Source organism: Dermacentor silvarum, chromosome 6, assembly GCF_013339745.2.
Source record: "Dermacentor silvarum isolate Dsil-2018 chromosome 6, BIME_Dsil_1.4, whole genome shotgun sequence".
NCBI lineage: Eukaryota > Metazoa > Arthropoda > Arachnida > Ixodida > Ixodidae > Dermacentor > Dermacentor silvarum.
In genome coordinates, this window is record NC_051159.1 from 183,355,287 (window position 1) to 183,427,375 (window position 72,089).

Below are 72,089 nucleotides of genomic sequence, written 5' to 3' on the forward strand. Positions count from 1 at the left end.
TTTCGATGGAGGCGAAATGCAAAAATGCCCATGCGCTTGCGTTGTGTAGTGCACGTTAAAGAACTCCAGGTGGTCCAAAATAATCCTGAGCCCTCCACTACGGCGTGCCTAATAATCACAACTGGTTTTAACACGTAAGACCCCATAAAGAAAGAAAATATAGTATGCCAATTTTGGTAAGTACCAAGTTAACGATGCGACCATGAGAGCACCAAGACGTAGGCGGCTAGATAGATAGATCTCAAGGTGGCAAATGTTCGCCAAGAAATGCTTCGCATTTAATATGTGAATATAGCCATGTATGCGAGGTCACTACAGTAGGAGGCTGGCAGTACAGTAGCAGTAACCATGGTGATCCTGCACTTCTTGCCCATTTACAATCTGTGCATTTTTACAGATTTCAATATAGCATTGGGTATGATGGTATGATAAAGCTTTATTACGGTCCCTCGGAACGCGCGTCAGCACGTAGCGGGTGCAGTGAAAAAAGCAAGGCATTTTTTGCGGCCTCTCCTCTACCGCATTCCCCCCAACATTTAGAAATATATATTCTGTATCAGTTTTCGAATAGGGTATTGCTCACACATTGTTATTCGATTCGTAAATTTCTCTGAGAAATCTGCACGGTGAGACTTCGCCGCACTGCTGCCCCCTGTCCTGACATTCATAACCTTCTTCCGCACGACGCTTTGCACAACACCAACAGATGGCGCCACGCACGTTCAACGCCGCCAGATTATTTTTTATTCGCAAACTTCAAACGTCACGTGGCAAAATATGCGTCCAGCTACGTATCCATTTGCAAAATATGCAAATATATACGTAGCTGGACGGAACCAAGGTAATGTTATTAGCCGCCGCTTGGAGATACTATTTTTTGCATTCCGGCTAATTCGACAATTAGTTTTAATTAATCAACTTCTAAGTTTTTATAATTAGGTGAAAAGTGTCAATAAGCAAATTGTAGAGCGCTATGAAAAACTCCCGATACAGCTTTCTGGTTCGCAATCCGTGCAACATAAGTGTTTTTCCAAGCGTGAAAGATGCCCGCGAATATATGTAAAGTGCCTCGAACGGCCAGTCACGCGGCAATTTTGCGTGTATTCGCGAGCTTCTTTCACGCTCGGAAAAACGTGTGTGTTGCACGTATGGAGCAACAGAAAGCTGTATCGGGAGTTTTTCATAGTGCTCTACAATTTTCTCATTGACACTTTTCACCTTGAAAATAATTTTCACCTTGACAATAATTTTTCACCTTGACAATAAATTAGAAGTTGATGAATTAATACCAATTATTGAATTAGGCGGAATGCAAAAAATAATCCTTGTATCTCCAAGCGACGGTCAACATTACCTTGGTTCTGTCTAGCTACGTAGCCATTTGCATATTTTTAAAGTTTGGCCCAAGTTAACTGAAACAACCTGTATATATATAAAGTGAGTATGCCTGGATCCGGTAGTTGAACAGGCACTTGTAGGTTGAGGACGCACGTACGAGAAAACGATGTTTGATTTCCGATGCGTTTCGGCCGGGGTTCAGCCGTCGTCAGGGAAGGCCGGAGCCCGGCTGAAACGTGTATATATAGCCGCATAACTTACTCTCGCGTAAGAATGCTACACGAACACTGGTATATGTCGTTACTGAAATATGTCATGCGCCAACTGTTTAGCATGAGTTCACCTTTCATTTCGTTCCATCAGCGTAGAAGTGCCGACATCGCACTAGCGTGTTAACTGATGGGTTGTCGCAGCACTTGAAGATTAACTAGATCTGGATTATGTGAATCGCTGCAATGACGACCTAGAACTTGGCTTGGGAAAGTCATGTTGCCTACTTAAAAATCAATTAGTCTGTATGATAAATTGTTAGGAATAGTGAGGTAACTAAGATTTAGAAGGATATTATAATACGCTTCATAGAGTACACGAGGCAAACACCCCATCAGAGCATCGGTAAGGGCCTAGTATGGAGCGTCGTGTTGGCACAGAAATCAATTTAATACACAATAAGGAACCTTAGATAGACAGAGTTCATTCGGCGAGAAAGGCTTGTCGGTAGTTTCAGTTTCACTTTGCGGCTCGGAGGCATATGTCCAGAGCTCATGGAAAGCATCCACTTCTTTTATTGACTAGCAATCTGCGACGTTGATTTCATAGGCGATGACATTCTAGACAGGTCTCTCCACGGTTTCAGCAAGTGCCCTCTAGAATCTTGATGAAAGGACCTACAAAAAGACATATGCAGTGGTGAAATTTTAGAGCAAGTTAATCACCAACCAGACTGATTAGGCGTTATTAATTGTTTTGACGTCAAGTAGCCATCACCTTGAGAAGCATTCGTTGGTATTTGCGTGCTACAAGTTACTTTGTTTCCTCAAGACGAATTATCAAAATGAGAATATTGGCTGCTGAAAAGACTGCTCATTTAGTTAAAGGCGAGGACTAGAGACATCATGCCAGCTAGACGCATGTAGATGTCGTGAAGCCAGAAAAGGATAGTGACAACACTCATTCTCCTTTCACTTACCGTCAATGTTCGATGACGCAATGTGCAGCGAAAGGTGTTCGGAAAGCACAAGTAATCTGAAGCAAATCCTATAAAAATTCTCGTCTTTTTATATGTTAATGACGTATGGGTATTCAGTCCTTCGTAGGAGCGATAGAACAAGGGACGATACCTTGCATCCTACAATAGAATGGCCAACCAACTTGAACGGTACTCGGCGCACGTGGACATTTCAGTGCGCACGAAAGCACAGATATATGTTGGTTAATAGAAAACATTTGGCCAATTTCATGTCCCAACCATCGCATTTAGCAAGAAACACTTTGCTTAAAAGTTCGAAAACTTCCCCACGCTCAAAGTAACGATGAGGAGAAGCTTACCTCATGCTACGTGCCACTTGAAAAAATATGTGAGCCTCTTGTTTACTGTGTTCATAGAGATTTTTTTGTTTTTATGCGGGGCCGCCTCCCTTCGTCTTTTTGTCAGCCCCATATCTTGGGAAAGCCGAAGCCGTATCCGAGCCCGTAGCCCCCGAGTCCGTAGCCTCCTAGGCCATATCCGTGACCATATCCCCCGAGGCCGTACCTCCCATAGCCGAGGCCGTAATGTGGAAAGGGGTAACCGTATCCATAGTGGCCGTAGCTTCGATAGCTGCCTGTTGTAGAAGCCACAAGCAGCAGCAACCAAAGAAACTGCAAAAGAAAAAGAACAACGTGGTTATTTCTTGTGACTGTGGCTTTTCCTCAGGACCTTTCAATAAAGTTCTTGTCAACTGTCAACTATGGCTTGAGAGACTAACGTTAAGCCCTAGTTATAAGGGGGTCGCCACTTGAATTGCCGAACATGAGCAGCAAGTTATGCGCTTGCAGTTATGGCTATATTCTTAGCTTGCATTACTGAAAAAAAGGCAATATATATCATACTGTATATGATGTCCCAAATTAAAGTACGTTGTATCTAACTTACAGTATATACTCCCCCCTCCCTTCGTTATGAGTATAAATTTAAACCAACGTAAGGAATGAAGATAAAGAGAAGTGTTTGCTTTTTTGAGATAAATCCGCAGTGCCGTGGCGAACGAGATGGACACGTCTTGTCGGTAACTAGGTTCTACTTAACTCTCCCAAAAAGAGGGAATCGAGTGGCGGCAAGAGTTTCAAAGAGAAAAGAGGGAAGCGGAAAGGAGAGCAGTATACGGTAAGCGGACTTTATGCAAAAGGAAAGCAAGAGATAAACGAGTGGCGCAAACGAGTGGCGCACATAGAGTTGGATAACGCGTGCGTGCGTTTGGTCAGCGGTGCTTGCCGATGTATTTCAGTATACGCAATGGGCGTTAGCGGAATACCAGTTTACCGGACATTGGTAGCGGCATCTTGTGACGCTTCGTCTAACCACAATGACTTAATGTTAATGAGTGGCCTTGTCGAAAAAAAAAAACATTTAAAAAGCCAACCTGTTCACGATTACGCTGCTGCCTAAAATTCACACCAGAAGCGAAGTAGAATACACTTGCTTGCTGCAATAATAGCTCAGTGTTTGTCCGGGTTAGCTCTGCGCCACCAGTTGGCGCCACCAACCCGGCTGACAGAAGTTCCCTGGACTGATGTATGTGGACGATGCAGTGCTATTAGCGGGCAATACAAGAAATTTACAGACACTTGCGAATATCTGTGGCAATGCAGCGACAAATCTAGGCCTTAAGTTTGGCGCAGAGAAATCAGGAATTATGATCTTTAATGAAGAGACGAGTGATTACGGGGTGTCAATTCAACAGCAAGCCATACCCATAGTCAAGCAATATAAGTACCTCGGCGTATACATAAACGAAGGAAAGACTTGCTCAAGCACCCACCAAGATAATCTGAAAATATAGTGGAAGTGGAAGTGGAATGCAGCAATAATGAATCACCGAGCACTGTGGGGCCACAATACGTATGAGATGGTGCGTGGAATCTGGAAAGAAATAAGGGTGCCAGCGCCAACGTTCGCAAATGCCATTCTATGCTTAAAATCGGATATCTTGCCTGAATTTGAAGTTATCCAAAGATCAGCAGGCCGGTTGGCTTTGGGAGCCCACGGTAAAATCACAAATGAGGCAGTGCAGGGTGACATTGGTCAATTGGACCTCTTTTGAAGTCAGAGAAGCACAGAGCAAAATTAGTTTTGAAGAAATACTCAGGAACATGTATGAAAATAAATGGCGGCTAAAGTGCACAAGTATCTGTACCTGAAAAGCGTGGAGACAGAATGGAGGAAGAGGTCAAGAAAGTTGGCAACCAAGTCCACGGTAATTCAAACTGTAAATAGACAACCAGGAGTCATCAGAAAGTTAGAGAAACGGAGACCGTCAAGAGAAGGCAAAGAATGGAAACAGGTACCATGGAGATTTACAAGAATGAGAAGAAAGAAATTACAATGAAAAATATGTACGATAACACAAAGGGCAGTGCCTTGCTATTTGAGGCTCGAGTCGGTTGCCTAAGGACCAAAACATACCGGAGCAAATATTCTCAACAAGATGAGACATGTGTATGCTGCAGCAAAAATCCGGAGACCACTCAGCACATCCTAATGGAATGCGAAGGGGGTCACACAGTACCTGTAGGTAACGTACTTTCCAGAAGTGCTTGGATTTCAAGTGGACGGAAGCATCAACCGGTCAGCAGTCGAGATAAGCAAGAGACGTTTAGAGTATTGGTGAAAAAAAAGCAGGGATGAGATCGAGGCATAGGTAGCGGTACAAGGTATAGATAGACAAGTTTTGAGGAAGAGCAAAAAAGATTAAAGAGATGTATACAAAAATGCTAGAATGAAAAGCATGTATAGCATACATGATTAACTCAAGCAGGCTAGCTGACTATTTGTCACCGCCCTGTTTCAAAGGGGACGCCAATAAACCACTACCACCTTCATCATCATCATGATCATCTCATGTTTATGCCTACAGTAACCCGGTAAGCTGCAAACGGTAAGAAGCTTGCAGGCAAGCTAGAACTTATGAGTGCGGAGTCTCCGCGCCACTACCGCTCTACGGCCTGCAAATTTGTTACGCGTAATTTAATACACAGAAGGCTCAACCATTCTTTCTGGAAAATTGCCGTGGAACTGGCCGCTTGAGGCACTTTGCGTGTATTCGCGGGCTTCTTTCACGCTCGGAAAAACACTTTTATGTAGCACATATTGAGCAACAGAAAGCTGTATCGGGAGTTTTCCATGTTGCTCTACAATTTTCTCATTCACACTTTTCATGTAATTATAATATTTGAGAAGTTCAATAAATAATTAATACGAATTATACAATTAAGCGGAATGTAAAAAAAAGCAAAACAATCTGAGTATCTTCAAGTGACGACAAACAACATTATCTTGGTTCCACCCAGCTACGTGGCCATTTGCATATTTTTAATGTCTGGCTCAAGTTAGATGGGACACCCTCTAACTGTGCATTATAAGATTACTGTTATGCCATATAGAAGCATTCTAACACCTAGGCTAGAATATAATTGCTAATCAGCCAATCTGCGCGTGGTAAAGAAGTCGTATGGACAAGAAACGAAATTGCTGCGTTGCATGCAGCATTACTCTTCGTTTTGTTGTTTTTTTCCCTTCGTCTGAGACAACGCGAAGTTACCATTTTGACAAGTCTTTTGAAAGTGCTAAGAATTACTCCAGTGGGTGCCCAGCTGTAGTGAATCAGTCAACAATAACTTTAAATACAATTGGTGTCTAGCGCTCACAAAGTCGTTGCAGGGCTTAAACGGAACTCTCCATAAATATCATCAGCGATGCAAGTAATTTACGCATGACAATATAACCGCTATGTTAACATGGAAGCAAATCTGATTTCTTGAAATATACATTCAAAGAACTGGAAATTGGAAAATACGGAAGATCGTCGAGGAAACGACTGTATTTTGGAACTTCACGAATGAGGCTAATTTACAGGCGTAGGCGAATATTCGAAGTTTGTAATGCGAAGTGAAAATTGCATACTTGCTATTCGTATTCTACAAGGAACTATGATTTAGGAATAATAGAAACTAACCAATTTTGCAACAACCGGCTGTTATAATCTTGTTAGTGTGGTCAGTTTTGAAACAATGCTGTGTAAGCTTTGTTTTCGGTCTCGCAGCGGAAGACTAAATAACAACGTGTGATTTTCCTTTTGAAGTCGGGAAACGCGCTCGATCTCTGTTTCACGGCAGCGTCGGTCAGTTGGGGCATCAACAAGTATAACGCGATAGTTCACCGGCGAGGTCTGCTCTATGACTTTGTATGACAGTGCCATGCCAGAAACTGACCGCGTGCGACACCTTCTTAAGGGTATAGGACCTACGGCTTTGAACGCACTCGCCGCTAAAAACCCTTCGACGGTGTCGGACGCGGTCAGTTACTGGCATGACACTGTCGACACTGCGGCAAAGCGCGAGGATGCCCTTAATGCACGAAATATACGACTCGCCATAATGCTGGACGCGCTCAGACAGCCTCTTTTTCGCAACTTCCGAACGAACCGTGGGTGTGCCAAAAATACGGCGTAGCTGCTCCTTGAAAGACGACCAATCACGGAAGTCTCTCTCAGTTATTCAGGAACCATGTCTTCGCTACTTGAGAGACGTAAAATGGTACGTTTGTTAACCTCGATGTCTCGTTCCAGTTGTTGTACTCGCTGACATGATCGTAGTTGTCGAGCCAGTCTTCAACGTCCTCACCAAGCAAGCCAGAGAAGATTTCAGGATGGCGATACCGGTTGTTGGCAGAGCTGGGAGTGGAGGTGACTGGCACTTGAACCGAGCTGATGGACGCTGCGGGCTGGTCTTGCGACATGACGGCCTCTTGGCGTACCGAGCTGGTGGACGCTGCGGGCTGGTCTTGCGAAATGGCGGCCTCTTGGCGTAAGCGGCGTCCTGAACGTAGCTCCAGGAGAGATCTTGAAGAAGATTGAGGTCGAAGGGATCTTAAAGCACCTCCCCCAATTGAAGTACCACGGTCGAGACGACGCTTTATTCCAAGAAGGAAAAATGGCGCCGATGCAAAACGAACACGAGCCGATGATTGATCATGGCTTTGTACAGATGAAGTCCGCATAAATGCTTACACCTGCTGTAACCATATGCGTCGGCGTTTGGCTATTCAGTAGTCGATTTTATATTCGACACCTATTATTCGTATTCGAAAAAGTAATTATTTGCCCGCCTTTACTAGTAAATTTTGTTTGCTTGGATAATGATATTGCGATCAATGCTTAGGAAAATGTGCTAGAGAAGCAATGGAGGATAACACCAAACACTTATAAAGTATAAAAGTGCACACACAACGTGAACATTAGGAATACTTTGATGATGATATGAGAAAGAAAAATATCACTTGGACAAGGACGGTGTTACAAAAGCTCCCTTTATTCGTGCACGAAACCGTTCGCCAGCCTATGTGTTCGTTGAAATTACGTCGAATTACGTTACTCCGTTACTCCTCGAGTTTTTGACTGCCATTGCTTACCACACAATAAGAGTTCAGGTCACCTGAATTTCCGGAGTAAGCAGCATAAGAGCTGCTAATGGACACCCAACATAAACACACACACGCGAACATTAAATTCTTACCAAGAATGAACTGTCAGACTCGAGAGTTTATTCTCTCTCTCTCATACTTGAGATAGTCGATGAAGCTTCCATTAAAAAGAACACTTGAGTCATTAACGGCTACAAGATATACGTTTGCCAATACAACGTGTAAATCACTGGCCGTGCAGGACGTCCTATGTTAGGCACGTCCTTGGCCCGCATTCAAAAAAAAAAAAAAAAAAAAAAAAAGCTTCACCATACGTGAGTGCATTTCCTTGTTGGCCGGCGTTCTGGCACACTGCGCTCGTGATAGTTATCAGTTTGATGAGGAGACAATCGCCGTGGCAGTGACCAGCTGCAGACAGCATGCGCACGCAAGAGAAGATTTGCCAATGCGGCCGAGTCACGACCTGCTCAATTTAGCTTTGTAGATTCGATGACAGTGCTCTCTCTCCTTTTACTTTTATTGTTTTAAAGCGAAGCTTTCTATGTCTCACTGATTCGTCCACGAGCGTCCAAAACGCACTGCAGGAAAGCCAACTTACACAATGGAACTAACTGTGCATCTGCGCACAGAATAGAACAATCTACGCATCTCGCGCACACAATCGTAGAAAACTACAGTTTACATTCGCAGTTGTACAGATAAGAACAATGGGAACTGCAACGCCACGCTACGCAGACGAACTGTATATATCTGCATTGCATTACGCGCGTCACGCAATGCATTTCCGGCTGTAACCATGGGTAGGCAGCGGGTGCAGGACACGGCAGAACAAGAGGCTGCCGTGCGCGAACGTAAGCGCGAGCGCGATGATGCCCGTAAGACTGATCCCGTGTATCGTCAACGGCATGCAGTCCGTGAAAGTGTGTGTGTATGTGTGTGTGTGTGTGCTTGTAATCAACGGCTACATGATCTAAAATAAAGGATATGCAACTTAACGAAATGTGTCTTCATTCAACTTCAACGTTTTTCACTTCAACCAAGCAATCAAAACACATATGCATCGCATCGGGTCGCTCAGCATTTCTTGGGTTCGTTGCGTGGTTGTTGGCTTTGGACTTTGACTTTGATTCAGTTTGCATATGCGAAAACTTCGCGTTGAACCATCTTTCTTTAAGAACGGCGCTTTGATTTTTCTTTCTTTCTTTCCTTTCTTTTATTTTTCCTTGGGGTGGGGGGGTGGGGGGGAATGGTTTGATCAGGTGAGGCAAGTGACAAGGAGTGAAGGAATGTGGTTGAAAAGGCAAGTAATGCGAACACTGTCCATGAAGAAGAGCTGCTGGGGCCTCAGATGTTACCAATGCGAAAAGCTGCGAGAGATCTGCTACGGTTCATGAAAATTACTGGAATGTTTGACTGCCTCTGAATGCATGGCGAACAGTCGCGTGTGTGTTGGAGTGGTCGCACGTGCACAGGATAAGTCCAAATAGAGTCACGGTAAGTATAGTGTAGGAAGCAGATGTCGGGCGTTTACGTTCAAAATTGATGTCGTCGCCTTCAGTCATCGTCATGAAACCTATATCAAATTTCTACGTGCACGCCGCAACAATAGTATTCAAAGTACAAGCTGCATAGCGCTACAGCGCTATGCAGTTCACTAGCGCGATATTCTTTTTAAGCGAAGCTTCATAGACTCACAAGTTTCGGTGGTGGTGGTGGTGGTGGTGGTGGCGGTGTGACGCTGAAAAGTGGGCCGATCCTGGCGATAGTGCAGAAAGGGTCCAACTCATTGGCACATACCAGGGACGAAAAAGAGAGAAAGGGAGGACGAAAGAGAAAGAAAGAGAGAAGAAAGAAAGACCGAGAGAAAAAGAGAGAAAGAGAGAGAAAGATAGAAAATCACCATGAAGGTCAGAGAAAGAGAGAGAGAGAAAAGAGAGAGAGAGGGAGAGAAAGAAATAAAGAAAGATAGAGAGAGAAAGAGAGAGAGAAAAAGATAGAAAGAGAGAGAAAGAGAAAACGGAAGATATATAGAAAGAGGGCAATAAATAAAGAGAGAGAGAGAAAGAAAATCACCACGAAGGTCAGATACACACACGACAAGCTTCGCTTGCCCCCATTTTCTCGACAGGGGAAGGGCTGGTGATTTTGTATTCCGTTTTAAATGTCCAAAAGTGGGAAGAGACGGTGCATGAGCCGCAGGCGTAAGCTTCCTTTCATTAATGCGGTCGCGGACTTGTGTCGTGCAAGGCTCCGTCGCGGAAAAGCACCGTTATTGATGAACGGCTTCAGCAGCCAATGCAGTCAAGAGATAGAGCGCAGAGGAACGCGAGAAGCTCGTCAAGAAGCCGCGGTGAGCGCTATCGCGCGCAGCGGCCGCGGAAGCATTACGGCGGAAACGCGGTCTCTTTGGTCGCCGCCGCCTGCCGTCGTGCCATCGAGATATGAGGCGATAATTATTCCGCTACTCGGTCGCACATCGCGCCCTCAGATCGGCTGCATAAGCGACGACGCTTTATTACGCAGGCGTGGACAGAAGCAGGTTTTGAGGTCTGTATACTTCACGTCCGTGGGAGCTGCAACTGAAGCGATATACGTAAATGCAAAGAGTTCTTTAATGCGCATTTATTGACCTACAAATGAAAGGTTACATATCCTTCGGCGCATTCTCTACGAAAACGCGTGTTTGGCGCTGATGCCGACACGATGGAAGAATGTGTGTCGAGGCAAGGGAAAGTGAACGTTCGATTAGTTTTCCCCCTAAGAAAGCATGCCTTTTTGAAATTTCTAGGCTACTGCAGCATTTGACTCCCGAACGTTGCGGCCGCATGGTACTGCAAGCGGAAAACAAGAAAAAGAAAAAAAAAAAGCGCGTGTTGAGCATCGTGTTCACGCTAAAGGCACTTAAAGAGAAACATCTAAATCACTTTACTTTTACAGATTATTCTCGAAGAACTCTATTTTTGTTAATATCGTGATAACATGCTGATTATTAAAAAAGAAAGTGAAGGTCAAACTAAGAATTTTCTACTTATGCGCCGAAGTCGTAGAGCAGGTACTTCACTGTTGATGTCACGGATTTCAAAGTATTTTCTAGCAATTGGGCTGTTGTGGTTGAATGAAACTTCTCGAAACTCCCTAGCTTGGGTATTTGGCTTGTTAAAAAAAACGATGTAGTCCATTTTCACCGACTAATATTCCCGAGCAGACGGCGTAAATGTATAATACATGGCGTCGCGGCGAGCTGGTGCGGGAACTTGAAGGCGGCGGCTCCACCGGGCTCCCATTTTTGTGTGTTTTCTGGCTTGTCAAGCGTCGTCTCACTGTGAGAGCGGACTTTTTTTTATTTTTGAAGGGTAAGTGACTAAAATAGCTCAACTTATATTTTCTCTTTAAGTGGCCCTTTAAAGAACTTAACATGGTCAAAATTAATTGAGTCCTCCAACGCGGTGTTAGAGCTCCTGTAATTGTTTTTTGGACATTAAGCCCCGTCATCCAAACAACAATTAGTAGGAGCTGCAATATATGCTTGCAGCGCGTTGAATACTTAAACAGGAAACGGCGGAAGCTGTATTAACCTGTAGTATAAGCTACCGCATTCCTATTTCGTGGCCTTGTCAGAGAGGCCGAGGACTTTCTTGCATAAGCAGCTCCTATAGAGTACCTCTTCATTCCTTGTATACGTTGCCACGCGCAGCGCGTTTTGACAATTCATGTCGGGCTATAAGGAGGCGGCGTAACGCGCCAAGGGGCACACGATTTTTACCACTGCAGTATTCGCCTTGAGAGCCTTGAACTGAACGGAGGTTTGAAAAAGTGATGGGGATGCGTGGGATGCAGTGGCCCATGTCATTGCGGAACGCTCTACCACAGACGATCACTGTGCTAGGAACGATGTTATAGGAGTGATGCGCGGACAGCGGTTGATGTGTTAGCGTTATTGATTATAGAGACTAAGTGAAGGTTGCTAAACGTTTACTGCCTGTTCAGAGAGAGAGAATGAACTTTTATTCACAAAGGCAAGGTAATTCTTCCTCGTTGGGTGGGGCCCTCACTCCAGGGCTCCATTGCCTTGCACGACCCTGCGAGCCCGCTGGACCAGCTGTTGCTGTTCCTGCCGGCCTAAGCTGAGCAGTGCAGACTCCCAAGAGGAAGAAGGGGTGGGGTTGGGGATAGGAGGAACGCGCCGTGGACTAGAGCATTCCCACGTGGAATGATAGACTGTTACTTCGGATCCACAGTAGGGGCAGTAAGAAGGGTATAGAGTGGGATGAAAGAGATGCAGCATATAGAGGCAAGGGAATGAATTAGTCTACAGTTGCCGCCAAGCGACGGCATCTGCTCTGTTAAGGGAAGGATGAGGAGGAGGATATGTATAACAGCTCTGTCGGTAGTACTCCAGAATTGCGTTGTAGTTTAGTGGTTCTGTCGGTGCGTCGTCTGAATTGGACAGCTCTTCCGATGGAGCCCGGCCGGTAAGACCTCGGGCAACCGCATGAACGCGTTCATTTCCATGGAGAGAGGCGTGTCCAGGAGTCCAGACGACGCGCACCGTATGTAAAGTGGACGGCGAGACAAAAGACAGGATATTGTGAGTATGCGCAGCCACAAGTCCCTGCGCGAAGGCACGGCAAGCAGCCTGTGAGTCTGTCACTATGGTGACAGGGGCATCCTGTGATGGTAATGTCGAGGCGTGGACAATGGCCAGAGCAATAGCTCCCTCCTCTGCCGAACCACTGTCCGTAGTGCGAGGTGTGGCAGACGCCACGAGCGCGTCTGTGTTATCGATCACCGCTAGACACATGGCGGGCTTTTCTGGGTAGCGTGCCGCATCAGTGTAAAGAACTTGTAAGTCTGTAGTGCCATCGCCAAAGACGCGTGTCATGGCCTGAACTCGGTCGACGGCCGGCATGGCGGTGGGGATTCATGTTGCGTGAACTCGGAGCCACATTAATGAGAGCGCGAATATTAGGAGCGAGTTTATGTTGCGGTACCTGTGTGGGTTTTTCATTAATGGAGTAGCCAAGACGAGAGAGGATGGCGCAACCCTGACGGGTTTGCCTAAGACGCTGGAGCTGACTGTTGTGCTGGGCCTCGAGCAGTTCGGTTATGGTGTTGTGGACACCAAGCTGAAGAAGGCGTCGTGTAGAAGCGTGTGGAGGCAAGCCGAGAGCCGCCTTCACCGCCGTCCGTAGAAGGACGTCCATCTTTTCGGTTTGAGTAAGCGTGAGATTATGATAGGGAAGGTGATAGGTGAGCCGACTAACTATGAGAGCTTGTACTATGCGGAGGACATCCTTCTCGCGAAGGCCTCTCCTGCGATTGGTGATGCGGTGGATCATGTGTGTAATTTGTGTTATCTGCTGGGTCAGAAGGTGCGTAGTGTGTGAGGCCTTGCCATCAGCCTGAATGTGGAGGCCTAAAATGCGTAGTGGAGGTACCTGAGGGATAGGACGGCCATCAAGGAACAGTGAAATATCAGAAGAATCGTCGGTTCTGCGGCGCCGCTTGTGTACCACTAACAACTCTGACTTTTCGACTGAGCACGTGAGGCTCCCGGTGGCAGCATTGTCTTGTACAACAGATGCAGCTTCCTGGAGAGCATCCTGAATGGTTCCGTCTGATCCTTTGGTTGCCCAGATTGTAATTTCATCTGCGTAAATGGCATGCTGGATGTTGGGGATCTTGTGTAATAATGGGGGGAGTTTAGCCATAACCACATTAAACAGGGTGTGACAGAGGACCGAGCCCTGTGGCGTTCCTCTGCCTGCGAGACTTATAACGTCCGAGCGGAGGTCTCCAATCCCAATAGTGGCCGTGCGGTCAGAAAGAAAGGCCCTGACGTAATTGTAGATACGTGCGCCGCACTTGGAGGAAGCGAGATTGTCGAGAATTAAGTCGTGGGAGACGTTGTCGAAAGCGCCCTTGAGATCCAGGGTCAGGATTGCCCTTACCTGATTTGAAGTGGGGCAATCCAACACGTCCTCCTTAAGTTGTATCAGAACGTCTTGTGTAGAAATACCGGGACGGTAGCCGAAGAGTGTATCCGGAAAAAAGTGAATGTCTTCGAGAAATGGCTGGAGTCGGGAGAGTACAACGTGCTCGAAGAGTTTAGCTACACATGAAGTCAAAGATATAGGTCGGAGATTCTGGAGGGATAGCGGCTTGCCAGGCTTAGGAACAAGTATGATCTACGCGTGTCGCCAGTCCTGTGGTAGCGTGCCGTTATTCCAGTGTTCGTTGTAAAACGCAGTTAAATGCTGGATGGCCTGGTCATCTAAATTACGTAGAAGTGTGTATGTAATCCCATCAGCCCCGGGTGTTGTATTACGCTTAATGTTCTGCAAGGCCGCGCTAACCTCTGCTTCTGTAATGTTGACATCTAGGGGTGTATTGTGTACTTGTGGATAATCGCGGTAGGCGGGACAGGCGCCCGTGGTTAAGTAGCGTTGCTGTAAGGTGCGCAGTAGGGTGGTATCGTCGAGCCCTGATTTGTGGAGGATGGTGCGGATTGTGCTAGCAGTGTGTGTTTTATTGCGATAGCAATTATATGGACACTCCAAAGCAGATTTCTGCCGTCGGCGTCGCCGTCGCCGTCGCCGTGAGGTTCCGTATGACGTCAGTGAAGATGAAATCGTCGCCGTGCGCCGAACGCTGTATGTGCGAGTGAAAGGGCGCGAGGGACGCGCCCTTTCACGCGGAGTGAACGCACGGTGGAGAACAAACGCGCGTTCCGCGCCGTGCTCCCTTAAGGGCTACAGAAGTAGGCGTCTCTTTCCTCCTTTACAATCACCATATATGTAGAACAAACGCGCCTTCTTCCGACGCGCGAAAGGCCGTTGGGGGGGGGGGGGGGGGGGGAGGCGACGTTGAGCAGCGGCACCAAGTGCCTATTTATATCAGAGGCTCCGGCAACAGTCACCAACGCCGCACGCATTTTGTGCGAACGCGGGCAAAACGCCGACGGCGTCGACAATAGTTCTGCGTGTTGCCGGTGCTGCTGCATGTCCAAGTTTATACAGCTGATAAAGCTACTATCATTACTCCGTATAGCTCTCTACAAATTTGCTATCGCAATTGATACTTCACCTTTAAGGTGAAACTGCGACAACTTTTTGTTTGCGTGGAATTTAACAATGCGCGGAGTATACGCCACGTTCGAGGTGTGCTTAGTGTGCCGTTGAGGCGATCACAGAAGTTTTGCCAATTGTTACTAGTGAGGGTGTTCGCGTAGTCATTTGCCTCAGCGGCTAGGTTGGCGATGCGGAGACGAAATTTTCGGTTATGCTTCTGCCGCCGCCACCGCCGTGTCAAGCCCCTGTGGGCGTCCCAGAGGTGGAGCAGATGCCGATCCACATCCGGCGTCTCCGTCGTCGCAGTGATGCATTTCGTTGCTGTTTTCAAATCGGACTGGAGCTGCTTCATCCAAGCCTCAAGGGAGGGAGAGTCTTGAGGGGTAGTGGATGTTCGGTTACGCCTAAATGCATCCCAATTTGTTATATTTATGATACCTTCTGGGGCGCGCGTGACCTGAAGCTCTGTAGTTAGTATATGATGATCACTGCCCAGATTCACCGTGAGGTTGCACCAAGAGTGGTGACTAACCCCTCTGACTAAAGTGAGATCGGGGCATGTGTCCCTGCTGACGCTATTACCTAATCGAATGGGTTGATCAGGTTCCGTCAGCAGGGTCATGCGATGAACTGCGAGAGCTTTAGCAAGTCGGTGGCCTTTGGGTGTTTCCGTTGCATATCCCCAGGCCGTATGGGGGGCATTGAAGTCGCCTACAACCAATATATGTTTACCCTGTTTGCATAGTTGTGCGAATAGATGACCAAAGTCGTCCTGCCTTGCGTTCGGTGCACTGTAGATGTTAAGCACGTACAGGCTGCTATTGCAGCGAGAGCACGGGACCAACTCGAGAAGTACATGCGAGATGGAGGAGTTTTGGAGTGTTTGTTCGATGACGGTGATATGTTTAGAAACTAATGTAGCTGTACGATGCGGTGTATTGTTTGTTACGTCCGTGTATGTATCGTAGCCTGGAAGTGTAGGAGTACACTGCACTTCTTGTAACGCTATTACATCAGGAGAATTCGGCTGTGTAGCAATGGATTGCGTTAGAGCTCCACGTTTCCTACGGTAGCCCCTGCAATTCCACTGCCATACGCGTAGGAGTTGGGGGGTAGCACGCGTTGACTTATGGTTTCTGGCCATGATCATCCAATACTGGGGCCTCGTTGCTACACGGAGGCACTTCTGACGGCTCTAAATCTTGGTGGAGGGTAGCGGGAAGTGGGATTGCCGTAGCTGTGGTTGGTGGGGCGGTTTTTCGAGACGGTGACAGCAAACAGGATGGGCGGGTGTAAGGACGTGTTCGTTGTGTGTCGCATGTGGGAGACAACGCACGTTTGGGTGCAGCTGGAGCAATAGGAAGTTGGCCAAGGGCAGCCGCTATCTGTTGTTTAACGACTGTTACTATCTGCTGGACGGCAGGTTGCAGGGCCTGTTGGATTAGCTGTTGGAGCGGAGCTGTTTGTTCGGCCATAATGCCATCCTTCATTTTCTGCATTTCTACCTGCATCATAGCGGCGAATTCTTTCCTTAGTGAAATTTCCATCTCGTTTAACGCCTCTCGTGTGCAGTAGTCTGTGCGGACCGTAGGTGGAGGGTTGTGAAGGCGATGCTGTGTGTCGACTGACATGGGTTGCGGAGTGGGTTGTCGCGTTGATGTTTGCGTGAGAGTGTGGGAAAGGAGTGGAGAGGGGGGTAGAGGGGGGAACTGCTCTGCCCAGCTTACCGTTTGTTCTTTGTTGCGGGCACCTTTTTGCTCGTCATGATCTTTCGGATGGCCACTGCCAGCAGCGCGTTCCTTGGAGGCGTTGCCTGGACGACCCCGGTCTACCTGTCGATCATGTCCAGGTGGGCCATGAGTACTGCTGCGTCCACTAGTTGGGGGTTGCTCAGCGGAGTTCGCTGGTGTCTTTGTCGGTTGGTCCGGATTCCGCAGAGAGCCCGCAGTCGTCCTAGGCTGACTATGTGCTGATCCAGGCGGGGGACACAGCTTTTCGCGTTTGAGACGTTCCTGGAGCACATACGACTTATTGAATGGCCGTTGTTGACGCGATGGACACCGAGGGTCCGTGGTGGGATGATCGCCTCCACAATGTATGCATTTAGGTGTGCACTCATGTTCTGGTAGTGGGTTGGAGGTACCGCAGGCTACAGAGTGGAGTTCGTCGGGCGTGGGGCACACGTCCGCTCGATTACCCATGGACAGGCACACACTGCATATCTGTTGGCGGGGTCGGTATATGTAACAGCGGAGCTCTGCTCCGTACAAGCGAACGTGACGGGGTACTTGGATGCCGGAGAAAGTGACGAGGGCCTGATTTGTAGATCCCATCATGCGGGCGTGAAAGATGGGAGCCTCTGAGCAGCGCAAGTTTTCTAGTAGCGTCTTCGCAGTGGTGTTCGGTTCAATGCCTGGCACTAACCCTTTGCAAGAGTTGTCAGGTGCAGCTACGTAGGCTTGGACGGCCTGTTGGTTGAGGCCCAAACTTATAGATTTGACTTTCTGAAGTTCGGCCGCGAGGTTCTCATCCGATGTGCTAATCACCGCAAGGTTTTGGTCAGTGCGGATTCGGATAATGAGCTCATTTAGTACAACAGCATCAAGCCCAGCTGCCACACCAATTCCTTGGGCAACGGAAGGTTGAGGCCACGCACCGAGGTTCAGACCATCTCTCGGACGGAACACTATCTTGTAGTGGTCAAATGGCAGTGGAGGGAGGTGCGCATTCGTCTTGCGAGGTACCGGGGCAGGTGATGGGATCGTAGCAGCTTGAGTTGAGCGTTTTTTCTTGCGAGCCACAAGAAACCAGTTACTGTAATCGTCCGGACCTGAGGCAACATCGGCGTCCATGGTGTTAGAAGAATGAGCGTCGCTGTCCCCCATCTTTAGGGCGTCTTCACAGGCCGCGCAAAGCTAAAACACGGCGACGAACTCGGAGTCATTGGCCGGCCACCAGGTCGAGGAATGCCTGTTCAGAGGCATTATACAAAACGCTTACAATGTCCCCCAGTTTCCCGGGAGAAACAAATGTGGTAATGTCTTTATAGTTGGAGGGGATGGAGAGGTCTGGCACCGAAAGCCTAATTAGGGATTTGTGAAATATTTAATAAATAGTCGTGTTCTTCATCTTCAGGAGCATGATTATACCAAGTGCATACTTTGTTCGGCCGATATCCTCAAAGAACTAAACGTGACACCAAGTTACAACTTGCATGGGGAGCGGGAGCATGTTATGGATAACGTTCGATCAACGTTTAAGCTGCGAAATCTAATTGCAACTTTTGTTGAAAATGAATTACAAGAGCATTCGAGAACATCGAGAGGGGGTTGGTTTTGCAAACAACACATAAAGTTTGTCCGGTGTAGTGGAAAAAAAATGAACGTGGCGCAGTGTGTATATTTAGTGGGAATAGGGTACATCTTATCGGAGATGTGGGGAACTGATTCGCGAGTGTCAGTTAATTACAGGCTCTGCAAAAAAAGATTACTCTTGCAAGTGTTCGAAAGCGTTATGCATCGATTATCATCAATGTTTTACAGTGTCCTGAATTGAATGCGGCACCGAGTTGGTATTTGACAGATTTTAAGAACATGTCAGGGGTGACGTGCTTCGGCAGTCAATTTTGTACGTTAATTAAGGCTTTTGCAGATAATTACTGAATGTTCGTTTTCACCCCCTTTTTCAGGCGTAATGCCTTATGGTGTGCGTAGAAGGTTTCCCCGATGTCTATAAATATAAGGCGCAAGTTATGGGTGATGTGCAAGCAATGTTTAAAGTATATGGATGAATTACGGACTGTGCAGTAAGTTATATATATATATATATATATATATATATATATATATATATATATATATATGCAAGTACTCGAAAGCGTTACAACACATTGTACACATTTACCAGCGTCCTGGGAGAAGTGAAAACGGGAATAAGGGCACTGAATTTGTGCTAGAGAGCATCCCGAAAGGTTTTTCTTCTACGCCAGAAGTACCTTTATAGCTGCGTCACCGTACCTTGTATTGTGGATGGAGGAGTCACTGTCAAAGAAGAGAAGTACCACGTTACACTGATATAAGCTGCGCACCAACACGTCGAATATCTGTCCATTTCAATAAGATGTACATATAGCTGTTCTCTTTATTTTCCCTATGTGATACGGACAGGTACCTGCACGCCTGAATTATGGCTTGTAGACTTCTGTATCTTCGAAAAGCGTCAGTGTCAACAGCGTGAAATGACTTTTTTTTTACCAACTCGCACTGCAAGACCGAACAGACGCGCGAAATCTGGAGGCACAGTGTTATTTCCTCAGAAGGCCGTGTTTCCCTTCCCATCTGTTGAAATAAACATCAGTCTACGTTTGGTCCCCGTCCAAGGAAGTCCTCTCTTTTACTGCGGCGCTCCGCGCCCTCGGCCGTTGGCCTACAGCGTAAGTCCTGCGTTCCGGCCACCCCGTCGAGGCAACTACAACTCACGGAAACACTACACGCAGAAAGCACAGATACCTTCGTTTTAATAGAGGAATTATGCGCTTGAAAGGGTATATTTGTTGCAGTGCGGATATTTAGGTACCGTTTGTTGTTCATTGCGTAATTTTGTAGACAATAGAGTGAGTCACTAGCAGGTGAGTAATATAGATGGCCATATAAGCCGATTTCTTATATATGTGCTCTCATGTGTTGAGCTATTCGGCAAAGACAGGCATGAAGACGCGATCAGCGAAGTGCGAGGGGGGGTTCGCGAAAAAAAAGGCTTTGTTTAATAAGACGAGTATTTAATGCAGAATCTGTGTGAAACTTGAGTGCACTTGAGGTATAGTGGTCAACGCTTAACAATATCAACGCCATTCTCTCGTGCATGGTGACAAGAAAATTTAAACGCTGTCATGAAACCTCGACACGGGATGTTTTACAGAGGCTTCACACTCTGTGCAGTAATAAATTGCAAGGTTACTGACCACTGTGATCTTGGCGACCCCGGTGTTCGGGAAGTGCGTGGGTGGAGGTGTAAGAGCGAGAGACAATGGAAAGGGTCGTGACACAGGTGCAAGTTGTGCTCAGAGCTCCAGAAACATGCCATGGGTGCAGTGCGGGTCTCGACCAGCAGTGGCCGTCCGGAACAGTTTGCACTTACGCTGCTCAGTCCCATGTTGCTGCTCCAGAACGCTCAGTAAAGATCCCTATCGGTGCAGTGATCGAGAGTCTGAAAACCGTCGGCCAGGTTGCACAGCCTTTTTATTCCGCATGCGAACGCGGTGGCCAAAAACAAGGCGAGGCTAAATGGAGCGACGCTCTCTCGGCGGAAACGAAGGCGAACGACGGCTGCTCATCAAAAGAGAGCGCTGTTGTGTGTGTGTGTATGTGTGTGGTTAGAGGGGGGGGGGGGGGGGGAGGCTGAGGGCACGTTGCCGCCGTGCACAGCGCTCATGCGCTGTTAGTCCCGTCACTGTACCCCTCATGGCTCTTGTCTTTTTTTTTTTTTTTCCGATGAATGAGTGATCCACAAACACAGTTGTCGTCGTTGCTACGGCGTCGGTCGGAAGCGCTTAGCGGGACTTTCCGGCGACACTACCGCCACGCTCCGCTTGTTCGGCATGGGACGAATTGAGCATCAGAGAGAAGGGAAAGGAAGACCCGGAAGACCGCTGTCACCGCCGGTATGACGCTGATGTATGCGTGAGCAGCTCCTCTACAGCGTTCGCCGGCTGTGCGGCAGCGGCGAGTTGGCTACGGTTGTACGTACCTCCCTTCTTCCAGGCCAACGCCTGTTAGACTGCGTGCGCTTCGATGACAGCGCCCAGCAGGGGTCACTGTCTTCGCCCGAAGCCGCTTCTTCCCAACAGACGATAGCCAAAGGAATATATATATATACTGACTTACGAACCTGGAAGCCCGTGATCGGGCGCCAACGGGAATTGCCAACGAGCGTTCTGTTTCCGTCGGTTTAAGTGATGGGTTGCCTTGGCGCTTCTGAACCTCGTCGCTCATCTGTATTCGTTCTCTGATGATCGGCAAGCGATCGTCGCTTCCCTGTGACGGGCTTTGAAGTAGACCTGATTTACTATTCGCATTCGTTCCGACCTCCTGTATTCTTGAATATGTATCCAGCGCATCGCTCTGCACTGCTTTAACGTCCTCATCGCTTTTGGACTTGACTGTCGAGGAGCGCTGAAGTATGCTAATTCCAAGCGGCGCTGCGGCGCGACTGAAGGTTTAATTGTAAAGTTCATGCGTAGTCATGCATGCGAAATGAAAATCGTGAATGACTCTACAGCCGTTTGTCTGCACTGCTACTGACGGGTCACCGTGTGATGTACACCGTCCGTACTTGTTTCTTATCTTAAACCATGTTCAGAACTTCAAGTGAGAAAACAGGATTCCAGCAAAAATGAGAACTTTTCGGACATGCCAGGAAACTTGCTTCAGGTTACTTGCTTTCAAGTGCGCAAGTATTTATGCATTGGGCTCGTGCATAATACGTTCGAAAATACACTTCAGTAAAAAACCATCTTTCGGTCAAAGTGCTTAATTAAGCAAGTATAGGTAAATGATATGGCAAGAAATGTTGTCCAAAAAATATGAGGATCGATGATGATATATGGAATTTATTGGCGCAAGGTCCAGGGATGGCCAAAGAGCGCCGGTTGAAAGCGGTGATGTTGGCGGCAAATGTGTAATTTCTTCAGCGTTTAGTCCAATACAAGAGTAATGAGTTGATGTCAAACGTTATTGAGCATGAAGTGCTTTTAGCTCCCGTTGTAGGCGACCTTCAAGTAACCTTGAGCCAAAAGCCAGAGCCGTTATCCGGGTACTGAAACGAGAACATCCGCGCATCGTTGCGAGAACAAAGCAAGATCATCCGGGCAACCAGTCGAAAGTTAGGAAAATGTGGCCTCTGGCCCCCAACCCTTTTTACAGGACCGCATTAGAGCCAGCATTTTTTGTGTGCATCACTGCTGTTTGTCTGCTTAGTCCACAAAACCCACAGGGAGACGTGTTTGCTTGAGGCGTTGTTGTGCGTCATTGTTCATAATCTTTGAGAGAGGTGAGCACTATCATTGCCTCACATGACACATCGCATCGTGGCAGAAGTGTTCAACTTTAATTGAATTATGGGGCTGTACGTAATTCAATTAATTATTATAATTGTATGTTTACATTGTATACATACATTCGTGGTCTGCACCACGTTTCGCTGCGTAGCGAAAACGCTCCTGTTCTGCGCGACGCTTCTTTCGGGCCTCGTCGCTGAGTGCACGCTTTGGAGCCGTTTATTTTGCTGGGGGGTGTTTACGTGCTCCTTCTTCATACGTGGCCAGCGCGCTGTTGAGACGCCAGCTCCAAGCGCTCTCTTCAGGCTATGGACGATTGTAATGTTTACAGTATCACAGCCGAGCACGCGACCTCCTCAGCCCAACACCTGTATATTTAACGCCGTTAAGGGCCCGTGTCGCAGAAAGTCCAGTGTCGGCGTCGTAGCCGGCGTTGGCGTCCCGTGAGTGATAATTGCCGTATACATTCTATACAGCACTATAAAGTTCTTCTATCACTAAAGTTGCTCATACTTCGTGGGGAAAAAAAAATAACACGCCTGTGTGCACTGTGGGGGCACGTTAAAGATCCCCTGGTGGCCAAAATTAATCCGGAGTCCCTCTCTACAGCGTGCCTCATAATCAAATCGTGGTTTTGCCACGTAAAACCTCAGAATTCATTCATTCATACCTTGGCTTACATTCTTTGCGCAGTTATTTGTTCGGAATTTCGAGAATGACACCCCAAAAACGAATGTCATGAAACGAAACACCGACAGCACATGCCTTTTATGTTAACTCTTCTCAGACTGAAATATTAAGCGTGCGAAACAATAACAAAAGATCAGCCCACGCAGGAGACCGCGTTTCTACCAGAAATCTTGCCTTCGTGCATAGAGTTCGCCGCCAGCGTTTCCCGGTAAACATTACGGTTACATAAGCTGCAGTTGCCGGGAAGCGTGAGAAGCAGTCAGGGATATTTGAATGCTATCACATTCCATTCTTGAAGGTGAAGCTTAAGCGTCCTTCAAATTTTTGTCGTATAGGAAAGGAAGCACAGCACGTGCCATACGCACAAACTGCGCAACGCTGCCGCGGCGGTGCCGGCCGGGATTCATGGAGGCGAGCTCCATCTGGTGGTGTTGCAAGAATCCCAGCAGACTGCGTCAGCAAGACCTAGGATGCATCGATACCACGCTTCACGGCGGGAGGCGGCGCTGACATTGAGTCACCCTAGCATGATGATGACGATGATTTATTGGCATCCCCTTTGAAACGGGGCGGCCACAACTAGTCACCTATAGCTTGCTTGATTTAATCAAGTGTACTATACATGTTCTTTATCTAGCATTTTTGTATACCTCTCATTATTCTTTTTCTTTTTTTCAAAATTTATCTTGTACCGCTACATATGATTTTAAGAGATCAGGTCGTATCCATCTTTGCCCTGCTTTTTTTTCACCAGTACTCTAATCGTCTCTTGCTTATCTCTACGGCTGATCTGTTGGTGTTTCCTTCCACTTTAAACCCAAGCGCTTCTGGGAGTTGCACGTTACCTGCGGTTCTCGCCGGGTGGATCCCGTCACATTCCATTAGGATGTGCTGAGTGCTCTCTGGATCTTTACTGCAGCATACACATGCCTCGTCTAGTTCCGAATATTTGCTCCGGTATGTTTTGGTCCTTAGGCAACCGACTCGAGCCTCAAATAGCAAGGCACTGCCCTTTGTGTTATCGTACAGATTTTACCTTCTAATTTCTTTCTTCTCATTCTTATAAATCTCTATTGTGCTTTTTGTTTCCATTCTTTGAATCCAATTCGCGGTCTCCATTTCTCTCACTTTCTTTCTGATGACTCCTGGTTGTTTATTTACAGTTTCGATTATCCTGTACTTGGTTGCCAACTTCCTTGACCTCTTCCTGCATTCTGTGTCGACGCTTTTCATGTAGAGATACCTGTGCACTTTAGCCGCCCATTTATTTTCATCCATGTTCCTGAGTCTTTCTTCAAAACTAATTTTGCTCTGTGCTTCTCTGACTTCAAAAGAGGCCCAACCCATGTCACCCTGCACTGCCTCATTTGTGGTATTACCGTGGGCTCCCAAAGCCAACCGGCCTACTGATCTTTTGTTAACTTCCAAACCCGACAAAATATCCGATTTTAAGCATAGAATGGCATTTGCGAATGTTAGCGCAGGTACCATTACTCCTTTCCAGATTACACGCACCACCTCATACTTATTGTGGCCCCACAGTGCTCTGTGTTTCACTATTGCTGCATACCGCTTCCCCTTTATATTCAGATTATCTTGGTGGTTGCTTGAGTAATTCTTTCTTTCGTTTATGTGTACGTCGAGGTACTTATATTGCTTCACTATGGGCATTACTGGCTGTTGAATTGACACCACGTAATTACTCGTCTCTTCATTAAAGATCATAATTCCTGATTTCTCTGTGCTAAACTTAAGGCCTAGATTTGTCGCTGCATTGCCACAGATATTCGCAAGTATCTGTAAATCTTTTTTATTGTCCGCTAGTAGCACAATGTCGTCTGCGTACATCAATCCAGGGACGTTCTGTTGCACCATTTATCCATTACGCATGTAGGATATATCAAAACCTAATTCGCTGTTTTAAAGTCGTCTTTCTATACCCTTAACGTAAAGCGTGAACAACAATGGTGACAGAGGACATCCTTGCTTCAATCCTTGGTGAATTCCCACCATTTCCTTACCTTTCCGACCTTCCCATACAACTTGTACTTGGTTGTCCCTATATATCTCCCTCAGCAGCTCCACGAAATCGTCATCTATGCCTTCGTGCTGAAGAATATCCCATAACAATTCCCTGTCTACGTTGTCATAAGCTCCTTTAATATCTAGAAATGCTATCGATAAATGTCTTTTCTGAGCTACTGAAATCTCTATGCACTGAGTACAAACACATTATACTCTAAGCGTGTGCCTGGCCTGAACCCATTCTGTAGTTCCCCCAATACATCGTTTTTCTCCACCCACTTCAACAGTTCTAATTTTATGGCTTGCATTGCCATTCTATATATCACCGACGTTGCTGTAACTGGCCTGTAAGAGCTCGTCTTATCCTTATCTCCTTTGCCTTTGTAGATGAAGTTCATCTCGTTTTCACGTCATACAACGGGAATTTTCTTTGTTCTGATCACTTTTGGACCGAGGTTTTTGATTAGCTGTATTGGGATTTCATCGGGTCCTGCTGCCGTGTTGTTAGGGACACTTTCTGCTGCTTTTTTCCAAGAAAAGCTTTCTATGCTAAATTTTGATCTCTCAGGCCTCTCTGCTGTTGCTGGATGTGTTGTCTGAACTACGCTTTTTTTCGTGCCGAAGTTATCCCTAATAACGTCTGTGATGTACCGCAGCGCATCGTCTCCTTCGTAGATGTTACCGTCTTCATCCCTTATAGCCGTTTGCGAGTTTTTAGTTGGAGCTCCGTGTGCTTTAAATGGTTCCAGAATCTTTTTGGGGCGTCTTTGTCTCTTTTGTGAATGTGATGCACCCAACGTTCACTTGCGCATTTAATTTTCTCTTGCACCAGCTCATTCGCCACCCTTTTCTTTTGTCGGTATGTATTCCATTTAAGGAGCACCTCTTCTTCTTGTAATCCCAACTTTTTGGCTTCTCGATGAGCCCTAGATCTTTACCCCTCTTTACGCTCTTCTATAGCTTGTTTATTTTCCTTGTTCCACCACTTACGCGGTTTCCTCTTTTCAATCCAACAATTGTTTTGCCGTGTCTGTGTTATTTCATGCTGCATAACGTCCACCAGTTCCTTATATTCCCAGACTGCTGTAGGGAAAGCCTCAATTTTCTTCTCTATATTTTTTGCGATCTCTGTTATTTGCTCTTCATTCATTCAAAAAAAAAAAATTGAGGCTATTGGTTCATGTTCTGCGTTGGTATCACTCCCAAACTTTAATGCTAAACGTCTATGATCGCTTCCCAGGCTATTTTTTCCATTTTCGTCTATTACCATTTGGTCTAGTTGTTCGTAGACCGTTTATGAGAGTAAGGCGTAGTCGATACATGACTGCCTGTTTCCGCATTGCCACGTTACCTGTCCATGACACTTATTCTCCCTGCTAACTACTATAAGGTTCTGTTCATCACACAGATCCAGCATCAGAGAGCCGTTGTAATCAGTACATCCGTCTAAATCGTCCATGTGTGCGTTCATATCTCTCACTAATATCACCTGGCCCGATTTACTGAACTCATTAATATCGCTTCTAATGCAATCAACCAATTCCTTATTTTTTTCTCTGCTATCTCTACCTGTCCATAGGTAAGCTACTCCAAGCCACGTCTTTTTGCCTTGCCATGTGCCGCTAATCCATAAATGCTCTTTACATGTCTCGTTTACCCTTCGCCACTTTAGACCTCGCCTAATAGTACACCTACGCTTCCGCCTTTCCTTCATCGGGTCATTCTGTTGCACCTTTCCCATACAAAATTGTCAATAACGGGCGGCTTCTCCAAATCTCATAGATGCGTTTCGGTCAAGGCTTACACGCTAATCGCTTCATCATTCAGCTGCGTTTCAATTTCCAGCCATTTTTCCTGCTTACGACCACCCTGCATGTTAATGTAGCAAATTTTACCTTCTCTATTCTTATCCTTTCTGCGTCTTTTCCTGACTCCTGGTCGTCTAATTCTGCCCTTTATTGTTGTTTCGCTACGTTCAATACTTAATCCTGCTTCCTGATTGCCTGGGGCCCGCCTAAAAAAGCTACAGCTCGCGCCGCAAATCGACGTCCGACCGGTGTTGCTACACTTTCACTAAAATGTATCCCGTCATGCACAAAAGCGCCTTCGCGGCCTGCTCGGTGCACTTCTCGGTTGATGTCAATGACCGTAAAATTCATTGCTTGAGCTAGAGTCCAAATTTCCCTGTTTAGTGAAAGAACTGCCCTTTCAATTTCATAGCCCTGCCTTTCAACCTCTGGCACCGTGCACACCGCGATTTGTACTTCCTTTGAAACATTAAAGGAGGTGAGCGCCATCTGGGTTGTGTTGCAAGAAACCCAGCGGCAAGACCATCACAACAGCGCAGTCGGGAGAAGAGGCAAAGAAAGCTTTGCTTTCAAAAGAAACCTTCACAAAAATAATAAAATTATGCGTGGCTCTGCTATCGCAAACCAAGCCTAGTAAAGTAGTGGTAAACCATACACTTTGTCTAACTTCTGCTGGGATTCCCCATCTCCGCTGGTCTCTGGTGTTTGCCATAGCAGAGCCACGTATAGTTTTTTTTACATGCCAGTGCAGATTGAGAATGCCACGAGTGTCCAGTTCTCTGGTCGAAACCTGCCGAGCCGCCGCCAGAGGTATCGGCTGCAGTCACGGACACCGGGCGCGTTCGGCGCGAACGAGGGGAAACGCGGTCGGCGTCGGCAGCAACTGTACGCGATGGTAAGTGGTTCTTGAGGGAAAGGGAAAGGTTGGCGCTATCTTCTGCAGCCCTTGAGGGAGCACGGCTCAGCGTCCCACTACCACCTGCCTCACTCCTCCTCTCCACCTTGCATCCACTATGCCGCGCGACGCTATGTTTGGCGCTGAGCCGAGCTCCCTCAAGGGCTGCAGAAGATAGCGTCAACCTTTCCCTTTCCTCAAGAACCACTTACTACGCTATTTTTATACTCTGCTTTCATTCTCTCAGCTCTCTCTCCCCCACCTCGGCGAAGCTGCGGACGACGGAATGATCTTTATAGCGACGTTCTAAAAGTTCCGCTGTAAAAAGAGAAGCAGCCGTGTAAAGGCTCTCGCCAGGGCTTCTCGCTGGAGCTTTGCGCAGGTCATCTCGAGGCTCTGCGTGGAAGAAAGGAACGTGTTCAAAGTGACGATGATATAGGAACTGTCGTCGAGATTTGCGATGAAAATTTTCGATTAGTGCTGCAAATGCACCATTTCATGTTCACGCCATGTTTTTTTTCCCCTTTTGATCTGAAAGTGTCAAATAGCTCACTCAAAAGCGTTAAAGAGGCCACGCTAGCTGATTTTGGCGTGCAGCTGGCCAAGAAACGTACCTCATTAGCAAACCGTGCAGCCATTTCAAAGCCGGCCTCTACATCAATGACCACGTAATTCATCATCGCTCCCAACAATTTGGCAGTGGAATTGCAGGGGGTACCGCAAGAAAAGGAGCCACCTACAGCAAATTATACAGCATATTCAGAATAATCCCCAGCAAAAAGATGAAGTTACTGACGTCATAGCTTTACAAGAAACGAACGGCCACGTGAAACTCCCTAGCTACAAGGAGTATAACCAATTAGGCACACACAACAACCCCTGCACGGCCATCCTTATACACAACAATCTGACGGCCATGTAACACGAAATTGAAAGCACCAGCATACAACACACGCTCATTGAAGTTCTACCGAAGAGAAGAGGTGTCAAGACACTTTTCATACTAAACATATACAGCTTACCCAAACAAAGGGCCACAGACTTCCCACACATCTTTCGAAAAACATCTGCGCTGGCCAAAGATGCACAAATACTAATAATTGAACATTTCAACTCTAAACACCCAGACTGGGGCTATCCCAAATCATACCCAAAGGGCGTCCGGTTATGGGAAGCCATCGGAGACTTAAAGCAAATCATTCTCAACGACGAGCAACAACAGCCAACTCGCGTCGGAAACAGGGTGTGCAAAGACACCTCGCCAGGCCAGACCTCTCTACTACCGCTGAAATATCCACTAACAAAAGAACCAAGACCACGGCGAAAATCACGGAGTGGAACGATTTCCGACAACTGCGCGAAGAAGCAGCGCCCGACACCATCTCGGGCGTAAACAAATGGGTCGAGTCACTGAAGCAGGCCGTGACCACCGCGACGCGCGAAATGGAGGTCACTCAAGAGCAGCCGACGACCGATTCCCGCCTCCTCCACACGTGGGAAGCGCACGAAGGCCTTATGCGCAGGTGGCGGCGTCAACGGCGCAAGAAGCTTCGCCGTCGCAGCGCGAAACTCGAAGGTGACATTAAAGCCCACAGCGTCACGCTCGAACGCCAGCAATGGGGCCAAATTTGCAACAGCCTGAATGGCCAGATGGGCTGTAAGAAAACGTGGCATCTGCTGCGACACCTCATTGACCCTGGTAGCTCCAGGTTGGCATTACGCAAGCAATTCGAGCGTATAATCCACCAATATCCGGATACCGACGAAGAGCTGCTGGAATAGCTCGCCAACCGGTACATCAATGTCTCCCACCTGAATCCGAAGAGCAGCACCACTAATGCAACAACAACAGCCACAACTGCCACAATACACGGGAAACCCCGGCCAACAACTGGACGCCAACATCTCGTAGGGAGAGGTCTGCGCCGCGCTCCATAAGCTGCGTACAACATCGGCGCCCGGCCCCGACGTGTGACCAACAAGACGCTGCGAAACCTCGATCCAAAGTCGGTAGGGGCCATCACAAAGTACATGAACGAATGCTGGAAATCCGGACAATTACCCCCGGAATGGAAACATGCCAGAGTCAACAGAAACCGGGCAAGAAACTCGACCTCGGAAATTTTCGACCCATATCCCTGACCTCTTGCTTGGGCAAGCTAATGGAACACGTCGTGTTCTGCCGTCTACAAAACTACTCGGAAGAGCACAACCTACTTCCCTCCCCTATGCTAGGCTTCCGAACTCATCTATCCACCCAGGATGCCCTCATCCAACTGCACCATGATCTCCTAAGAACAGAGAGTGGTACAAGCACCAAAGCCTTACTCGGCCTAGACCTTCACAGAGCCTTTGATAACGTGAAGCACACGGCCATAGTAAACAGCTTGGCCGAGTTGCAACCGGGAGAACGCACGTACAATTACGTATGTGCTTTTCTATCCAACCGCACGGTCGAACTCTCGGTGGGCAATCTACTCTCCAAACCGATGAATCTTGGAGATCGCGGCACTCTTCAAGGAGCCGTTCCATCACCTTTCCTATTTAATGTCGCAATGAAGTCGCTATCATCCAAACTCGACACGATACCCGGCCTGCGACACACTCTCTATACGCGGGTGACATTATGCTTTGGACGACCACGGGATCCGACAGAAAAGTCGAAGAGACCCCGCAGAAGGCAGCCGACATGGTCGTCCAGCATGTGACTGACGCGGGTTTAGAGTGCTCGCAGAGCAAATCGGAGGTACTAATACTCCGACCCCCAGACCGGCGCAGAATAAAGACACTCTTACCCAACATTAACGTGTACTTCAACGACACGGCAATACCCCATGTGGATCACACGAAGGTCCTGGGCCTTTTTGTACAAAAGAATCATCACAACAAAATCACGATTGATTGTCTCACCATTGCAGTGAATCAGAGAGAATGAGCTACTGCAAATCATCAACGCCTTTGTCATCTCAAGGCTCACTTACGCCCTTCCCTACCTACATCTACTCCAAACCGAAAGATCACAACTGAACCGCCTCATTCGCAAAGTGTACAAGGCGGCGCTGGGGCTCATCCGCACCACCCCTACCGAGCACCTTCTAAGCCTGGGGTTACACAATACCGTGAAAGAGCTTCTAGAAGCACACCGCACGGCGCACATTCACCGACTACAGGGAAGCAAGACGGGCCCCGCATCGGGCACAGAGTATCCCCAACGCACAACGATCCTGCCACCATTCCCCCCGACATCAGAAAGAGATTCATCATCAAGCCGCTGCCAAAGAACATGCTGGCTGGTCATCACGACGGCAGACGAAAAGCAAGAGCTCAAGCCCTGCACAAAACCCACGGGTGCAACTCCGAAGCAGCGTACGTCGACGCTGCTCAATATTCCTTGCCAAATAACACGTACCCAAACCGTGTAATTACCCTTCATAAGATCAACAACAACAATGACAACAGCCAATCTACGCTCCGAGCAACACCAATAAGGACGGCCGGTTCTGTCCATGCCCTCAACTCGGCGGAGGCAGAAGAGGCGGCCATTGCCCTCGCTGCCGCGGCCGGATTTACAACTATAATCAGCGACTCAAAGACCGCCATATCCAACTTCGCACGTGGAATCGTGGCCCCAGCCACACTACGAATACTACACCCCCTACTCTCCCTTAAACAACAAGGTAGTGAAGAAGAACCCACCGCAATTGAACTGATATGGGTCCCGGCTCACGCAGGGAACCGGGGAACGAGGCGGCCCACCAGTGTGCTCGAGGCTTCGTCAGCCGAGCGGTGGGTCCCGTCTCTGACCCGGGCGCCCTGGTCATCGAGCCACTGACCACATACATACCACGATATTGCCCAACACTATCGCCTCGCAAGACGGACAAAAACCCACCTCATCCCAAGCTCACCAAGGGACAACAAGTAACCTGGCGTCGACTCCAAACGCACTCCTTTCCCAACCCACAAATATACGCACACTTTTACCCTGACTTGACTGATCCACACTGCTCATTAAGTGGGTCCATAGCCTCTTTAAGTCATATTCTTTGTGACTGCAGGACCTAAATCCCCTTTTCACGAAGTTGGCTGCATCTCAACGGAATGCAGTTGGCGAACGGCTTAGGCATCCATCAAGCTGCCGACGGTGCGATGCGCAGACTGCTTGTCACGGAATACTTCATTCCTTGGCAGAAACAAAGTTGCAGAAACACTGCAATGCGTCAAGTGGTAGCTAACGAAGGTTCCCAGCGTACTTGACATGTCGCGAAGAAAGCCTCTCGTTGACAGCTTCTCTGGGGGGAGAACGCTGCCGTGCGCTGCATGCACAATCCAAGCTTGCACAACGAAAGGGCACCAGACGAGGACGTTCGCAAACAGTCATTGTGTGTACGCCTATAGGCGAACGGACTGTTTGTGATTACTTGAATTCTGGGGAACCACGATCTGATTATGAGGCACGCCGTATTAGGGGATTTTGCATTTCACCCCGATCGAAATGCGGCCGGGCCCGTGACCTCGGGCTGAGCAGCCATAGCCGCTACGCCACTACAGCGGATAGCGTAAAATTAAAGATTTCACGCAATGCGTTGCCTCTTAAAAGCAACGCGGAGACGAATAAAGGACACAAGAAGGGATGAGGCGCCAAAGAGCGGCACTTTACTTTGTCTACAACCAGAAAAAAGTGCACAATTTTGAAGGACTCTTCGACAAGCAAGCTGCAAGAAAGCAGCTTGGCGATGACGGCACCAGGACCCACTAAAAACGAGCAATCTTAAAGCGCACATTTATCTTGCCACCTGCAGTAGTGGACACAGTACAAGATAAGAGACAGGTGAGGACAAGCAACAAGTGTGCGTGCTACCCGCCCCGCTCGACAGCCCGATGTGGTTTTAATTCGAAAGCTGTATATGTCCCGTGAGGCAGAAAAGCCGGCTATGTCCGCAACGAGTGGTACTGAAAATCGATGTGATGTCATCAGATATAGTAAATGTTATAACAACGTTAATTAGTAGTAATAATGGTTAATCAATGTAACTGAATAAAGGTGAATGAGAGTGAAGTAAAACGATATAAGACGAAATAAAGTGGATTAAGGTGGAATAAAGTGTATTAAGGTGGGTTAGTCGGCACAAATTAAAGCAACGTGTATTAAGGTGGATTAAAGGGATTAAGGTGGATTAATGTGGATTATGGATGGTATAAATTAGAGCAAAGTGGATTAAGGTGGATAAGTTTGGTACAAATTGGAGCAAGGAGTATTAAGTTAAAGTGGTGAAGGGACACGTGACAATGTATGACGTCACGTATTATGGATGCAACCAATTAATTAGAGAAGTCATCATGCTCTCGCATTCAAATCACGTAAGAATATTTAGGTGACTGAATTTTTTCAGAAGCCTGCTGCTCTCAATAAACACCGCCAGTTCCTCTTCAAGGTACGTGACAATGGGTGGAGATGCGGCATATCGATCCCCGTGCTCCCTTAGTTGCCCACCCTGTTGAGCGATTGGCTTTTTGACTTTATAACGCTCCTATAAGCAAAGCAAGGGGACTATAAGAAAGGTGTAATGGAGGGCTTCTCAATAATTTCGTCATCTAGAGTTTGTTAAACAGAGGCTCGAGCATATAAGCCGAGCTAGATTGAAAGATTAGGCTTCTGTAACAACGAATTTGTCCTTCTTAGTGAGAACAGAGCTTTTGTAAGCGAGAAATTGAAATGATGAAAATGGAAGATCAGAGTGGCGCCATCTGTTCTCGAACACGGTAATTCTCATGGGACGTCAGCACTGGCTGATTCATAGACAGCGCCGTTGAGGGAAGTCACCTGGAGGTTAGGTCGTTAATTTTCTGCGCAACAAGATATATTGGCACACACATACAAAAGAAAAAAAGACAGTAGACTTCTAGACGAACAATCTATCGATCTTGCTGGACCTAATATTTTCCTTTACTGTCTCATTAACATAAATCCTAGGCACTTCACACTGGTGTTATTGCACCTCACCCCCATATGAATGCGGCCGCAACATCTGGGAATGAATTCCGCGAATTGATGTTTAACAACGGAACGGCATAGGTTCTTAGCCACATCGGCATGGTGGCTGCACATAATACAAGATGCGTGAAGTGAGATATGCTAAAATTAGCTTGTTGAAATCAAATAAAAATTAAATATAACGCACATTCGCGTGTCCTTCATTGCCACGCATTTTTGTGATATCGAGAGAATTCAGCATCAGCCAGCTTTTTTTGACTCCAGCATGCTTAAAAAGTGGCTGCAGCTTGGTCTTGTCGTGCTCTAAAGTAATAAATAGTAAACACTGCAGGTTCTCATTTGGATGGATGGATGGATGGATGGATGGATGGATGGATGGATGGATGGATGGATGGATGGATGGATGGATGGATGGATGGATGGATGGATGGATGGATGGACGGACGGACGGACGGACGGACGGACGGACGGACGGACGGACGGACGGACGGACGGACGGACGGACGGACGGACGGACGGACGGACGGACGGACGGGCGGATCGATGCATGCTGGATGGATGCATGGATGCTGGAGCCTCGCCTTAGGAACGTGGCGGTGGGTTGAGCCACCAAGTTATTGTTATTATATTGCCTAATGTCCTACCTATACAAAAAAAAGAGAGATCAGAGCCGTTCCACGGCTGTGAAGATGGAAGCCAGCGAGGCTGTGAATATTGCTCTAGTGAATTTATATATTGCTACGAGGCGCTGCAGTAGTGAACGATGATGACAGAACTGACGAAGACGACGATCGCCGATAGTCGCGCGCACAGGCTTCATCATGTATGCCTGTCTTCTGCCCGTTGTATAGTATATCTTGTAAATATATTGTCAAGCATCCTTTGTCTCCGTAACATTTTGGTGGAGAGTGCGGGTTTTCAAGTATCAAGACGGATTTATGCAGCGGACACTCCTTGACTGCATCTACAATGCCAGTGCAAGGCGGGGACGAGAATGGTTCGGGCAGGTCACCAACCGTGCCTCAACCAACCGCCACCAACCACCCCGTCGTCTTCACACAGCCGCGTGACCCAGGTACCTTTTCCGGCTCTGACAACACCGACGTTGAAGATTGGCTTCAACTGTACGAACGGGTGAGCATTAGCAATAACTCGGACCCGACTATATGATGCTCGTGAACATCATATTTTACCTGACGGGCACGGCACAAGTGTCTATATTATATTGAACGTCTTCGGCATGTTCGTCAAAGAGCAAGGACACCGGCGTCTTGTTTTCGCCCGGCGCGATGGCCAAGTAGTGCGTTTGCTATGCCAAGTCCGCCCCATCGTTATAGACTAGCGTATACGTTCATAGCCGCGGCACACTGCACGGCAGCGTCGGGATCTTGTCAGATCTCTCCCGCTCCTGCTCTCGACGGTTCACACCCAAATATCACGTATCCAACACGGGTATGAGTCAAACGTGATTTATTTCCTACCTTCCTTCCTTTCCTTCTTTCTTTCTTTATATCCTTCCTTCCTTCCTTCCTTCCTTCTTTCTTTCTTGTCCCTGGCTCATACCCGCAATCCAATGCGGGTATGGGCCACACGTGATTTTGTTATCGTTAATCGTGACGTAACTGACGGGCATGTAATGTTATTGATGACCTATCAATCAAGTTAGTCATCCGTTTTGACACTTGTGCTAGAGTGTACTAGATTGGGGGAGTGGGTCCAGCGGACGCCTTGGCAAGCGCCGATGGTGAAGCAAAAAACGCGGAAAATGTGGCGGTGCTGCCATCGCCTTCTTCTGCATCTCCGGCCAATAAACGCTGGCTCCGGCTGTTTCGGCAGCGCTCATTGGCTGAGGCGAGCTCACGGGTTGAGTAGCTGTCGTCTGCTCGACGCACCGTCGTTGGTGCGTCGTTTGCGTTCTTTCCGCCGCTCTTTTTCCATTTTATTAGATGCGAAGCAGCTTATGGCGGGGCCTTTGTCCGTCCCTCCTGCGTCCCGCAGCTAGAGATGCAAAATTTCCGGAAATTTTGAGCAATCGAAAAAAACCCCCCTGTTTTTTTTCACGTTTTTTCCCCCGAAATTTTGGAAAAAATATAAAAGAACAAAGTTTCTTGAGCATTCGGTCAATAGTTTATTGCGAAATGTCAAAAGCCATAACTCTGATTATGTAAATAACAGAAGTGAAATGCTTTCTGCCTTTTCACAAACGAATGCAGGGTTTAACAAATCGAAGACAAGCCAGAAGCATCACCGCGAACGCGTTCAGTTCTCTGTGGACGGGTGCGGCTTCTTAGAATTGTTACAGCAGTTAGAACAAAGAACACTGAAATGTCTCTTCTGTGGCTATTTCGTCGTGGCTTCGACTATGGAAACATGGATCAAGATGTCTCCCCGACCGTGAAGTGCATTCACACGTCGGAAATTGGCCGTACCATTGCAGAATCTGCTTCCACACGGCTTCATATGCGGACTTGCGAGACAGGTTGCACAAGTGCACGAGGGAAAGTCAAAATTGAACAATAACGGGCACCAAAACATGAGACACGGCACCCGAATGACGAAGCCACGCTGACGCTGGAGCTGACTATGTGATATCGATGGCGAGTGGTCAGCCGTCGTTAGCTGTTTCGGTATTATGTGCGACGTTTCGGTTTCGCGTTCCGCGTTTCCCTTTCACGTTCAGCGCTGGGTGTTGCCCAAGTTTTATTTCTGTACGTTTTTCCACGCGAAAATTTTGACCAATTTTTCCAACTGCGCCGAAAAGAAACGAAAAAAAAAACCTGTTTCTTTCTGGAATTTCCCGTTTTTTTCCGCACTTCGCATCTCTGCCCGCGGCGTCCCACACCCCCACAGCGCATGCGCGTCCCCTCCCTCTCTCTCTCCTCTCCTACGCCCCCCCCCCCATTCTCTCCTCTAGGAATCCGGAGCGGCGCGCACGACAGGTGGTGCGACAGCTGTATACTCCGCTGGGGGCGCCACGGTAGTTCCGCGGTATGAAAATGAGGGAGCGCGCGCGCGCCTCATTCTCTGCCCTGTGCAGCGTCGCGATGAGCGCTCGGGCCGCTGCAGCGAAACCATCTCCCGCTCAAGCTAACCATCTCCCCGCTGCTTTGCATCCACACATGGTTCCCTTTAGCGGGAGATGGAGTAATTTTTTTTTTACAATGGGTGGGGAATAATCTCAGTGTTACCGCCACCGAGTATCCGCCTGTCAAAGCTCTATGCAGCTGCGGTCTTATGGGTGGTGCTCCCCTTACCCCGGTGCCTTAGCCGTACGCGGGAGCCAACCGGTGCTCCGAGTGGCACTTCCTCAAGGACTAGTTTGGAACCAGTGGCGTACCAACTATTTCTCGAGTGGGGGGGGGCAAACCGCAAACCACCTGCCCTCTCTCTCTCTCTTTGTCTCTCTCTCTCTCTCTCTCTATATATATATATATATATATATATATATATTATTGCGAATTACTGTATTATTATGTAATAGAGCCCCGAAAAGGCTTCTGTTAGTTCTTTTTATATGGCCTATTTATCAATCACACATGGTGAACCATGAGGGCCCGAGAAATTATTTCAGTTTGCATTTATTTCTTGGAACTATACAACATTTCAAGATGATGCAGGTGCAGGCAATGAGTGCTTCACAGATCCTGCACTATAGCAGCAGTACGGCGCGCAATAATAAAAAAACACATTTGCTACAAACAATTTTAATAATTAGACAAAGAATTCTACTTGGTGTTGAAGTCTACAGCACGAACGTATCGCTAGTTAACGTAATAGTATTGTTAGGGTCATACGCAACAAAATACAATACACATAAATTACTTGTAATATTCACAAGAAAAAAAAGACAGTAGATGTGTGCGACCTTGGATAATTACTACCCCATTTCCAGCGAAGCTGTTTCTTTCGAGCAGTTGCAATAAAAGTTTGTTTCCTGTAATTATATCGCATGCTTGAAAACGTTGCCCGTATATGACTGTTCCGTTTGAAACCATGCCCACATGTAATGTTTTGGAGCTCTTCGTGTTGGGATAAATTTTTAAAAAGCCAGTAATTCATCAACACACATGTTACTTCGCCAGAACATTTACCATAGTGTGCCAAAGTAGCGGTCTCAATTCTGCCCCGCTCGTTAGAAACGCTCATAACGCTTTAGAGCACTTGCATAGAGAATTTATTGATTAGCTATCAATTTTAAGCTTTACCTACACATCACCCATTACCTGGTCCTTACAGTTACCAAACATAAAGAAGCTGCTTTTTTTAGTTTAGTGAGAACCCCAGGCGAGCCTAATATATCACGCAAGAAAAAGAAGAGAGCAAGAATTATTCGTAACGCTTGTAAATAAGCCACTAACGTTAGAACTTCGCGACACATTGCATTTAAAATGCTGCTTATTCCTTCAAAGTATAAAATGTCTGAAACGCAGAGTTCACTTTGGACATTGGGAAACCTGCGTAAAGATTTGCCGTGGTTCAACGCGGTTAAACCAAGTTAAACCACACTGCTCAGCGCGGTCAGCAACTACCGCATCTGCAATTGCACCACAATACAACACACAGACGCTGCTCGGCGCGGCAGCAGCAGCGAGCGAATTGACATTCATGCTGCGTCTCGCTTCAACACGAACTAAGCGTCGAAAGCACAGAGCATACGAAGCTACCAGCACTCGGCGCACTTTGTCCACATCGCAGATCGCTTTCAAGGAATACGGGCGCCCAAGCGGTGTACGAAGCCGCCACCAGTAGTGGTAGTCCCAGTTTGACCTTTGCTAAGCTTGAAGGTCAGATTTCCGGAACCAGGCGTTTTCTGGGTTTGTACCTGGAGTAGTAGAGCTATCGCTCCGACAACCGTAGTGTGATATTTTCAAATGCTTGCTTGCGATGTTTCAAAATTGTGTTTGATCAACACGCATTTACCATCGTACATAAACTTGGCGTATTGTTCCCCTTATGTTCGCAAAATTAGACGTCAGTTGTAATTATGCCAGTGCAGCCGTATAAGTTTAACACCGCTCGTAAAACACACTAATAATGCTATGGACCACTTGCATACGTAATTTACTGGAAAAGGCGCATTTACCCTCCTCATTTGAAACATCCCCTACACATTACCAATACCATGCCCCTAGCTTTCCCCAGATATAAATAATATGCCTTGTTTAGCTCACCGAGGACACCGGAGAAAGAAATTACGAATCTCATATGATGCACAAGAAGCACATGGAAAAATAAGGGTTTAGTAATTATCTGCAGTAATTCCATTTAAAGCTGGAACGAGAATGTTTAGCAACGCATCTCATTCAAAATTCTACATATTCTGACAAAATTTCAAGTTCTTATAACATGCGGTTGTTTTATGAATCTGGAAAACATTTACATTTGTGGCAGTATGGCACCCTGGAATGCTTGAATGAGTAACCTTCTACAAACTCTGTAATGAACCTGCACAGAATAAACATTTATCGCTCTTCACTCAGAACATTGCTTCATACTTCGAAGAAATATAAGCAACGTTCCTCGCATAGTTTGCCGAGGATACCGGGAAAAAACACCTAAAATGCCGTGTATAACGCATAAAAATTGCGAGATGGTTGAAGAAAACGAGCACTCGCCAGCTGAAAAACAAAAAGAAAAACGAGAATGTTTTTGGCGTTTTTGCACCTAATACGGATGCCTTGTTCACAATGAACGAGGTACATGACGGTCTTTATTATATACATGCCGAATGACGTAATGCGTTTGCGTATAGCTCAGGGGGAGTCCCCGTGTCCGGCCAATCGTGTGTGCCGTAGATTATATGCAAAATGATTCAAGGAACACGCGGGATGATAATTCTTTCTCCTTTTCGATAACGAAAGTCGATTTCCAATCTATATACCGTGTCCTGTTTTTTCGTGATGCTCTGGCAGTGCGTTTGACACAGTGCGCCACTTGGTTACATCATTGCGGTGCTGTTGTAGCCTTCCTTTTAAGTTCCCAGTTTCACCTATATATTTCGCATTCCCCTTTTATGCTCCACTGCTGTCGCACGAAAACTTGAGCTGAAGACTCCCTCGACAATGGCTATCCCGACCAGCCTATAACGACGGAAAAAAGGCGTGCTGCTAACCCTCCTGCCAGAGCAAGGACAACAAGGAAGCGGGCTTCACTTGCTTAGGCACGAGGAGTGAGCGAGTCATTTCAAGGATTTTCAAAGGTTACGAAGTGCGAATCTGCCACATATCTACAAGCAAATAACGCAGCAACTCGTCAGAGTCAAAGGCCACCTCAAAAAAGAAATTACCCTGGCATCGTTCTACAAAAATTCGTGTTAAGACTACCAGGCGTGCTATAAGGCGGAACTGGGAACTTAAAAACAAGCCTACAACAGCACCGCAATGATTTAGCCAAAGGGTACACGGTGTCAAGCGCACTGTCGGAGCATCACGAAAAAACACAGTATTAATTGGCAATTGGCTTCCGTCAGCGAAAAGAAGAAATGAAATTTTGATGTAGCTGTGTTTTGTTGGAAAGTGTCGACTTTCAAAAGTGGGGGGGGGGGGGGGGGGGGCAAATGGCATACTTTGCCCCCCCACTTTTGCCAGTGGGGGGGCAAGTGCCCCCCCCCCCCCCCCCCCCCCCCCCCCCCCGGTAGTTACGCCTATGTTTGGAACTCCTCGCCGCGTCTGAAACGACAGCGTCTGCGTCTTCGACCAGAGGCGCAGCATCCCAAAACGTTGGCTGTTACGAAAGAAGAAGAAATTATCACAGTTATTATCACAGAAATTATCACATAAGGGCGAAGCAATAGCGACTGGTTAGAATATTACACCAAGTGTAAGACTCGTAGATGTAGTGGCAGTATGCATTCAAGTAACCGCAAGCTGACTAAGTAAAAACGAGCTGTTGTGCTAGGGGTCCTGCGTTCGAATCCTCATCGGACAATTTCATTTATCTTTATTAATTAAAGCCAACGTCTTTCTTGGCGACTTTACCACAACTTTTCTGTATCGGCCATGTTTCCAACCTCTTCTCAAGGCCTATCGTGGAGGTAGCGCACAGTCGCGCCAATAAAATTACATCATTTTCACTTTGACTCCTGCTATTATTTCGCACTTTTTAATATTTGAGTCTGAGAAGATTTAAGATAAAAGGCATGCGCTGTCGGTGTTTTGTTTCATTAAATTTGTTTGCGGGCTGCCATTCACAAAATTCTGGGGAATAATTTTGTCAAGTATGTAAGACCTGGTACGAGCATCTCTAGGGATAGAATGATGTGGCAATAAAACCCACATATACCGCATGCCGTATAGCATGTCATTCCATGTAGCATACATATACCTTAATATATACGGAACCTCATGGCCACGGCGACGACGGCGAAAAATTGCTTGGAGTGTCCATATAATTGATATTCAATTCAATTCAATTCAGCTTTTTTCAACGTCTATCAGATGTTTGGAGCACGAACAAAAAGCCTGAGAAGGCGTTTTGTTTGTGCTATCGCAGTTTTTGTCCGTGCTATCGCAGTAATACGAGAATGCTCCCCTTACCACCGTAGCGTTCTTTCGAATTTATTGTTTTAGAATGCAGAATCTTCGGGATCGACCCACGAAAACAGTTAGACAGTCACAAGAAATTGCGGTTAGTTCTCAGTGGTATCGGCCCACGAAAACCGTTGGACAGTCAGAAACATTTTCGGTTAGTTCTCAAAAGAATGCTAAAGGCATTTAAACAGAATTGCGGTTAGAAAGAAAAGAAAATGAAAGGAAGAAGGAAATAAAGAAAGGCAAATGGCGAGGCGGTAGGACAGAGCTAGTTCCGGCTGGCCGGCCTTGGCTTCGAAATGCATTCAAGAAGGGAGGAATCAAGGAAGCGAGGAATGTTGTGCACGCGGGCTCAGGCAGCACGTGCGGCGCGCACAATGGCGACCGTGCGTGCGTCTCTGCCGATTTACACCGCCACCCGACGAGCGGCTTCGCCTCTTATTGAGGTCGTCAACTCCGAGGCGTGAAGGCGGGTGATACAAAAAGACACAGCGTTCTCTTCAGGGCGTGAAGTTTGCGTGAGTGGCCTTCGGTAAATAGAAATCGTGAAAAGTATACAACGCCTTTGTTGGGGTGGTTGTTGTTGTTGAAGATTAAAATAAAAGAAACAGATGTTGCCACCCTATGATGGTGACGGCTACTCCTTTTCACGTAATAGCAACACTAATGATAATAAGAAATATTCTAAGATAGGAAACAACGTTAAAGATTGAAAAAATCTCGAGCGTAGAATCCTATATACGTACTAACATACAGAGATAAAAGGCTCGGACATGTTGCATCACACTGAATCATTACAGGTACGCGTATGCAGAGATCCAAACACAGACACGAGGCCAAGATGTAGTCTAAGATGAGCTGGTGTACAAGTGAGGTAGAACACATATGAAACATGGAAGAATGTTAAAAAATTGTTCCTTTTTTTTACTTTCTTGTGAAATAATTTAGTCCCCCTCAATATGAGCAGTAGCATGTCAGCGGTAGTATACATGCCGGCGAGAATCTTTTTTCTAATAAAGAGCTTCTCTCTATCTCTCTCTCTCTCTCTCTGAAATAATGCATACACGACAGTGAACAAGCGGACTTCAGCAAACATGAGCAAGAAAAAAAAAAAAAAGCCGGCAGATCCTTTAACGCACTTTCGTCCGTCATCCACAGCTGTACATCGCCGTCACATCGCACAAGGAAGTGGATTGGGCTCGCTGGTTGCGACTCTTGCGGTAACGTTCACAGTGCTAAACGGACGCTGAAAAGTCATAAATTATTCACAACAGTACAGAGATAAAGAGCAGCCGCGTGCACCGCCCGCTCTTCCAGCTTGCCTTCGGCATCTCTTGCAAGGTCGTCTCTTGCGGACGCGCACTTCGCCTCGATCATCCTCACAACCAGACGAACCTCCTACGTATGCTTTCGGCGGCATGATTTCGCTGTCTTTTAATGTATGAGGACTTGAGGCCGTACACGTCTTCTAAGGAATGGAATAGATAGAGAGAAAAGACAGAGAGGCTGACCAGACGTATGTCGGGCTTGCTGCTCTAGCTGCACTGGCAGATGGAAATATGGGGACTAAAAGAGTGAGGGGAAAGAGAGAGAACATACGCTAGCTGCGCGCACATGTGACGATGCACTGAAAAAATATCTGGGGTTTTAAGTGCCGAAACCCCGATATTAGTATGAGGCACGCCGTAGTGGACGACTGTGGATTTTTGACCAATTGAGGTTTTTTAACGTGCTCCCAATGCACGGTGGACGGACGTTCTTACTTTTCGCCCCCATCGAAATGCGGCCGCCGTGGCCAGGATGTGGTCTCGCGATCTCGTGCTTAGCAGCACGACACCATAGCCGCTAAGCCATCACGGCGGGTTTGGCGCCAGCGACGCGCAAGGCCATGTTTCAATTTACTTCGTTTACGAAAATCCATGATGCCTACTGAAGACATCATGACTTGGATCCAGGGTGTCCAGTACATATAATGCGCTTCGAGCTGGCGGTGTCTTCAGCTCAATAAATAGCATGCGAATTGCATCAACCGGTCGCTGCAGTATGATGACGACCTGCAGGTCTTGCTCTGGCAATATCTCGGGAACTCATGGTGAGTTCCCAGGAAGTCGCTGTGCCTTGCAAGTCAGAGGATAGAGCGTGCCCTAGGAGTGTAGGTCAAGAATAAGCTGCTGCACACTCCGCAGCTTCCTTGTCCTTGGCCTGAGGGGGTATTTCATGCTTCTCGTACACTCCATCGGTACATGATGAACACAAAGGCAAAAAAAAAAAAAATGACGAAATCTCCAAGACGCGACTACTAACAAGGCTTTGCTGCCACATGAAGACGAATGAGCCATCACACGCATTTTTACATTCTTGCTGTGTTCCCGTAACCCAGTCGTTTACGGAACTTCTCGTCTTCCGCTCGTGCAGGGGACGAAGACCTTTGCGCTTCAATTTGCAACCCTTGCGCTTATTATGGCGGTTTCTTCGCAGAGAGAGGCAGAAAAAGCTATTTTTTTACTTTTGAACGGTCGGTATTTCTGTTTATATTGCGAGATAGCTTGTGGAGACAGGCCACCTGTGCGCGCTTTGTTAGCTGGGAGCTGCGCGTCATCTTGCTGGGCGCGAAGCTGCTGGAGCAAAACATCCGCAACGGGAGTTAGAGTCTGCAACTGGTATAGCCATTGCTTAGATAGAGCAAATGGGACGTTGCATAAACTACATAGATTATAGAAACACAACAACATTGTAAAAACACGTGTCATCGGTGGCTCGCCCGCGTGGTTGTAGGTCAATGTCTAATTAATGCACTGTTGGCAGCAATCTGCACGCGAAGCTCGGTAGGAAAATAATCCAAGCTTAAACAACATCACGCTTAGGCCCAGGTTATGTTAGCACCCACTCTGTGCATCTCACAGACAAGGAACTAGCGTTTCTCATAACGCGATGGTATTGCGCATGTCACGTGGTGGTTTGTGAATGATAAATGCTTGCTTGTGCCAATGAAACCTCGTTGATGGGCGAGCATTGTCGTCCTTATTTTGTCGGTTAGGCTTTCACAGGGACGGCATCTTGTCTGCTTCTCTGAACATAGGCCGGCAATCATCATCATCATCATCATCATCATCATCATCATCATCATCATCATCATCATCATCATCATCATCATCATCATCAGCCTATATTTATGTCCACTGCAGGACGAGGGCCTCTCCCTGCGATCTCCAATTACCCCTATATTGTGCTAGCTGATTCCAACTTGCACCTGCAACTTTCCTAACTTCATCACCCCACCTAGTTTTCTGCCATCCTCGACAGCGCTTCCCATCTCTTGGTATCCATTCTATAACCATAATGGTCCAGCGGTTGTCTACCCTACGCATTACATGGCCAGCCCAGCTCCATTTCTTTCTCTTAATGTCAGCTAGAATATCGGCTATCCCCGTTTGCTTTCTGACCCACACCGCTACTCTTCCTGTCTCTTAACGTTAGGCATAACATTAAGAGCGATCCTTAACTTGTTCTCGAGCTCCTTTGTTAACCTCCAAGTTTCTGCCCCATATGTTAGCACCGGTAGAATGCAATGATTGTACACTTTTCTTTTCAACGACAGTGGTAAGCTCCCAGTCAGGATTTGGTAATGCCTGCCGTATGCAGTCCAGCCCAATTTTATTCTTCTATAAATTTCTTTCTCGTGATCAGCGTCCCCTGTGAGTAATTCACCTAGATAAACGCACTGCTTTACAGACTCTAGAGACTGACTGGCGATTTTGAATTATTGTTTCCTTGCCAGGCTATTGAACATTATCTTTGTCTTCCACATATTAACCTTCAACCCCACTGTAATACTTTCTTGGTTAAAGTCCTCAATAATTTGTTGTAATTCGTTCCCATTGTTGCTGGACAGGACAATGTCATCTGCAAACCCAAGGTTGCTTAGATATTCGCCGTTGATCCTGATTCCTAAGCCTTCCCAGAGCTTGAATACTTCTTCTAAGCATGCAGTGAATAGCATTGGAGAAATTGTTTCTCCTTGCCTGACCCCTTTGTTGATAAGTAAATTTCTACTTTTCTTGTGGAGATACTAAGGTAGCTGTGGAATCTTTGTAGATATTTGCCATGATGTTTACGTATGCCTCCTGTACTCCTTGTTAACGCAATGCCTGTATGACTGCTGGTATATAGAGCCGTATAGAGAGGGTGATTGTACTCCGCAGATTTCCCGATTACCTTATTGATGACATGGATATGATCCAACGTAGAATATCCCTTGCTGAAGCCAGCCTGTTCCATTGGTTGACTGAAGTCCTGTTGCCCTGATTCTATTGGTGATTCTATTATCTTGGTGAATATTTTATACAATACTGAAAGGAAGCTAATGGGTCTATAATTCAATTGTTTAACGTCTCCCTGCTGATGGATTAGTATAATGTTGGCGTTCTTCCAGCTCTGTGGTACACTTCATAATAATACCTCGCTTTATTTTGTTCCATGGCCCACTACCGTGTGTGACCAGCGTATACGTAGCACCCATAGTTGGTTCAGTCACGCAGTGCAGCGGCCGACTTTTTCTACGACTTGGACGCTGCGTGCCGGAACAGTCATTACGCGTGAGGCGCACGTTTCACCTTTTTCCGACTTTGCAGTCATGGTTGATGGCGTATGGACTTTGCGATTGGAAGCACTTACTTTCATTGTGAACTGAGAGTAACGCGACAAGAATGACGAAATAGAATTGACACCACAAGCTCTTTGTCGCGCTATACCCTTATTTTACCATACACGTATCTGTAACGAGTCGCCCAAATATCAACCTTGAAGCACTTCCTTCTGTGAAGACAAGTACTAAATTTAACGTAGCGAAGGTGGTGCCACTTCGCCGAGTTGAAGGCGCAGTAACTGCACACGACGCCGTACTTTCGTTTTTCATTAACATTTATTTACACTCGAAAACACTCTCTCTTTCGCTCGCTCTTTTGCCCAGTGGTCTATCACCATCCGTGGCCGTGACCACCATAACCACCATAACCACCGTAACCACCGTAGCCACCGCCGTAGCCTCCGTAGCCTCCGTATCCGCCGTGGCCTCCGTATCCACCGTATCCGCCGTAGCCTCCGTATCCGCCATGGCCTCCGTATCCACCGTATCCGCCGTAGCCTCCGTAGCCTCCGCCGTAGCCTCCGTAGCCTCCGCCGTATCCACCACCGTAGTGGCCGAGGTAGCCGGCGCTAACGGCGGCAAGGACGGCAAGAACAAGAGCGACGAGGAACTGCAAGAAAAAGATAGAAAAGCAGAACTCCTTGAAAAAAAAAAATTTGTTTCGTGGCATCAACCCGATCATCAGCCTGATCAAGTCCACCGCAGGACAAAGATCTCTCCTAGAGGTAGGCAAGTAGTCCTGTGCCAGCGGAATTCAACTTACATCGGCAAATTTTCCGTTCTCATCACTCGACGCAATTATCTGCCTGTTTCGACTGTATTTCCCTTTCAATAGTACACATTTCCTCACATCAGTGGAAAAACATTGAACCGTTGCACGCAACAGATGGCCTGCCCAACTTGATTTCTTCCTCCTAGTCTCAAATGGAATTTGAACGAAACAGAAGAAGTGGCTTTACGTGAGAGGTGTTCTTGCAAGGCTATGAGAAAAGAGGAAAGCGAATACGTGCAAAAATAATTTTGTCCTCCCTATGACATTAGCTATGTCAATGCGATGAAATTAACTTTATTGTCCGATTCCAAAGATATATGCAATTGAGAGATAGGGAAAGAAGGGAACAAGCAGGCTGGCAACTGCCACCTGAAATAGAACAACGCCCGCCTGCTCTTAACGAAGAACACAAATGTAACAACTGGAGATGAAAAGTGGAGGAAAGAGAGAAGAAAGAATAGTGTGATATATCGCAAACATTAAAGAAAAACAATGAGAAAATATAGATTACGGTAGTAAGAACTAAAAAAAAAGAGAAATCATCGCAGGTCGCGTTAATTACAAAAGAATACTTTTTAAAAACAAACAGAGGATTCATCACTCGTAAGGAGAAATAGCGGAAGCTGTCTGAAAGTGAAGCAAGCTAATTAATTTTATGCGGCCATTCTTCAAAGAAAATAAAGCAACACAATGCCATAGAAAGCGGTCTTTTTCGCACTTTAGCTGTCTACGCGTCTCAGTGATCCATGACAGTAAGTTAGGAGCTTACAAAAGGACGAAGCTTGAGGTAAGACTCGTAAACTAGTCTCAGTATATTATCAGAGCTGAAATTTTCGAGTATTTTGAGTCACTACATTTGCCTTCGGCGTGAACGCTTCATGTCTTGTTTACATATTCCAACATTAGTAACAAAATCACTGAAGTCCTAGTTGCCCAGACCTCCTGCATATCGGGGAATCAATTTTCCGCACCACTCCTACTCTTTCTTCCTCGTCTTGAATGCGTTCTGCGTGTGCTTAGACTATAACACACCGTTTTCAAGGCTATTTGCTTGCTTCGGTTAATCCCGTATCGCGAGTTACACGCTGCCTATGAGATGAAACCGATTCGGCAACCATTGTACGCGCTTCTTTATCGGGTCAACAGCCGGAAGCTGGAAAGTGAAGGCCGCTGTCTGAGAGCGTAGTCGCCGTAAACTTGCAGTACGAATCGATTTCACCATTATCGTGCGAACCACCCCGTTCGCGCCATTCATTTTTGGAAAGGGCCCATATGTCCCGTAATATAATCCTATATGACCATATGGGTTCATATGGGAACATACAGGTTTTCATATAGGATCCCACAGGAGCACATAGTATTATAGATACGGGACATACGAAGCATACGGGGCATGCGGTATTTTTCTACGGGCGGTGTGCGCTATCCGGCCAGACCTCGCGTCGCGCACTCACCATGGTCTTCATGATCGTGCTGGTTCGGTTGTCGGGGAAGTCCGTGCGAAAAGAACGATGGAAGAAGCTGTGAGGCCGTTGACTGTGCGATGCCGTTGGAGGACCGCACGAGCGCTTTTATACCCGTCGACAGCCAGTCACAAACCCCTGTGAAGGGTTGCACCGGTACCTCCCCCGCCCCGGAGCTTGAGGCGAGGGGTCTACCTTTAATTGGGACAGCGCGTGTGTGTGCCTCGTGCTACTACTACTGTCGCGGACAGACTCTATCTATATTTTTTTTTTAGGCAGCCGAGAGGGAAAGAAGTCGGCAGCCGCTATACTGACCCGCTCACAAGGAGGCGGATTCTCTTGCTCGCCGTTTTCTCTTCAGCGTTCGTCGTCACTTTCCCTTGCGGAGGGCGTTTCCTATCGTCCGCCACCTTGCGCGTAGCTGTGATCGTCGTGTTTGTCTTTCTTTTCGGACACGCTTAGCTACGCTTCCTCTCTTGCTTACTCACGCGGTCTGCCTTTCGCGGCTCTCCCGCTTCTGTTACTCAGTGTTTTCTCTGCACACAAGCATACTTCTGGAGCGGCATCACGCTACGGACTACGCCCACTGTAGCCGAGGTGAAAAGTTGGCTTCAAAGCGCTCGTGACATGGTCTACCGCAGCAAGAGCAGTTTTTCACAGCGACACTGAATAATGTTTGGCTTCAAAATGTACTATACTGGCAATCCGAAGTGACTTGCGGAGGCGTCCAAAAAGACACCTTGCAGTGACTCAGTGTTTAGCTATTGGGACTTGAAATGTCATGTAGAGAAACGAAGCACTAGATATATACGCGGAACCTGCTCAGGCCGACATGGACGTAATCAACACCTTTACGAAAAAATGTTATGTACCACATAACCCACATATCCAATTATCCCGTATGGAGGCACAGGTTTATGTAGCGTCGCACTGTCACACTAGAGTACGGGGTAAGTGGGTTATGCGGCATCCAAACCTTTTTGATAGGGAATGACCAAGAGGGGCAATGCAGCATGCATGTGTACCAAGACGCAATTTTTGGTTATATGATTGTAGTCAAGCGTTATACAGTACTTTGAAAGAGTCAAAATGATTACCGGAGGAGAGGTACAGCGATATATTATATATTGAAGGCATAGAAAGGGAAAGTCTAGATTTGAATAGGAGATAAACGGCTTAGTCGCGGAATCTGCTACGCAAAAATGGAGCCCGATACGAGCTTTGTCACGGGTTTGCAGCCGCAAACACAGAAGCCAACAACCTAATATTTGTCGGATGCGTGCAGCAGTAGCTTGAGTTAAGCTAAGTTACTTAATTAGGCGTACTACTTTTGTGGTACACCTAATTAGCTAATCAGTTGTTATTGCAAATATTCATATAGTGTATTTAGAAAAACCAAAGTAGAACGTGCTTTTTTACGGGCTCTGAAGGATGTCTACTCTTTGTCGATGCCAGGCGGTTCATCCCCCTCGCCTCGAACAGCCGCACACCTTTTGCAATGACTGTCGCTTCACTAGCCAATTGTCGTTTTGTTGATTCGCGCGGTTTGAATACGAATACAACTGAACAATAGTATGAGAAATTCCTTGTCACCATGAAGCTTACTGCAGGTTGCCTTTGCAACGCCAGTCGATGAGTGTCTATTTAGGAATCAAAATAACATCAGGAGCACGACATAAAATAAAAGCACGGTATTCAGTCCACCTGAGTGTCTCCGCGACAATGAGACATGCCCCGAAAACCACGAATGTGGCTGTCTCCCTTTTAGGTGCGAAGCACCTTATGCGACCGGGCTGTCGGCGTCTCCTGTGGTCACGGTAAGCAAGCGGCTCGTGCTCGCGCTCAGCGCGCGCTCGTGCCACTGCTCCCGCGTGCGTCGTCGTCGTCGTATTCCACAGCTGGCTGCGTTGCCGCTCATCATTCCAGCGTAGAATTTCACTTCTCTTCTGTCGTCGTAATGTGGAGGCCGCGTTTACGGGGTTATGAGCCATTGATTAAGGTAGTATGAGCCCATTAGCGGTGCATCACTTGCATGCTTCGCACCTCCCCAGGTTTCATGTTAGTGGAGCTGCATTTCGCTCAATGGGTCATTTCACACTTACGCATGCAATTTCATTCACCACTCAAACCGAGCCTACGACTTAACTCGTGCTAACTGTAATAACTAATAAAAACTAAAAGAGTAAGAAAGGCGTCCATAATGGCCAATATCTTTCACCAAGTTAGGCATTGCTATACGTCGTTGTTTGAGCGGTTGCTAACTAAATCCTTTGTAGTAAATCAGCGCACTCTCGCACTGCGTGGCCAGAGCTGTCTTGTTCCGCGCGACATGCAGTTTCACCGAGCATGCAGGCCCTGGACACAAGCCCGCATGTGCGCCTTCGTCTGCTGTTCGTTAGCGGATGCTGTTCTCGTACATGTTGAAAATTCCAAGGTATCTCGTCAAAAAGACGCATTCGTGTAGAGCAAATTTCCTTATTACCACCTTCTTCCTTTTTTTTTTTTTTGAAGACGTTGTTAAAACGCGCGGTTGTCTTCCTTATTGATATGTGATATCCTCCTAAGACCCGAACACAACTATGTGATATAATCGCTTTTCAAGGTGGTTTTTATTGTCTTTGTTATGAACTTGAAAAACATTTTTTTTAAATTAAGTACCACGGTTAGATGTCAAAAACTGCGTCTCCCTGTAGGTGAACATCTCCTCATCTCTTTATGTTGGCTATGGTAAAAACTGCATTTCATTGCTTAAACGCAAACATGAAGATGGAACTACGTGTAGTACATTGACATGTTGCTGGCGCGTCCGGGATTTTCACGCAATCTTAATGATTTAAAACACTCCTCAGGGTTGCTTTCGGCCGTCTGGGACGACACAGATATCTAGATCAATTGAGTGTTAAATTCCATGAAAGCGGATCACAAGAATATGAGTTAACCACTTCTTTACAGTTACACATGCACGGTAATATGTATCCAGAATAAATATTTTGCGTAATCACTTCCGAGTGAATTTACTTATAAAAAATGAAGGATGCAATGTGCAATGTATTGTACAAGGGGTCTTAGGAGGATATGTTTTCCCTCCATTTCATTCCTAGCTTATTTCAAGGACGTAAGAACTCGCTACATTAAATAGCAGTATAGAAAAGCGACGATAACGGAAGCAAATAAGGGCATTCTTTGTCACACTTTCTCCGACGCACATGATATTGGGCAAAACAAACACATGAACGGGACGCTATATCTAATAACGCTGTATTTCGGATACATTTCGGAGTCATTTAATTTTCTATACCTTCCACGACGTAACAAGCCTCCGTGCCCCTGCGCGCTCACTCGCCGAGCGCGCAATGGATGGCGCCTTTCTGTGCGGATACAAAAGGTGCCATCCGTCGTTTCTGAACACGCAGCGCAAAAGACAGGCGAACACGGCCGGTGAGCGTGGTGCGTACACGAAACCGCGCGGCTATCACTCGCGCTTGCTTGCCTGGCCACCTGGTTACACGCGTAAAACACGGCTCTTTTTGCCGCACACGCGCAGTGGACACCTATCTCGAACCAAGCGGCTAACGTTAGACGGCGCTGCCTTGCTCCGTAGAGCCCGGCGGTGCGTTCTAGAAAAGGCTGCTCACTTCTGTACGGCTTGAAGATTACGTCGACTTTATCGATGTTACCAGTGGGAAAAAAGTGTCACAGTTTCGCCCTAAGTGCGAAGCAATGAATGCGATAGCAACACAGCAATGTCATACGAAGTAAGGTGAGCGGCTTTGGTAGCAATATGAATTGTAGTAAGCATGAGCTGATTAAGTAAGCAGGTGTGCTGCGGCGTAAGTAGACCGACATGAAGAGAGACTCGATGACCACGAGAAGGCGCGTGTGAAACGGTGGCGTTGATGAGAAGCGCTTCCCGTGGGCAGCGCGTGCGAAGGGACACACCTGTAGCGCTGCACTGCCGATCCGGGCAGCATTGCATGTGTAGCGTGCGTTGGAAAATGTGGCCCGACTATTACTAACGGAATGAACAAGCGTGGTGTGAGCGCGCACAAACAAACATGAACAGATCACACTGAATGACTGCAGACAACGACTGTCAAAAACGCTGGCAGCAACCGCATACGCCGCAGCGGCGAAGGTACGTGCGGTCTATCGCTTCAACGGAAACTGAGCGGCGAATGCACGGCGCATAAAGGTCAGAGCCGTGTGGAGATAAGAGACGGTGCGGGCGGAGCGACGAGCGCGGTTGTTGGCAGAGTAGAAGTGCGCCCCCCCCCCCCCCCCCCCCCGCTCCCTCCGGCGCTGGCTTCCCGCTTCCTTGCTTGCGCATGGGAGATTGAGTGCGTTCGCTCTCCGTGATACGGCGCGCGGCGAAGCTTTTATCTATAGGGAACCTCACGGCGACGGCGACGGCAGAAATCCGGTTGAAGTGTCCATATAATTGCTATCGCAATAAAATTGTAAGATTCACATGTCCCGTACATTGTTTCTCTTTGCTTTATTAGAAAAGTATGCGTTGAGATTTTGAATTCAGGCTTCTAATTGCCTCATCCAAAACCGCAGCTTCGTCGCTTTGTACCTTCCCGCAAAATTCGGCACAAGTAGGACCACAATTCTGAATGTTGCTTAATTTCGGTCGCATTAATAAGAAAGCTAATCAAGCACAACTTTCGGGAACAATTAGCCCGTCTAAAGAACGCCGGCTTCCCGGTTTCAACTTTGTCGTGCGTTTTTTTTTTTTTTTTTTTTAGGCTGTTCAAACCGTAGAAGCTGTCCGATTCTCGACTTGGCCCACGCACAAGTCCCCCCACTAGGCCGAAGAAATTAGCAGTAATCCCATACGTTCACGGCCTTCCATATCGACTTAAGAAGATTGATAAGGGTTTTGACGTAAATATTGTTTTTTCAGCTCGGGGGAAAAGTAGGAAGAGCCTGTGCCGCAGTAGATAGGAAAAGAACAGGCCAGTCACGAAGGAACATGTGCTCTGTGTTGTTTATAACATCCCACTATCATTTGGAAGAATGTATATTGGATAGGCTGGCGCCTACCTTAACGAAAGCTTACGTCAACACAACAACCATTTAAATGGCTCATCTTCATCACATCAGTCAGCACATTGTCGTTCATGTAGCTGTAAACAATTTTTTAAAAGAACACATGTCATCACCAGGCACGTGGATCAAAAGACACGTCAAACATTGTAGGTCGTCCCATAAAAAAAAAACAAAAAAAAACATGAACATTGCATTTCCCTCTCATCTATCAGCACGCATGATTGTGAAAACAGCCACCTCGAAAAATGTGGCAAATACCAGTAGCGTGAGGGTGCGCGCGCACAGACTGTTTGTATTTATTCTTTCCTGTGTGCAATAAACCAGTCAGTTGTTAGTTAAGCGCCTGTCCTGTGTACTTCTCTGTCTTGTGTTGCCGTTATTTTGTCCCTCTTTTTACTATGAATACCAAGGAGCTGCCGCCACGTGACCATATTGGCCTTCTCGGCGCTCTTTGCTGTCCAGGTTGCAAAAAAAGCAAACTCACCGTGTGAGCTGTATCCACCTGCCTCGTGCGGATTTCCTGCTTCCCGCTTCGGAGTCTGGGGCCGCTCAAATTTAAATAACATGGTATACAATATAGAAGTCGTTCAGTATAGACGTCGTACGACATCGAATAAAACCACTTTGAATAAGCAATTTTCTTGTCGCGAGTGTTCACGGTAATTAGCTAGCTAAAGGCACTGCAAAATAGTTTAGCTCGAAACGATTATGATATGCCAATGGTCAAGTGCACCTGCGATGTACCACTTCCTTAAAATGTTTCGTTCAGGTTACGCGATGCACCCAGCATATATTTTTTAATATACGCATTTATAATTTAATTCTTATAGATTATAGTGCCATCCCTACCACTGACTATGATGGCTCACATGGCAAGCGTTCAAAGTTCAAACCCTACAGCCACTAGTATATTGCCAGACGTCACACCCTCTATAAGTGACCGGGGAGATTGCCTGTGATTAAAAAGCCGCAGTTTCGCCCGAGAGGCGAAGCATCGATTGCGATAGTCAATTAGTGGACAGCTCTACAAAGTAAGGGTACTAGTTTTATCGGCCGTATAAACTTGTAAACATAGGCGCGCTAACTTAAGCATGGGGTCACACGCACACAAGCAATCATGAACGCATCTCGCTCGGTGACCACGGAAACTTCAAGAACTCATCAAAGTGAAGCGAAAAGTGCATACATTCTTTGGAATCGCGCGTAAATACAGGGAAGGCGGACTCTGCCACCGCCGTAGATGCCTATAAAAATACAGCCGCCCGGGCGAAAGCGTGCAGCGTATAGTACGCCCCCCCCCCCCCCCCCTATCCCTACCCTCCCCCTGGAGCGTTCCGGCCCGGCGGGAGCGCACGGCCGCAGTAAGGCAAGGCCCCTTCACCTCCCTGCCCTCCCTCCGGAGCATTGTGCGCGACTGGAATACTGCGCGCTTCCCTCCCGCCCTTGCGTGCGCGAGCCGCGATTGCCGGCTCACCGTCGCACGCTTTGCCTCGCACATACAGCGTACGCCGCGCGGCAACGATTTTATCGCCCGTGGACTTTATACGGAACCTCACAGCGAAGACAACGGCGACGGCAGAAATGCGCCTGGAGTGTCCATATAATTGAATAATAAACTTTATTGATTATCAATGCAGAAAATGAATTATTTCCTAATCAACATATGCGACACGGAAAGCGGTTGCCAGAATCGGGCGTAAAAGTCTACGAATTAATTTTTCAAATTTTACCCTCTTAAATTTACTCACATGCTTTCTTTTTACTGTGTTTCACTAGCAAGATCATCAGAGGTCATTATAGCGTCGCGCTGAGAACAATAAAGATAAATATTTAACACCATGACTAAAAATAATATATGTGCACAATAATTTTATCGCTTTTCCGATGGCGTCAATGCAATATATATACACTGTTAAAGTCAATCCACGAACGAAGATGATTGGCAAATACGCATGTTTGGAAACCCTCCTGTACACCAATTCAAGAACTTTGTGTTGGGAAAACGCTATCCTGCAATCCTGAGCATTGGTAACTATGTTTTTGGTCATGAGATAGATAGAGAGAAATAGAAGAGATGAAAGGCAGGGACGTTAACCAGACGCAGGTCCGGTTTGCTACCCTGCACAGGGAGAAGGGGGTATAGGGATGAAAAGAGAGAGAGAAGAGAGAGAGTAAACATAGTCTACGCACGGTCGCCGAGACCTGTCGACTTGAGGTACTGCGATTACGCTTTCATGGCTTTCTGTACCAGCGATGCGTACGGCCATGGTCCAAGGATATTCATTTCCGAAAATGGTCTACAGTCCAGCCGGGTCAATGCTGTCCGGGTGAGCTTCACGCTCGATGTCGTGCTGGGGACAGAGAGAGAAACAACTTTATTGAAATAAAGATCGTGCTTGGTTACTGTGGGTGGAGCCCCTCTTCCAGGGCCCCACTGGCCATTGTGGCGCGCCGGGCCTGGTCGAGGGTCGCAAATTGGCTTCCCAAGTCCAGTTCGGAGAGTCGCACCTCCCACGACCAATTGCTGAGTGTGTCGATAAGTAGTGGTGAGACGGCGTCTTCCGGACGCAGCGTGCATTGGTAAGTGATGTGTTCTAGTGTCGAGGTGGAGTCGCACCATGGACATTTGTCGCTGTGTTTGTCGGGAAACATTTTGTTGAGTCTATGTAAGTGTGGGTAGGCGTTTGTCTGTATTCAGCGCCAGTCCCTCGCCTGTCGCCTGTTGAGCTTGGGGTGAGGTGGAGCTTTGGTTCGTCTTCCTAGTCGTTGTGCCTCAACTATGCCTCAAGTAGGCGTCCGTTCGAGCGGTATGTATCGCGGCTCGGCCTGGTATAAGACATTAGATGTGTTCAGTCGTTTCTGCAGTTCCACAAAAGTGGCACATGGGCGTATCCCCCATTCCAATGCGGAACGAGTACACCTTTGTAAATGCGACCCCGATCCAGAGGCGGCACAATACTGTCACCTCAGAGCGGGAAACTTTTGATGCCACTTGTAGCTTTAGGAATTGATCAAGTCTATGAAAATGACACTTCGGGAGGTTGGGAGGAGAACAACATTTCTGTGTCTTAGCTTTAGTCACGAAATGAAGCTTTCTTGCAGCGTCTGTTCTGGATAAGGTGATTGGAACTGCTCGGGCTTCTACATGGGCGGACCGGACGGATTCGTCGGCGAGGTCATTACCAGCATTGCTGATATGCCCATGTAGCAACTGAAGAATAATTTCACACCCTTTTGCGATAGCTTGATGGGGTTTCTCTCTTATCTCATATGCCAGCTGCACTTGAGTACTGTGATATAAGGCAAAATGCAGACTCTGAAGTGCTGCCTTAGCGTCGCAAAAGATGACGCATTTCCGAGGTGCCTCTTGCAAGAGGTATTTTCCAGCAACACGCAGGACAGCAAGTTCTGCTGCCGTTGATGTTGTCATGTGTGACAGTTTGAATTTGATTGTAGTTTTTAGCCGGAATTACAACGGTACTTGAAGAGCTGGTAGATGAGACCGAACCATCGGTATAGATGGGTAATTCGGTCCCCGTATACCTTATTCATCAAATACTTAGGCGCACCTGAGGCTGTTGGGGACACCACAAGGGGAATGAAGACCTTCCTGCTGGTATTTATTCTTATGGAAGACAATCTGGATGGGTGATGATAACTTTAGAAAATGCGGCACAAGGTCTCTGCGAGGGCAAGAACGCTGAGTGGTGATCGGGGACACGGGAAAAATGACCAATATGCGCCCGGATACAAAACACAGCATTGTATGTTTGGATGGGATTGGCGAGCACGATTGTTGCAGGTGTTGAAGCGCAACGAGGAGGGCCTAAACACGCGCGCAATGCTTGGCCCAGTGAGCGAACGTTTGACTTGCACGTACTGGACAACACTGGAAGGCTGTAGCGTAGAAACCCTAAAAATAGAGCTCTGTACTATAGTAAAGCATGGAGCGTACAGATTTGCCTTTTGTTTTCCCGCACATGAATCTCAGTACATGGGTAATGGACGACAGTTTTTCTTCAAGTACAAACAATGGGGGTTCCAGGAAAGATTTCAGTCGATGATTACATTCAAGAATCGATGGGTCTTTCCACAGGTGATAGTGTGTCCATTAATGGTGACTGGGTATTGGGTTCTTGGGTTTAAGTGTGAATGCAACCAATGCACATTTCTTGGTCGATACAGTCAAGCCTTGTGTTTGAAGGTATGATAACGTCGAGATTGCTGCCCGCTGCAATCGCGCGCGATCCTGAAGGCGAGTAACCGTAGAAGTACAAAGGCAAAGGTCATCTGCGTATATCGAGAGGTAGATTGTTTTAGGTAAAATTTCAGCTAGTTCAATGAGTGCCACATTGAACAACGTGGGACTATATATTTCTCCCTGAGGCACGCCGCAGTACGTGAAATGCTCAGCTGTGGAGCCATCTTCTGCTTGTACAAAAAACGACCTGAGTGTAATGTGGTGGGACAACCAACGAAGCATGCGGCCGCCGATTCCAATAGTCGTCAGGGAGTTGATGATAGCGTCATGTGCAACGTTGTCATACGCGCCTTTCTCGTCGAGAAAGATCGCAACTGCTATGCGCTTACGACGTTCCTCCTGTTGCACAAATGACGCTATCAAGTGAGGAACGGCCCCGACGAAAGCCTGCCGTGGAAGCGGAGAGATATTGTAACGATCAAGATACCATTCTAGGCGTACACAGACCATCTTTCCATCACTTTTTCGATGTAGCTGACCAGAGCTATAGGGCGATATGTCGCCAAGTCCAACGGAGATTTTCCCGACTTTAGCAATGGTACCAGCCGACTTAAATTCTATTGCCAGGGAACTGTACCTCTATGCCATGAGTTATTAAAACGGTTCAGAAGCGCTCTTCTTGCCTCTTGTCAAAGGTGTCCCAGGGCAGCATAGGTGACGCCGTCAGGGCCTGGAGAGGATGATTGATGAGCAGGGTAGCTTCGAGTTCTTCCGTGGTAAAATGCATGTCAATTTCTCGTACCCGAGCCGCAGCGGGACACTCACATCACCCTTAATGTTGACAGGCTCGACAGTGACTCTCGTACGGAGTTCCTCCGCCACACATAGCTCAGTTTGGCCAAGATGGGTGGCCAAATCTGCAAATGGGTGTCGTTGTTGTGGGGATGAACGAAGATCATGCACTGTCCACCAGATATATGACAGCGGCTTGCGAGGGTCCAGTGATTCACAGAATGTCTTCCACCGCTCACTCGAGTTTGGCTATGCGACGCTGAACTTTCTTCTGAATGCGTGGTGCGTCTCTGAGATTATAAATTAATTTAGTGAGCAGATCTATATCGTCGTTCTGCACGCCGTCGAATCGCATGAAGACTCTCAGATGCAACGTCGAAATCCGTTCGGTTTGACGACAGCGATAATAAACACTTTTTCATTGGTTCGGCGATGGCATCGGTTACGTTGCCGGTGAAATCTACCCTACACGCTTCATCCATAAGCGACACTCAGTTTTTTTTTTTTTTTTCAGAAACGACGAGAGAAAGACCGAGTGAGTCCAGTAATCTTAAAGTAGGTGGGAATGTGATCACTCCCATGGGAGTCTCGATGTCGCAAACCCATTTAACTTCTGATGTGAAGCTTCGTGACACTAAAGTCAAGTCCAGGCAGCTGTTATACGTAGGACCCTACGTATACGTTGGGCTACTATTGTTCATGATGCAGAGGTCATAATCAGAGGCAAGCGACACAACATTCCTCCCCCTGGAGTTTATCTTGGTGCTTCCCCAAAGCAAGCGGTGCGCATTGAACTCCCCAGTGATGACCGAGCGGCCATCAGTTTCCTTTAATATGTATTGCAGTCTCTCACATTCAAACTGCCCTGATGGGGAGATGTAGCAACCAATGAGAGTGAAAAACACTTTGTTCTTTCTGACGCGATGGCATACGTATTGGTTGTAGTCATGAGGCTGAATAGTATGCGAAACATACGTCAAGTCCGTGGGGATGTAAATGAGAACCTTACTCTATTCCTCGCATGGGGAAGGAGCAATTGAGCTTTGTAACCAGATATGTTCGGTTAGCAAATAACAAGTAAGGGAAACTGATCCTTAAGACAAATTGGCGCAAATCTTAGATGCGGGACTTAAAGCCTCTCGCATTCAATTGAAAAATCGTCGCACTTCTAACTTCAGTGCCAAAAGAAAGTATTGGGTGAACCATGGTGCTTATATATGGCTTGCAAGTACTGCATTCAGTGCATCCAGTATTTGCAGTGCGCTATGAGCTGTTGGTGTCTGGAGCTTCTTCAGTAGCATGCGAACCGTATTCATTAGTGATTGCACCATAATAACCATTTGCCGATCCTGTTCAGCCAATTCACTGGTAGGTGATGCCCGGGGTAGTCTCCTTCCATTGGCGTGCAGCAATTCTGCTTGTTTTTGGTAATGCGTGCGTTCTACACTTAGGAGCTGCTGCTTCAGCTCCGGTCGCAATCATTCGTCGACTGGTTGCTCGCTAACAAGGCAAGCGATACGGCGCTTAGCTTTCGTTCCTGAGTTGTTGGCGCATCTAGCTGGCAAACCAGCCTCGTGGAAGTGTCGGAAATCGTCAATCTAGGCCGAAAGGTCGACGTCGCAGCAGCTCGGTAAGATGATGGATGGGCGGACAACAGGTCACGACCAGGCAGTGTGTTTGGATGCATGCATAGATAGGGCACGGCGGAAGCTTGTTATGAACATTTGTAGAACGCTTGTGAGCGGGGTCATGGTAGGCGATGCCGACGCGTCTAAGCATAGCTACGTCTATGTCGACATGGTATACGCAACGTTTTGACAGCAGAAGAGTGAGACATCAGTTCAGATGACAGGCGGTCATTCATTTTAAACTTTCTTTTCCCTCTTCCGCCCGCGTTGCGGGTTCTGCAACTGCTACTCTCGCCAGTTTCGGACATAGTGCAAAATGGTGCAAACCGAGGGGACCAGAAGCTGCAGGCGATGTAAGGGCAGTAGCAAAACGCCGTCATCGTCATGCCATCGACACAAATTTATTGTCGTGCCGTCATGGTCATTCCATTGTCGTCATACAGCATCATCGTTCAGCCGCCGTCGTCATGCTCGTAATTTCTTCATCATTCCGGCGTAGCCATACTGCAATCGTCGTCTTTACAGCGTCATCTCATCATCTCCACGCCGTCGTCATAATTCCATTGTCGTCAGTCCTTTGTCGTCATGTGTTGGATCCGAATGTTCGAGGGCCACAGGTTTACGTTGAGCGAAGCATTTCCCGGTGAAAATGTGTCCAACTTGGTCGCGCGTGCGCTATACTTGCAAATGGTCGCTGAATAAGGACAGCTTTCCTCGAAAATATTAATAAAAGCTGCGATTAAATCGATTCACGGAGTGTGTGGAATCCGCACATTTTTTAAGCGAAACTTTCATTGCTTCTTGCCCCAACTTTTCGGTTTCTGGCTCCTGGCTGCTGTTTTGCACGAGTGGCCGGTAGTGTAAAGAAAGCACTGGATATACTGCAAACCGAGGTAGCCTGCAGCGGGCAGGTCATGCGCGTAAGCACGGACGTAAGCTTTCTTTCTTTCTTTTTTATTTATTTATTTCCTTAAATAGCCCACACGGGGGTATTACAAAAAATTACCGCCCAAGCACTCCGTACAGATGTTTAAGCAGCGAAGCTGAAACATGCGGCCCCGGTGTTTATCACGGGGTAATTCCGACGGTTCATTAAAGTATTTCTCAATTATTGGTTACATCTTGAGGTTACACACACGTTCGGCTGCGACGAAGAGAACGGCGTCACTGACGGTATGTCCGCAGTCTGCCGTTGTCACTTGCGTTCGATGTCTCGACTTTGCTCGGCGGCGTGGTTAGCAACATTAACCCGCCATCACCGCTTGCGATTCATCGAAATTAAATTCCTTCAAAATTAAATCTGTCCGTTATGTTAGACAATGAATGGCTCATACCCACTTAAGAAATGGCTTGTACGCCCGTAAACGCGGCCTCCCAACAACGACGGCAGACAGACAGACAGACAAAGAACTTTTATTCAGGTCCTGAGGAACTGCGTTTGGACGCCCCCTTTCAGGGGGAGTCGGTAGCAGTCGCGGGCCGCTCCCATGCAGGGACCGGAAGACCGTGGCCCTCCGCCCTCTCGCAGGCCCTCTGGACAGCCCGAAGTTGAAGCGAGAAGTCGCCGCTTTTAAGGGCTTCCTCCCAGACCTCTTCGTTGTTGAACTCTGTGTCGCGTAACGCAGGACATTGCCAGAGCATGTGAGCTAATGAGCAGTACGCCTCTCCGCAGTCCGGACATTGCGGTTCGATGTTGGGCGAGAAGTGACTAAATCTGCCCCTCGAAGGGAAAGACCCCGTTTGGAGCATCCTAAAGGCCGTCGATTGCGATCGAGTGAGTCTAGGGTGAGGAAGTGGAAAAGCCCTCCGCGAAAGATGATAATGAGTCAAGATCTCGTGGAAAGTGAGGAGCGAGTCCCTGTACCTCCCGGCGTCCCCGCCTTCGAATCCGCCGGCACCGCCGCGGTGAGCGAAACCTCGCGCACGGTCATGGGCAAATTCATTGGCGTTGGGAACATCGGGATGTACGTTGGCCCCCATGTGGGCCGGGAACCATTTTATAGTGTGAAACCCGGCAGCCCCCTCGCTGCCGAGGATGGCCGCTGCTTCCCGCGAGATCGAGCCCGAAGCGAAAGCCCTAGCTGCGGACCGCGAGTCCGTGAATATATTTGGACGCGACGGGTCCTTCATTGCTATAGCGATGGCCATTTGCTCAGCCACCGTTGCCGAAACATTTCGAACCGAGGCAGAACATAGGAGTTTGCCAGTATGGTCGACAGAAACCACTGCGAAGCAATCGGAACGCTCGTACTGGGCTGCATCGACAAAGGCTGCGAGATCCCCACTATCTGCAACCGATTTTAATAATGAACGGGCCCGAGCTATGCGGCGCCCTACATTGTATTGCGGGTGGACATTTCTTGGAAGTGGAGCTACCGTAAACGTACCTCTGATTGAGGATGGTAGAGTCACTTTACGCTGGTTAGTCTCCGTAAGACCGCAGCCTATGGATTCCAGGATGCGCCTACCAGCCCGCGAGGACGATAGACGCACGACCTGAGCCATCTGCTGGGCCTCGATCACCTCCGCGAGTGAGTTATGCATGCCTAATTGTATGAGCTTCTCGGTGCTGGTGGTGATAGGCAAGCCTAGAACTCGCTTTATGCTTTTGCGCATTAGTGCATCGATTTTTGCCTCTTCCCTTTTGGACCAGTGCAGCGCCGAAGCGACGTAATTTATGTGGCTCATGAGAAACGCATGGTAGAGCCGTAGGAGATTGCTCTCGCTCAGCCCTCCCCTGCGGTTCGAGACCCTGAGTATGAGCCTAAGCACGTTCTCCGTCTTGGAGGTGATGCGGGCTATTGTCTGTGAGTTGCCCCCTTTGGACTCCAATAGGAGTCCGAGGATCCTGATGGAGTCTACCCTGGGGATCATCAGCCCATCCCGTGTGTATAGAGCTATGGGAATCTGCTCTAAAGGAGTGAAGTTCCTCACCCCTTGTCGTGTGGGTCTGTACAGTAATAACTCGGACTTAGCTGGTGACAGACTCAGGCCCGAACCGACTAGAAAGTTCTCCGTGATGTCTAGTGCCTGTTGAAGCGCCTGCTCTACCCCGGCGTCGGACCCTCCCATGCACCACACGGTGATATCGTCCGCGTAGAGAGCATGGTTGGTCCCGCGCACCATGGCGAGTCGCTCCGAGAGGCCCTTCATGGCAATATTGAAGAGTAGAGGAGATATGACTGCCCCCTGAGGGGTGCCTCTCGCTCCCAAGGTAAATTCCTCGGATTTGACTTGACCGATCTTGATGGTAGCCCTGCGATCCCTCAGAAAGGAGCTAACGTACGCGTGGAAACGTTGTCCCAGCCCCATATCCGAGACCGCCTCAAGCACAAACTTGTGCGAGATATTGTCAAAAGCTTTGGCCAGGTCTAGAGCTAGTATGCCTCTAGTATCCCTGGTGTAGTTGTCAATAATCTGTCTCTTGATAAGGAGCATGACATCCTGTGTGGATAGTGCAGGTCTAAATCCCACCATATTGTGTGGAAATAGCTCTTTGCACTCTATGTACCGGGATACCCGATTGTGAATCGCATGTTCAGCCACCTTGCCCACGCAGGACGTAAGCGAGATGGGCCGCATGTTCTCCGGCGCTAGAGGTTTACCTGGCTTTGGGATGAGCACAACCGAGGCCGTCTTCCAGGATTCGGGGACCAGCCCCGTCTCCCAGATTTTATTGACTTCCTCAGTGAGCTTTTCGATGGATTTACCGTCCAAGTTGCGTAAGAGCTTATTTGAGATTCCATCCGGGCCCGGTGCAGAGCGCCCGTTGAGCTCATGGAGGACCTCCAGAATTTCGGGTTCCGTAAAAGGTGCGTCCAGCTCCTCAACCGGTCCCCCCCGGTAACGAGGATAGTCCGCATCCCCGGAAGGGCCCAGCGGAAGATATCTGTCCGCTAACTCCTGCAGGAGGGCCTTTTCGGACACCCCCTTCGCCTTTTGGCTATGAACGATTCTGTCAATAGCCAATCTCTGATTTCCCTTGGACTGCGACTCATCAAGTAATTGTTTGAGGAGGTTCCACTTGCCTCCCACTCTCATCTGTCCGTCAACCGAAGAACATACTTCGTTCCACTGCTGTTTAGACAGTTCAATAGAGTATGCTTCAATCTCGCGATTCAGCTGCGCAATTTTCTTTCGAAGCCTGCGATTTAATCTTTGCGTCCTCCATCGGGCTAGGATAGAATTCTTGGCCTCTAAGAGGTGCGCGAGACGCGCATCCATCCGATCAACCCTCAGGTCCGTTTTGACAACCTTGGTCGCAGCATTAGCATCCTCCTTGAGCCTTGCAAAGAGGCTGTCTAAGCTGTCATATTCATCCTGGTCCTCCTTTCGCAATTTCCGAAAGGCATCCCAGTCCGTCACTTTAAATTCTTTGAGGGGAGCTGCATTGACTGCTAGGGTAATAGCCAATATGAAGTGGTCGCTACCTAGGTTCTCTTGTAAATTTTGCCACCCTGCCCCTGGGACGTTCTTGACGAACGCCAAGTCCGGAGTTGTGTCTCGAGCCACCGACGTGCCAGTTCTCGTCGGGTATTGCGGATCCGTAATAAGTTCCAGCGAACAGTCCGACACCGCCTTTAGGAGATTTTTACCCTTGGGGGATTGCCTATGGTAGCCCCAAGCGTCGTGCGGAGCATTAAAGTCTCCCGCTACCACGATGGGGGCTCCCTTGGCTAGAGCCACCGCTTTTGCCATGATAGAAGCGAACGCCTGCCGGTTGTCCGACGGCGAGCTGTAGACATTCAGGATGAAAACGCTGTTTTTGAGCCAGCTGTTGGGGATGATTTCAACCATATCACCTCCGCCCTGGTTTTGCCCAGTTGTAATATGTGTTCCTGAAAGGAGCATTTTCTTGCGACCAAGGTTGCCAAACCACGCTTCCCCTCCTCGCGCACCGAGACTACTCGATAGCCCGGGAAGGTTAGCGCATCACCTAGAGTTTCCTGTAATATAATTACGTGCGGTTTGACCGCCTGAGAAGCAACAAACTGCTGCAGCGGAGCCCTGCGCCTTTTGAAACTAGCGCAGTTCCACTGCCACATGACCAGCTGATTAGTGTTGCCCGCCATGATTACTGTTCTCAATTAGCCACTCCCTTATGGGGTTCACTGCTACAGCGCCTGAAGGTGACTGTGCAATGCTCGGGCCTTTCGGAGGCGAGCGTGCCGTAGCTAGCGCTGCCTGCGTACTTTCAAGAGATGACACTCTTTTAAGTAGGGTAGTCATGCTATCAGCAAGTTGTTTAATCGATTGCTGCATGCTTTCCAATGCCTTGGTGTTGGACTCGGTCTCCATAGAGTCCCACTCCCCTTGCGGGGGCGAGGCCCTACGTTTACCCGAGCGCGCCTGTGCCTCCCCTGGCGGGGGCATCTGCTGTCTCTCGCCCTGCGAGGAGTAAGATTTGCGGAACGACTCGAAGTCAGCCCTCATCTGTTGAAGCTCGGCCTTCAGGCGAGCATTCTCTTGGATCAACGTAGCTACCCTGGGGTCTTCCCTATGCTCAGGCAATGCTACCTGCGTTACCTTTCGTGGCGGCGCCGCTGGCTTCGGCTTGGCACGATCCGCCCAGGTTGGCTCTTTCTGGATCCGCACCCGGGAGTGAGAGCGCCCTCTGGAGCGAGAGCGAGAGCTGCGCCGGCGGCCAGCGGGCGTGACGGAGCGCCCCCGCCTGGGAGCACTTGCCACGCTGGAATCACGTGGCCGGCCCTCCTGGGCCAGCTGTTGCTGAGTCTTCTTGGCGCGCTTTCGGCGCCGTCTTCTCCGTCGCACGACGTAAGGGACTTGAAAGCGTTCTTTACACGTTCTGTCCGCCATGGGATGTGGCCCTCCGCAAAGGGCACATTTCGGTGAGCACTGGTGATCTTCGGGTGGGGAGGCGAGTCCACAGCCTCTGCACACCCTCTTGTTTGGGTTGGGGCAAACATCGGCCCTGTGGCCTAGGCCTCCACACGCGTAACACACGTCGGTTTGGCGCTTGTAGAGTGTGCAGCGTAGCAAGCTGACGCCGCACATGACGTAGTTTGGCACCTGCATGCCGTCGAAAAGCACTACCACCGTCGTGGTGTTCTTGATCCTCTTGGCTTCTAGGGCCTTTGGATTTCGGTGGTTGACAATCATCGTTTGGAGCTGGGCCTCGCTGATGTCGGTGTCCACGCCTCGTATGACTCCTTTACAGGTGTCATACACCTTTACAACACCTTTTCATACACCTTTACAACACCTTTTCATACACCTTTTCATACACCTTTTCATACACCTGTAAGGTGTCATACACCTTTACAGGTGTGACTCCTTTACAGGTGTTACAGATGTCGACGGCAGAAGACAAGTGACATTCTACACCGGAATGATTAGCGGCATTGCAACCAGCTGTGGAAGAAGACGACGGCGACGAATGCGGGAGCAGTGGCAAGAGCGCAAACCTAGGGGCGCCAACGAGCCAGCTACGGAAGAAGACGACGGCGTTCGAGCCAATGCTGATGACGACAGTTTTCTGTACAGCTCTTTCGTTTCGCCTAGCCATATAAAGCTTCGCTTTAATAAAGGTTGGGATTGCAACAATAGTTAAAAAATTATTAGTCAAGGTAAGAGAGTTGTTGACACTTCTGTGAATGCAGATGAACTGCTGATGACCGCGATGTCGTAAGGAAGGCCATTCCTGTCTACAACTATATGAGGGAAAAAACAAGACGAAAAAGTGACAGTGCGCACTTTGGGGCGAGCGACACTTAATGACGGGTGCGAAGTGATGTTCGTGCTGGCGGTCACTTAAATCAAGTCAAGCACGGACTTGAAGCGAAGTTGCATTTCTGAATACGGGGGTAAATAATGACGGGTGCTAAGTGATGTTCGTGCTGGCGGTGAAATGTATGGCGGGAGAGTGAGAGGATTGTAAAAAGAAAGAATCTGCGAAATAAAGATAGGCTGGCGATGCGACGGCGGTACGAAAGAGTTGGTAAACTGGAGTCTGCTTTTAAGGATGATGTCGTAAGGACATGCTGAGTGAATGAATCTAGTAGCGCGATTCTGTACGGCTTCAAGGGCGTTAGTAATTAAGATACATTTTATGCGGGCACCAGATTGCAGAAGCGTGTTCAAGTTTAGGTTTACATGCACTAACACGCCGTCGTTCTATCATTGTCATTTCTTCGCACGCTATTGTCATCATTCATTCGTTCTCATGTCGTAGTCATGCTTCACTTTGTAGTCGTCACTGCGTTGTCGTATTGTCATCACGCCGCCATCGCCATCATTGCACCGTCGCACAGAGGCTGTGCAAGTTTTTCTTATCAGGACTGCTCTCCAGAGACTTTGCAATCCAACAAGCAAAATGAGATTGTATGCCAAAGTTCTGTCTTTTGTCCCATCGAGGTATCTGATAGTGATCATTTTTTTCCTTATTGTGATACAGTATTTTTTTTTTCGATGTTCTACAGCGAACATTGAAGAAACATTTCAAAATGCACTCTATCACTAGGGCCACAACCGCACGTATACTTCTATCGTTGCCAACGCTCTGTGAGATGATCGCGCACGTGTGTCACAATGCGTAGCACGTGTGCGCGTGTGTCACATGCAAGGGCGCCAATTTCGATTACGACAATGAAATTGGCAAATTTATAGCATTTCAGTTCTAGTCCTTGCGCTCGATTAGTCGAAGAGGCGGTTATTAGAGGCACAAGGAATCCAAATTCATAACTCACGAATTACTAAAGTTTCACAAATTAAACGTTATATATACTTTGCGGCACATATTTCCATTTAAGACTTTCAACCTGCTAGCCTACTAGACTAGTCGCGCGGCATTTTTTTCGTATTTCGCGGGCTTTCTTTCGGGCTTGGAAATAACTTTTATGTGGCATGTATTGAGCAACAGGAAGGAAGCTGGATTGGGGGATTTTTTAGGGTGGTATGCAATTTTCTCATTAACACTTTTGCTCAGAGTATAATATTTGACAAATTGATTAATTATCATTAAATAATTATGTAATTAAGTTAAATGCACAAAATTGTCTGGCTTCCTCAAAGCAACGGCAAACAACATTAGCTTGGTTCTGTCTAGCTACGTGATACTTGCATAATATATATATATATATTATTTTAGCCTAAATTACGTGGGACACTCAGAAAAGCAGCGTGTCTTCCTGCTCTGGCTATGACGTCATCAGGCAGGCCGTTGATTTCATTGCAAATCATGCTCATTGAGATAGGCTAATCAGTACCTCAGGAGCCTTTCTGATGCTGTGAAGCCACTTCAGCTGATATCGTTTAGTGACCTGTGATTACTTCCGGAGAGCAACAACGCTTTGTAGTGATGGGATGTTAACCGCAAAGTGGTTTGTGCTGTGCCTGCATGTTTTATTATGTAAAATCTTATTTCCGTCTTCATAGTAACAAGAAGCTGTAATGCCGTTCCTGTATCCTTCATGAAGTTATTTTTTTTTAATTTGATGTGTTACTCTCGTACAACGAACGAAATTATCAATCCCACTTTGCCAATAAATTTATCTGCCGTCCAAACATAATATTTGACAAATTGATTAATTATCATAAAAATTATGTAATTAAGTTAAATGCACAAAATTGTGTCGACAACCGAAAAGCACCGACGAACCAATACTTCTGAAGTGACAATATATACAATTTGCAACGTGTTTGGATCCATGCTTTCTTGCTTTCTGTAGGTCAATTTTCAAAAGCAGTGTCGAATCTAAACCGGTATCGTTATTGCTTCTTAAGTTTATCGTATTTCACCCAATCGCTCGATAAATCTCTCCCTCGATCGTCGGAATTATGCGTCGCCGTCCATTTGCTTTGCCGATATTTTCCTCCGCAGTGGACTCACGTACGTGCTCGGTCAGAGCTAGGAGGAGCTTATTGTGAACTAATATCGGCTGCGAAAGTGTAGACACAGCAGTGAATGTGGACGCCAAATGACACCACCGAAAGGACGTACAAATTTTATCCTACCGTTCCCCCGTTTGCTCAGAGTTTCGCTTTCTTAATGCTTGTAAATGCTATTCTAAAGACGTTAAAAAGCCAAGTGAGCTAGACGGGCATTGGAATCGAGGGACCGACATCAGCATCGCGGACAGTAATCCTTCCCAGCGGCGATGGGCTCACCGGCGGAGGTGAGGGTGGTGATGCACTGGGCGCAAACTGAAGTGCGCGCTTGGTGGAACTGGTTCGGTAGCAAATTACCAACAAAACCGCGATAACAGGGGTCCCGCTATGTAAGCGTCTTTTCCGCGACCGTTTATTTCACGGCGTTCTCATGCATGGTTACCTACAGTTCAGCCTGTAGTTCACTCGGAAAGTGCTGAAGGATTAAAACCACTGCTCCATCGCTCGTCGCTGCGCTGCAAGCTCGCCAGAAGAACAGCGTAAGTCCCTTTGCTTGCATTTGAGTCTGCTTAGATGGCGAATATATGCCGGCTCAACAGTCCGCTTTAGAATAAACAACTTTGACTCTCGCTCGCGTAGATGTGCTCTTGAAATGGTGTGTAAGAACGCCTGCAGATGCAAGCACCGATCCGCAGTAACTTATTCACTGAGTTGTGCAATAGGACGTGTTTTCTTTTCTTTTAATACGAAACTTTTGGTATTCCATAACCATGTTATACAGATATCAACTTCGGTTAGTGATAGTTCCTTCTCTCATCTACCCCTATAAGTCACGCCCAAGTACTATATCGGGGGAGACTTCCCAATGAAATCGCCTTCGCCATAAGAAAACGCAGCATGCAGGCTCACTGTGGCGCTCAGTCTTTGTGTCGCCAGTCAAACCAGGAACAATCCAAAGCGGAATGTCTGTGTCTGTATGTCGTCAACCCATTGTCGTCATACTCTTGTGCTCCCGCCATCGCCGTGATTCCTCGTCCATTTGTCGCCGTGCCATTGTCATCGTGCCATCATACCATTGTAATCATGTTAACATCGTCATTCTATACCTTCAGCGTCGACGCCACCACGGTGTCGTCACGTAGTCGTCGTCATATATACACCCGCTGTGGTGGACTATTGACTATGGCGTTGCACTGCTAAGCCCGCGGGGTGTGGAATCCGGCAGCGGCGGCCGTATTTCGATGGGGGCGGAATGCTAAAACGCCCGTGTACTGTGCATGCACGTTAAATAACCCCAGGTGGTTAAAATGTATCCGGAGTCCCTCACTCCGGCGTGCGCCATAAACATATTGTGCTTTTGACTCGTAATATCAGAGAAGTTCAATTATCGTGCACATACCATGTTCGTCACGCCACCGCCGCCGCACTGTCATCGACACTCCGGCGTCGTCATCACCTGGTCGTCATCTAGTCGTCGTCACAGCATCGACGTGATACTACATTTTCGTCGTCTATACCTTTCGGAAACGCGCTAAGAGAAAACCGAAAACAATAACTCCCCCAAGTCAAAAAAATAAATAAATAACCACGATGACCTTGCGAAGATCAAAACAATCAGCAGCGCCGCGCTTAGCACTGCCACCAGTACTCCTTACGGACGCGACCTTGGTAAACCTCCCTGCCCTTTTATCTCTGTGTCAATGTTTTTAACCAATAACAAGTTCGCCGCCGTGTATATTGTCTTTAATCGCTCGCTTTTACAGAATAGTATAGAACCATTATAGAACTACCACCTACACGGTGTGTGATCTAGAGGGTGCCGGTATTCCAACGTCCTGTCTGGCGTCGTCGTCACCTGGTCGTCATGTAGGCATTGTCACAAGACAGTTGTCGTACCGCACCTGCGTCGTCTATACCTTTCAGAAATGCTTCGAATGACATAGATAATCATCGAGGATAGTTTCTAGTTGAATTTCACTCAATTCCGGATTTTCTGAATTCCGGAACATAAAAGGACCACGTCGATGACGCGAGTATTAAGAGATAAATGTTCTAGAGTGGCGAGAAAAGGCAAAATTGAACACGCAGACGCGATTGATGGTTAAGGCGGCAGATTAAAATGTGGGGTTTTACATGGCGTAGCCACTATCCGGTTATGGGAAACGACGCGGAGGTGGCTGTAGATTAGATTTGACCAGCTGTGGTTCTTTACCGCAAGGCACGCTACGCAAGCGTTCATTCCACCCCCACCAGAATGCAGTTGCCGATGCCTCGAATGGAACCCGTGACCGTGCTTAGCCGCAGAGCGCCATATTCATTGAGGGGCTGTGGGTGGTAGTCAAAGTTACGGAGGATTTCAGAGCCAAAATTCGAGGGTTGTGTAGCTACATACAGTCAAACGCTTTCATAACGAAGCGCCTGGGACTTCCTAAGTCCTTCGTTACACAGGTCACTTCGTTGTAAAGATCGCTAAGCGTATCGCTCGTTACAGAGGAGGCTAAGCACGTTCGGCAAAAGAAAATCTTTATTTAGCAGATTCCATCGCACTTCTTTGCCGTCGTGCAACTTTACTGTGTCACTTCTGGTTAGGGCTGGCTTTCAGGAAAGCCTACTCTTTGCTTATTGGAATGTCAGACACATCACTGCGTGTCTGACATTAAGTTGTGAGGTTGGACCTTGCCCATGGAACTGTGAAGAGACGATTGAACACGTGGACTTTTGTGATTGTTATGGCGTCAATACGTGGTGTCAGTTGAATTGTGTTAGACCGTTTAGATAATAGACCATTTTCAGACACAAAGACTCTTCGACCATGGCCCCCCGCGTCGCAGGCTTACAAAGCGACCCGGGCATTGCTACGGTTTATGAAATTAATTGGCTTCAGTGACCGATTGTAAGCGTGATGCGATGGACAACCACACGTGTTCAAATTGCTAGTATGTTCCTCCATCCCTCTCTTTTCGTTCTCTTCATCCCTTCACCCCTTTCTCCTCGCAGAGGGTAGCAAACGGGACAGTGCATCTGGTTGACCTCCCTGCCTTTCCTTCCTTCTTTTTATCTTCCTCCTCCTTTATTTCGCTTGAATTCATGAGATATTTCATGAATTAAGTCTCTAATTTGCCACTCCGCATCTAGTTCGCCGGCGTTATGGCAACGATGTTCCCGGCATGCTCGTCGAAGAAAACTTTAAGTGAAGCAACGTACAGCTGCACAGCGTCGAATACCGCTATTGCCTGCCTCGTCAAAATTCTTGGTACCTTTGCAGGCCTCCTGTTGCCTTCGTCGAACTTGGCCTCCATTCCGTCATTGATGGCCGTGACGACGTCGTCAGTTCCGAGCAGATCATCACTTCGGTTGAGCATCGGGGGGAGACGGTGGTTATCGTAGCTATAGTGCGGTGTCCGGACCCTCCCGCTGTGCGGAGCTTCCTATGTGCACCGCCGTTCCGTGGCCGCTATGCGGAGGCGCTCCTACGTGCGTTCGTTGTAACAGGCAACAAATCACGGGGTCACCCTTATTCCTTCTTTGTACAGGCAAATTCGTTGTAGGAGCCATCTTTGTAGAGGCGTCCACAATAAACATGGCAGACGGGAATTGAGCCGGGAA

General features: G+C 47.6%; 1 protein-coding gene and 1 non-coding gene across 2 annotated transcripts; both read right to left on the reverse strand.

Annotated features, from left to right (window-relative positions):
* Positions 1 to 1,865: 1,865 nt before the first annotated feature.
* LOC119455242 (uncharacterized) lies at positions 1,866 to 20,370 on the reverse strand. The gene is made up of 3 exons (XR_005192866.2): positions 20,224 to 20,370; positions 2,887 to 3,198; positions 1,866 to 2,225 (listed from the first exon to the last, which is right to left on the reverse strand). It is a non-coding gene; the product is annotated as an uncharacterized LOC119455242 (transcript).
* A 25,620-nt stretch (positions 20,371 to 45,990) lies between these two features.
* Positions 45,991 to 48,026, reverse strand: LOC119455243 (shematrin-like protein 2). The gene is made up of 2 exons (XM_037716645.2): positions 47,955 to 48,026; positions 45,991 to 46,338 (listed from the first exon to the last, which is right to left on the reverse strand). The coding sequence occupies exons 1-2, from the start codon at positions 47,964 to 47,966 to the stop codon at positions 46,060 to 46,062; spliced, it is 291 nt and encodes a 96-aa protein (XP_037572573.1). The 5' UTR covers positions 47,967 to 48,026; the 3' UTR covers positions 45,991 to 46,059.
* Between the last annotated feature and the right edge of the window lie 24,063 nt (positions 48,027 to 72,089).